This window comes from Lupinus angustifolius, chromosome LG03 (assembly GCF_001865875.1).
Source record: "Lupinus angustifolius cultivar Tanjil chromosome LG03, LupAngTanjil_v1.0, whole genome shotgun sequence".
Lineage (NCBI taxonomy): Eukaryota > Viridiplantae > Streptophyta > Magnoliopsida > Fabales > Fabaceae > Lupinus > Lupinus angustifolius.
Genome location: NC_032011.1, coordinates 568,412 through 630,933, shown reverse-complemented (window position 1 = coordinate 630,933; position 62,522 = coordinate 568,412). Strand labels below are relative to the sequence as shown.

The 62,522-nt window shown below is 31.7% G+C and overlaps 7 protein-coding genes across 13 annotated transcripts; 6 read left to right on the top strand and 1 right to left on the bottom strand.

Annotated features, from left to right (window-relative positions):
• LOC109342756 (P-loop NTPase domain-containing protein LPA1 homolog 2-like) lies at window positions 4,010-8,075 on the bottom strand. Of its 2 annotated transcripts, none has more exons than XM_019580742.1 (7): window positions 7,873-8,075; window positions 7,139-7,440; window positions 6,286-6,367; window positions 5,722-6,147; window positions 4,864-5,604; window positions 4,640-4,750; window positions 4,010-4,516 (listed from the first exon to the last, which is right to left on the bottom strand). In XM_019580742.1, the coding sequence occupies exons 1-7, from the start codon at window positions 8,008-8,010 to the stop codon at window positions 4,259-4,261; spliced, it is 2,058 nt and encodes a 685-aa protein (XP_019436287.1). In that variant the 5' UTR covers window positions 8,011-8,075; the 3' UTR covers window positions 4,010-4,258. The 2 variants fall into 2 exon arrangements, with proteins under 2 accessions (XP_019436287.1, XP_019436286.1); XM_019580741.1 differs by having other exon boundaries at window positions 4,010-4,520; window positions 7,873-8,074.
• Window positions 14,607-14,999, top strand: LOC109342241 (transcription factor TCP15-like). The gene has a single exon (XM_019580266.1). The coding sequence runs from the start codon at window positions 14,607-14,609 to the stop codon at window positions 14,997-14,999; it is 393 nt and encodes a 130-aa protein (XP_019435811.1).
• Window positions 23,878-29,129, top strand: LOC109342755 (BEL1-like homeodomain protein 4). 2 transcript variants are annotated; one of them, XM_019580738.1, is made up of 6 exons: window positions 23,878-24,267; window positions 24,303-24,453; window positions 24,658-26,142; window positions 27,599-28,002; window positions 28,098-28,158; window positions 28,514-29,129. In XM_019580738.1, exons 3-6 carry the CDS (start codon window positions 24,736-24,738, stop codon window positions 29,012-29,014), a joined length of 2,373 nt encoding a protein of 790 aa, XP_019436283.1. In that variant the 5' UTR covers window positions 23,878-24,267; window positions 24,303-24,453; window positions 24,658-24,735; the 3' UTR covers window positions 29,015-29,129. The 2 variants fall into 2 exon arrangements, with proteins under 2 accessions (XP_019436283.1, XP_019436285.1); XM_019580740.1 differs by having other exon boundaries at window positions 23,878-24,453.
• On the top strand, window positions 30,886-35,386 carry LOC109342754. The gene is made up of 2 exons (XM_019580737.1): window positions 30,886-31,257; window positions 33,261-35,386. The coding sequence occupies exons 1-2, from the start codon at window positions 31,066-31,068 to the stop codon at window positions 35,172-35,174; spliced, it is 2,106 nt and encodes a 701-aa protein (XP_019436282.1). The 5' UTR covers window positions 30,886-31,065; the 3' UTR covers window positions 35,175-35,386.
• Window positions 37,659-44,846, top strand: LOC109342751 (protein ENHANCED DISEASE RESISTANCE 2-like). Of its 3 annotated transcripts, none has more exons than XM_019580734.1 (21): window positions 37,659-38,045; window positions 38,327-38,411; window positions 38,507-38,560; window positions 38,657-38,722; window positions 38,811-38,872; window positions 39,024-39,130; window positions 39,249-39,295; window positions 39,377-39,477; window positions 40,575-40,670; window positions 40,781-40,845; window positions 40,935-41,006; window positions 41,353-41,499; window positions 41,656-41,969; window positions 42,239-42,302; window positions 42,385-42,560; window positions 42,947-43,048; window positions 43,163-43,213; window positions 43,289-43,432; window positions 43,781-43,876; window positions 44,074-44,175; window positions 44,428-44,846. In XM_019580734.1, exons 1-21 carry the CDS (start codon window positions 37,828-37,830, stop codon window positions 44,518-44,520), a joined length of 2,262 nt encoding a protein of 753 aa, XP_019436279.1. In that variant the 5' UTR covers window positions 37,659-37,827; the 3' UTR covers window positions 44,521-44,846. The 3 variants fall into 3 exon arrangements, with proteins under 3 accessions (XP_019436279.1, XP_019436278.1, XP_019436277.1); XM_019580733.1 differs by having other exon boundaries at window positions 37,659-38,070; window positions 38,337-38,411; XM_019580732.1 differs by having other exon boundaries at window positions 37,659-38,070; window positions 38,286-38,411.
• LOC109342753 (GATA transcription factor 11-like) lies at window positions 47,612-50,381 on the top strand. Of its 2 annotated transcripts, none has more exons than XM_019580736.1 (3): window positions 47,612-47,839; window positions 48,365-48,607; window positions 49,454-50,381. In XM_019580736.1, the coding sequence occupies exons 2-3, from the start codon at window positions 48,377-48,379 to the stop codon at window positions 50,126-50,128; spliced, it is 906 nt and encodes a 301-aa protein (XP_019436281.1). In that variant the 5' UTR covers window positions 47,612-47,839; window positions 48,365-48,376; the 3' UTR covers window positions 50,129-50,381. The 2 variants fall into 2 exon arrangements, with proteins under 2 accessions (XP_019436281.1, XP_019436280.1); XM_019580735.1 differs by having other exon boundaries at window positions 47,612-47,851.
• LOC109342750 (auxin response factor 18-like) lies at window positions 57,198-60,895 on the top strand. 2 transcript variants are annotated; one of them, XM_019580730.1, is made up of 4 exons: window positions 57,198-58,682; window positions 59,063-59,955; window positions 60,239-60,304; window positions 60,591-60,895. In XM_019580730.1, the coding sequence occupies exons 1-4, from the start codon at window positions 57,588-57,590 to the stop codon at window positions 60,682-60,684; spliced, it is 2,148 nt and encodes a 715-aa protein (XP_019436275.1). In that variant the 5' UTR covers window positions 57,198-57,587; the 3' UTR covers window positions 60,685-60,895. The 2 variants fall into 2 exon arrangements, with proteins under 2 accessions (XP_019436275.1, XP_019436276.1); XM_019580731.1 differs by having other exon boundaries at window positions 57,200-58,682; window positions 60,603-60,895.

Below are 62,522 nucleotides of genomic sequence, written 5' to 3'. Positions count from 1 at the left end.
TATATATATATCAATTAGGTCTTCTGCATTGGGAAAGAATCCTAGGTTATATATAATATAGAATATAGACTCTATTTGGAGGCTGAGTGGAGTAGCTGTTAGGTCTTTTAATAGTTGTAACAAATAATAAAATATATTTTAATATTGATAATCGATTAATTATATTATTAATTGATTATCCATTACAGAGTTACATTTATATGATTAATCCTTTTCAAGAGAAATGCTGAAAAGGAAATGTTTTCTTTTCATTTTCTTAATATATGCTAAGTTATGACTTCATAGACTATAGAGACACCTAGAGAGAGGGATAAAGAGAAGTTAGTTTTTATATTTTAGGGCACTCTAGATTTCATGCTGTCTTTATCATCATAATAATTTTTACTTTGATAAGTATTTGGTTTGAATTAGATCGATGGTTCATATCTATCAAATCCATGGAACTTGCATTTTAACAATGATAATAAATATACTAGCTGGTATTTAATTTTAAAGGGTTTTAGCCTGTGTTTGGTGCCTAAAGAACTGGATTAGGATTATTTATGAGATTATCTCTTAAATAAGTAAACAAGGATTTAAGGTAGAAGAAAAATGACATATATGTGTGATAAACTGAATTTTAAGGTGATATTTAATAACATGTGTCACTTTTCTTAGAATAGGGAAGTATTTGTAAGTTGATAGAATATATTGTGATATAAGTTTATAATATAATTTAAGTGTGAATGTATTTTATTTCTTAAAGGACATCCAAATCTAGATTAATTGGATTCTAGTGAAATGGAGAGAATGATTGTATTTATGAGTAATTTTAATGGACATTACTCATCTCAGCTTAAAAAGTTAAAATGAAATGAAAGAATTAGAGGATGGTATATAATAAATAAAATAAATCACTTGTACTTAGAAATGGGGCATTGGTTAAGTTGATAATGATATAACTCATATATATTCTAATACTTTAAGCACTTTTAAGTTGTGAGGTCTATCTTGACCTAATAAACATTTGGAATTCAACTAATTAAACTAATTTTTTTTTTATTTTTTTAAATCAAAGAAATGGTAAGAAAAGTATAAATTTGATTAATAATGTGTATATAATAACATTACTCTTGTTATTCATAAAGCATGCTTTTTTGGGAAGAGGGGGATAGGGGTTTCTATGCCCACAAGCATTGTCCTTGACTTAAATGTGTATTTTCTTGAAGTAGTGAAGCTATGTTATGGGAACTTGGATATGCATAATCATTAATTAAATAATGGACATTGTCTCATTTCCATGATCAAGGATTTGGCTTTAGCATGCACACTAATTAATAATCAACCTTTGCTCTGGTTGGTGGACCAATAGCTAGACACATGTGGCAGGTTGGACCCTCTTTAGCAAATGGAGATCATCTATCTGTTTCAAGATTTGGTAACACATTGTATATTAATCTTATCAAAAAGTGTCAACTCGTTTATAAAAGAAATCATAAAAATAAAAAATAATTTTTTTTATTGCTTGTTGTAATATGATTGACTTGGACATGGAGCTGAGAAATTTTTGGGACATGGAGCCGATAAATTTTTGGGACATGGAGAAAAGAAATTTTTAGGACATATGATCCTTGTTCTGCAATCTCCATTCATCTCAATGCCAATAAGGAATCTTCTGTCCCAAAGAGACCCTCTCTATGTGCTCATCTAATAGAATTACCCCAAATAATATAAAATATTACTTTATGTTTTTAATTAATTGAAGACACAAAAAGGGACAACATATTTTCATTCCTCAATGCTAGAGATATTTCAAGCCAGCTATTATTCATCTATATTACAATCCAATAATATTGCTCTTCAGATTAATAAGTATATTCTCTTTTAATAATAAGAGAGATATATTCCATATCTTCATGATGGCGATGATTCAATCTATTTGAGATCTTATCATTGGAAATTTGTGTGCCTGCATCACTGCCCAATGTTGGCTCACATATTATATATGAATGCAATATCAATAAAAATTTATATATAATTAATATATCATTTATTATTCATTCATTTGTATTACTTTTTATTTTAAGAGTCAATAATATTATATTAAAATTGGATGATGCAGTGATAGTGTAATAAACTCTTATTTTTTCTAATGAGAATAATGTTATGTTTTGAAAATTTGTGAATGATGAAATGGAAATGGCTGAAAGAAAAGAGGAGTTACCTTTTTCATATCTTCATTATTTAGATGTTCATTTCATTGGCTCCATGTTAATTTTAAAGGGGTAGTATTTGGATGTTGATAGAGTGTAAAGGGAAAAGAATTGATCCCTTATCCACTATACATTATATTCTTAGCTGGATCCAAATATAATTGGTTACATTGGTTCTGGAATGTATGCATCATCTGCTGAATATTTTGTACAACTTTATTCTAATCACCACATTTAAGATTAATCTCACAGCTATACACATTGGAATACAAAATGAAAGACACATTCATGTGTCTCAACTTTGAAGTTTGATGCTCAATGTTTTGGTTGACTAAGTTCTATACTTTTGTGCAAAATGTTCTCATGAGATTATCATAAATCTTGTCATGTTGGGATGGTCATGTAACTAGTGATTTCCATTATTATAGAGATAGATGGAAAGGTTAAATTGTTGAGGCTCTTCTGCTACTTTAAATTACTATAGTCTTCTTACAATAATATCTTGAAACTGCACACTCCCACTATAGGGAACATATTTGGGATTTTTGCCAGTATTTATTAATTCAACGATTTAATATGTATACACCGACAGTGTAAGTGTTTTTTACACTGCCAGCAAATCATCCACCATTAATTCTCAAACAAAAGTAATACAAATTAATGATGAATGATGTGCTGATAATGTAAAAAACTTTACACCATTATTCCACAGATTTTAAATTCACAATTCAAACTACTCATTATGAAAACGAATCTAGTTGGTATTTTTGGTCCCATGTATCGTAGGTTATGGTCCAGGTTTATACTATACTAGTGGGTTTATATGTGGCAGACATGCAACTCAAAAGAACTATCTTGGACCCCATGCACAAGATCTCCTTTGACAGCAAGATCTAACCTATTTTCAGCAATAATATTGCTTTGTAAACAAAGCATAAAGTTATGTCTGTATTCTTTGTGGGAGCCAACAAAAGTAGGACCATTTGAGTTGTTACACAATAAAAGACAATAAAATATCAAAATATATATTCAATTTTTAGAATAAGATGTTGGTCTAATGGTATAAGGTCCCACCAGAAATAGGCCAAACAATGTCGGAACAAGAAGTAGGGTTGTGATATAGTGACTTGTGTTGTTTTTTCTTAACATGCATCAATGGACACACCCTTGATGTATGTAGTGATCTTTATAGAAATGAGATGAGAGTATAAGTAATAAGGATAGTAAAAAATGTAAACTTGTAGGATGATATTTTATTCTGAAGTAAAAGTTACAATAGGGGTTAAGGGTTTGAATTTTGAAGTTGTTACTTTGGTCCCATAAACTATGGGTTAAGTGAAATGAACCCAGTAATTAACATTAACATAGCTCAAAATTGATATTAGAAACTCTAATACCCCTTCATGTCCTACTTGGTTAGTCCTATAAACTTCGGTTAGTCCCATAAACCTAATGCCTATGGTTGTGTTCTCTGACCCAACCAGTGCCTCAAAATCCAATCCCTCATCTTCAGCACCAAATTCTCCTTGTTTGCAGGTTACATTTGACATAGAGCATGTGATGAAATGTGTCCAACTTATAAAACTTCAAAACACCCATCCCCTCTTGTAACTTATAAGATATCATAAAAACAAAGCAATAATCTCAGTGATAGCAATTTCATTTTTAATATATCCATAGAGGATATAAACCAAGGGAGCCAGTGGGATAACTATGGTACCAGGTAAAATCTACATTACATGGGTCTATCATTGTCCTGTGATACTAGATTCAACTAAACTTTCAATTTATAAATAAATTGAGCCTCAATCAAGCACTAAAACAACAGCAGATGATTAAAAAAATAAATTTTTGGAAAGCTGACTATAAACATGGGGCATCATCTTAAGGTACACAGTTCCTCAAGCAAAAAAGAGAAGAAAACATAGGAGAAAAAGTGGGATGATTATGAAGTCTTCAACCAAATAATGAAATGCCCTGTTACCTTTGACGAGCACCAGAAAGAATTGGATCTTTCACCGCTGAATTGTTCTTTCGGAATGCAGGAATGCTAAGAGAACGCTTTCTCAGTTTGGCTTTGGCGGATGATGGTACCCTGCTTTTATTCTTTTCCATAAGCAATGAAGAATAAGAGCACATAGCATCTGGCACTGGTTCACTTGTAGTTCTTTGGGATAAATCCAGGTTTTGAGGATAGTTATTCCCTTCCATTTTAGTTTCAACTTGGTCATCATCCTCGGAACAATAGCCATTTTCCAGCACATCTTGCATTGCCAGATCATCATACTCTTCATCAGACTTGGTAGATTCCTCATCAACTGAACCTACCTGCACAGCAGTGAGAAGAAAACAATTAAAATAGCCAAAAAATAGCTTAACACTATAATCAAATATTCAGGCATTTCAGACAGCTAAATCATTAAACCAATATAGGAACTTAAGTCTACCTCCTCCTGGAGATGTTTGTCATCATCGTCACTCAAATCATCATCACTGGGCACTGCTAGGTGATCATCAATCTCTTCATCACTGCCATGCACTGAATGCTCCTTCATGAGCTAAAAAATATATCCAGAAAATAAAGACATCAACAAATGAAGGAATAAATTTAGATAATCCAACATTTTCTCCCACGTGACATCTAGAAGCCATTGATATAGTTCAAACTTACCTCCTTTGCAGGTGCATCAGAGAACCTCGGTGAACTACAGCAAGAGGATAAATATCTACTGCCCGTATCAGTCCCATAATCAGCTCTTGACTCATCCACACTTCCAGCATGACTAGTGCCACCATCAGTGGGCCAGGAACTGATCCCATACAAACCAAATTGAAGATTTACGGGTTCTGCCTTGCCAATCTGTAAAGGCCCATACATTGGATTTCCAATTCCATTCTCTGCTCCATTGCCGCAAATAGGCTTCCCATTACTGTCAACTGAATTAACAGGCCAGGCTTTTGCCACAGATCCATCAGTATTCACAAGAGCCATGAGTTGCCTGGAAGAACCTTGTCTTTGGATCAATTGAAACATTCCTTTGGAACTCAAAGAATTGGCTGCACATTGATTTCTGTATTCCTCATCAACAACGGTTACAGTGTTTCTAATAGGATCATATAACTTTTCTCCAGCTTCACGCCTACGAAGACAGCTGAAAACTGTAGCATGGATGGCTGCTACACTTTTATCAACATTTGTATTGTTTATTTTAGGAACTAAATGCTTGTCAGCGCGCTTACAGAGATAATCCTGGATTGTTCTTATGTTTCGAATATACTTTACATATTTGTTTTTAGTTGGGTCTAGTGTCATATACTTCGCACGTACAGCAAATCGTTCTGTGTGTTTGTCCTCATTTGTAATGTATACCATGAATGGTATGATTGAAGGATGTTTCTTCATAAGCCCCATCTGCATGTGGATTTAAGTTATTATCACTAGGTAAATATGAAAATATAATAACAGATAATTATCATACAAAAGGAAAGAAGAAATACTGAAGGACCCAATAAGGAAAATCTGACATACTACAAAGTTCAGGCTCAAGTGAACACCCTCAACAACAACAGACTCTTTTCGTTCTTCCCAGGCAGTTATTAGCCTATCAAGACTGTCAATCACCATCTCACTCTGTGCCTTAAATCCTTCTACAGCCATTTGTTTTGCATTAAGAAGTTCAGTAGTACCAGATCCACCCTCCGATGTCCGTATATCAGATTTCCTATAATTATGACCCTCAGTTACTTCATCCTTGGGAAGTGAATGTGACACACCAGACTGCTTTTTTGCTTTCCTTCTGGCCTTTGCATCTGCAACAGCAACAGGATCCAAACACTCGCCTGCATGGTAGGTAGAGGCCCATAACAAAGGGTTTTCCTTCTCATTAACAAAACTTCTCATCATGTGCCTTATAGAATCAGTTGATACCACTGTTGTTATTCCCAATCGGCTACCCTGAAGTGAAGATATAGTACTGAAGTTATTGAAGTGTAAAATAATTGGTCAGGTTCAATTTCATTGCTCACTACAAGTTAGATATCCTGCAGCAAAATAAGTAAAAACTGGCACTACAAATTTGTAATTGCAAAATACCAGCAATGCAGACAGTGTGGATTTGCCACAGCCACTAGTGCCACACAACAGCACCGTCATAGATTCCTTCCGTTCTCGGATCCTGTGACCAAAAAAAATAATTACAAAAAATATAAGAGAGAAAACTGGACATGAAATAATTATAGCGAATTACAAATAATTTTAAATTATAGCGAGTTACAAATGCTAACACACTGTACATGAAATTGAAGCTAGGTAATTTAGCCCGGAAGGGGAAACTGTACATTCAATCTGTCTAGATTTTGATGTTAAAAAAACAGAACCAGAAAATCAAATATTTACCCTTTGAACAATGTTTCTGATTACTCTTTCTAGATATAGTTCAAATGTCAATGGGTACAAATCAAACCTAACTTGATCCTGGCAGATATTAAAAGGAAATACTATAGAATTGGATGGGCATGATAGAGCAGCAAATTCAAGCATCTAAACTAAACCAGGTCAGGATATACACTATACTTTTCCATGACTAAGAAGGGAAATTTTTTGTAATAGCCCAAAATAGAAGCAACTTATCACAATTTTGTCATCTTAGAAGGCATCTTTTGCTACAAAGTGATTATTTGGCCTTGCTGTAAGAACAATTTTGAACGACTCGTGGATTTGAAAATGTATATGAAAGTAGCATACTATCATACTAATGTGGCTAGTGGATACGAACATTAAAATCCTTAGCTAAACAAAAAAATACACGGCAAACCATCTCGAACCAGTTGCGTCAGAGAAGAAGCTGGAACTATAGTCACAAATTTCTATTTTTTTCTTTCTATTCTGGTTAATGTAAATCAAAATGTAGTCCCTATAAAGATATATATAGTAGTGCCATCCATACCTGCAGGCTAGCACCAAGTCTGCTCTCTGATTGGGCCCCAGATACTTGTACTCAGCCAGAGCATCACAAACAATATCCAGAAAAGTTTCTCTTTGAACAAATACAGTGGTGCGTCTTTTATATAACTCAAATAGGACACTCTTATTTCCTAGATCTTTCCCTAAAATTAAATGGTTGCCTAAGTCTATTTTTCCTATGCGATCGGCAACATCGTGAACATCCTTTTTCACAACCATTCCTTCATGCTGCAACACATCAGTAGAACGCCCACTCTTCGTGATTTCAAAAACTCTTTGCCTAATCTGATAGGAAGAAAACATATTCAGAAAAATTTAGTACCACAAGTCCAGAAATAGTCATGTCTCTCAAGTTTTGTTTGCGAATTAATTTTTTGTCAGCAAGGAAAAAAGGGAAATGCTTCGGAGCTCTGAAATACAAATGTGAGAGGACTCTCGAGCTTTCCGTTTCCCTTACTTACCTTGAAAAAAAACAACTCTCGCAAACAAACCCTTACAGATATGAATCAAAATGTCGTTTAACGCGCAAAGACAACAATCATCAAAATGTAAAATGATAGATATCATGTAATCACATTATTATCAGTGACGAATCTCTACCGTACAGACCTATGATCTACACAAAAACTAGACCTAGAACCATTAGAACAAACATAAACTTCAAATAAATAAATAAAAACAATATTAACAGTTTTTGAACGATGAAAATTACTATACCTTGAAAGCATGACGCGCTTTACATCCCATGAGTTGAAGTGTACTCTGAAGAACAGAACGTGTATATCGAAAAGATTCCTTTCCCTTTTCACCATCATCAACCACCACCATGTACAGTATTTTCCCAACCTCACCCATCTTTCTCAAACAAACTTTGATTATTGATCAGAATCGTTAGGATCTGGCCATTTTCGTCTTTCACTTTCTCTCTCTACAACTAAACAAAATATATATATATATATATAAAAAAGCATTAGATGAGAGATTAACGCGGTTCAGAGGGTCCCTCTTTTCTTAATCTCAATGGGTAACTTTCAATCACTATTCAACCGTTATTGCCGTCTTATCTTACACTTTATTATTCCTCTCATTTTACCGAATATTGTATTCTCTTACTTTTTTGGGTAAGTATCTAATATTTTCTACCGACTTTTGAGATCCTTGATAAGTGTGACTCTCAAGAATCAAACATTTTACCTTTTGGTTATTCTGATTCTGAGATCCAGTGGGGCCTGCATATTTATATATTTATGGAGAAAGATTAGTGTGAAGACAAAATCATATAGAGGCAAAATATAAGATCTTCACACACATTAATATTTTAATTTTAATTAAATTTATCTTAAATGATAACATCAAAAATCATAAAATATACTTGTCTTCAAATATAATATATTACATACGTTTCCATACAAATTTTTCGCATATTAATGTATTCGATGTCCATGATTATTGGGTCATAATCCTCTTCCCATCTGAGTGGAGAGTGTTATTGTTTTATTATTACTCTAAATAAAGAATATAAGTTATTGCATATCATTTTTTTTATTTTTTTACAGTGTTTATGTTTCCAATAACATAGAGGTGTTTAATTGATGATTATTAGGATATAAATGCTTTATAGTATAAAAGAAAATTATATTAAAGTAGATATTAAATTCTATATAATATCTTACACTTTATTATGGTATCACTTTAGCAATATTTTTTTCCAGAAACGTGTTTACTTATGAGACACGTTCAAAACACGTAGATGTCCATTAATTTTACTCAAACATAATTATTACATTATCTTTTGAAAGAGAATAAAGTGTGTCTTGAAACTAGTACATATGTTATTTTATTCAACAATTAAAATTATGAAATGAATTATATTTAATTAGTTTCTACTAAAAAAAATTTAAATTAAAATTATATTTATTTTCTGGTATAAGGTGATATTTTCCTTTCATTTTGCGTTAACGAAATAAAAAATAGTTATCCTTCAACATGTGCATATTAGCTTGTAGTTTGTTTACTCATTCAACACATCATTCTTATCTATGCTACATGGAGTTTGTTATCTTGTTAACATTTTATCATATAACATTCAGTCATATGTAGGAGTACATATCTTATAACTATGCAATAAAACATCTTTATAAGCTTGAGTGATATCTTTTATCACAAATCACACTCAAGAACTTCGCTCTATCATCCAACCTACTTAAATCATATTGTTGACATCTTCATCAATTTCTGATTTGTCTGTATGATTGACTCCAATGACTTCTGATATGATATGACCCAATATTTACCTCTAAAGTAGATTGTTCGCATATTGCTAAACTTATATTCCATATACTTCTTCTTATTGCAACTCATAAATTTATAAAGTTTGTCTACACATTTCTAACTTCATATTTTATTTATTCTATTAAATATTCTATTAAGAAAGTATTATCCACAAATAGCATGCATTGTGACACTTGTATTGGATATGCCTAGTAAGAAAATTCATGATCAATATAAACAAGTAGAAGGTCAATGTTAACCATTAATATAGTTCTATAACAATGTAAATATAAAATGGTTATAAAAAATATTATTTTTTAATTTTAATAAAATAATATCATAATCATAATATATAAAATATAATAAAATAATATGAAATATAATAACATGTGTCATTATTATGATGTTTTAAAAAATTCTTATTAAATGAGAGGAATAAAATAATGTACTATTATAATACGTTTGAATTAAATAACATAAATAACACATTATATACTTTTAATAAAATAATATTATAATGATATAAATATGATTTATTACTTTCATATATAATAATATAAATATGAATAAGTGGCTTGTAAACAAAATAATATACATAAGAGTTTAACAAAATGATATATTATTATAATAATTTTGAATTAAATAATATAAATAGTACAATATATAAACTTAATAGATCAATATTCTAATATATAAAGCCCAACACCGCTGAAGTTGTATGACTCTGAAAATTGTTATTGTTGATGTCAATAAATAACAGTAATATCATAATTGTTATCCATTAAACTTATATCATCTCAAAAAATTTCTATTGGTAATACTGCAACAATAAATTTGTTCTTCTTTATCTCTTGTTCTTCCTATAAATCTCATATGAATAATATATATTTATATAAAATAATTTTAAATTACGAAAGTATAAATGTCTAAAAATATAAGTTTAGTATTACAATATTTAAAATAATTATACAGTAATATAAATAATTTTTATGTCAATGTTACTGTTTGTTATTTTATTCATATATATTATAATAATTTATTATTTTAATTGTCTCAAATTTTATATTATTATAACATATTTGAATGAAATAAAATTATCATATAGATTTAATAAAATTATGTAATTGTATAGTATGAAATTAATACTATTATTCTAATGAAAATATATAATATTATACTATAACTATAAAAAACTAGATGAATAAAATAATAATAATAAAGTGATGTGTTATATATTAAATAGAGTAACACGAATAATGATTTGAAGACATGGACAATAAATAAATATAAGGCTTCTCTTTCATTATGTTTATAATTATATTATAGATACTGCGGCACACTTTTAAACATGTGTCCCTAAAGTCTATATATATTTTTTGTAAATATTTTTTTTATGCAATACGTTTTAGATGGTTATCCGAAAAAACTAAAGATATTTGATATTTTTTAAAATATTTTTGTCTCACCGTCATACAATATCCATAGCATTATAAAATTATTTAGTCCATATGCATTTGAATTCTAGGCTATTTTATACTGTTAACACTTCTTTTAAATTGTATTGAGTATAGTATAATATGAACAAAACTTGTGCTATTTTTTAATGATAACAAACATATATTAATGAGAAGTAACCAATACATTTGAGAAAATGTTCTGAAAATTCCATGTAAGTCGTTTCATACCCCTGTCTATATCTTTTAAATTGAATAAAAAATTAAACATGAATAAATATATAATCAAATAATTCTGATTTTTATATATGTTGGAATCCCATATATATATTTCATTAATTTTAATGTATATTTCATGCTAAATATTTTTGAGTTATTGTAAAACTATATTCCTATATGTGATTTATTTCCAATCAACATCTAGTTTGAAAACCATTTTTATAAGATATAATAACCAGTAATTTTTTCATTAAACCTATTCCTTACATTTATCATTATTATTTTGTAATATGTTTATATATAGTATAATAATTTGTTAGATTATTATATTATTCACTATTTATTTTTAATTATTATTAATTCTTAAATAAAATAGTATAGATAAATAATATATTAACTGTGCATGATAAATATAATTTATGAAAGAAAATGGACTCCAAAAAAGTAAGTTTTTTAAACTTACTCTCCATTTTAATCATCAAATTTAGAGAAATCTAATGTAAGAATTTACTAGAAAAAATATAATTATTTAAAATATTAAGCCACCGACATAGAATCTTGAAATTGGGACTATCTACACCAAAACCCAAGGAAACAACAATTGGAAAGAAAATTATAAATAAAAAATAAAAATGATATACTCTTTGATACTCCTACTAATAAGAAAATAACATATATTATAATGTGATATTTTTTATTAATGATTGATTTACAAGTAATATGTGTTACTTTCTTAAGATCAAAAAATTAGTATAAAATATAATAGGAAAATATAGTATTATTCAATAAAAAACAACCATCTAAAGTTTAGTCTAAACCCAACAATCATCAATTGACTAAAGAAATAAAAACAGAAGCCCTATTGGTTTGTAAAAAAAAATCTTGATCCTCACTTAACTTAAGAGTTGCGCTAAAACTCAACACACTAATAAAATATTTTGTGTTAAATAAGAAGGTACTTAATCACTATATGAATTAATATTTGTAGTTAGTTATAGAAACTTTTTTCTTTTGCATGGTGAGTACTTGCACCCTCTCTGAAATTGATGTGTTTCAAGTGTAACATGCTCATATTAGGTTCCTCTAATCCATGTAAAGTAAATAATAAGAGTTAATTAGATTTTTATATAAATTATAAATTTAAGGATGAACACATCACTATTTGCTTTTGAGGATTTATCATTTTTAAAAAGCTTATATTGGTAAAATATGTAGGAAAAAGCTAAGATTCTAAATCGATCATTTTTACAGCTTTTTAGGGGAAGTGTGAGTACGTAGATTAATATTTTCTAAAAGAATGTTATGTGCTAGAACCCTAAAATTAATGTTGCATTATGCTACTAGTGATAAAATTAAGCATTTATAAAATCTTTTCAAAATACTTCTCACCAAATGCATGCACCACAACATTCTAAAAAACATCTATACACACTACAAATATTTTAGAGTGTGATATTTAGGAAGTTTTCATTCTACATGTTAGGATTTTAATATTAGTTGTGGATTAGACTTGAATCATCAACTATTTTTCACTACAACCCTTCCATCTTATGTAATACCTTATATAGTATTAATATAAAGATTTATATACAAAATTAGTATATCATTATCTTTCATATGATACGGTGACATTTTAAAACTCATATAACATCAATACATACATTTTTTCAATATTTTAACATGTTGACTCCCTAATTTTATGCATCACTATTTACTTTTGTTCAAATGTTATGTTAAATTATTGTATTTTCTATTCATTTTCAATCATCTTTGATTTTTAGATAAAACTGATACAAATAAATAATACATCAATTGTGTATAAATTTATATACATATATTGTGCATAAATATTACACTCTATTACTATCATATAGTTAAGATGCAAGAACTAAAAATGATATTTTGGCCTACAATCATTTCAATTATATTCGGATTCTCTTAACCTTCTTAAGTCCTTTAAAGCTTTCCAACCCAAAAACCTTTTGAAATATCAATATATGATTATGGGTGAATGAGATCCCTAAGGCAAACCATGACCAAACTTTAATCAAAATCAAAGTATTGTAGCCTCCTTGGGTTATAACCCTAAGGATCCTAAAAATCCATCACTTAGGACTTAAGACTAAACCATAGAATTTTAACTTAAGGCTTATATAAATCTTTTGTTATTGGAACTTAGACATCTCGAAAAATCTCTTAGGAATCAAAACTTAGGAATTAAAGTCTCATGCATAAAATTAGTGTATTATGGTTATGACTACTAAAACTAACTTTTACATTAAATCACTAGTTTCCAACAAAATACTAAACATTTTTTGCTCTAAAACATTTTTGAATATAACTAACATCAAATCCTAAAAACTAAAACTTTCAAGCACCACAAAAAGGACAAGCCTAGATAATTCTAGCCATTATAGCCAAATCTTCACTCTCATGGGTTATCATTTTTGTTTTGTTTTAAACAACAATAATCAAGAATCACATCACACATAATCATGGCTCAAATTTCTAATCAACCATTTCACAAAAAATTCAATGTAACATAATTTCGAAAATTTCATGAACCAACAAAACTCAATATCAAAGACATTAACGTATCAATCCCAAACACAACACGTTCAAGTCAAACAAACATAAAGAAAACATCAACAAATTTTAATTCACAATTTTGATGAAACACATAAGTTAGTTTTGTCTAATAGAGACATCTTGAATTAAAATCTTAAGTTAATAATTTTATATTTATTACGAGACTTTACACTTTGAAATAAATTCAAGAGAATGCATACACCTTATACAATTCACCTTCTTATTTTTATAGTGGGATTAAAACCAACAAGTTTACAATTACCTTACACATTCATGAGGAAATCCTTTAAAAAAAGAGAAAAAAATGTGAAAAAATTGTTTGCGTCATAACAATTTAAGGATTTGGCATGTTCAAAGTTTCAATCTCCATATTTTGGAGATCTAAAATACCAAGATTTTACCAAAACAATATTATTTCTTGTTGAGTAATATGCCCTTTTAATGTTTGTATTGCAAAATGCAAATAAAACTTGATTGTTTTAAATTCATATCAGTTGTATTTCTCATTGTCCCTCAACCATAATTTCCTAATAAAATACAATAAATTAAGAAGAAGAAACTTATATATCTATCTCTATGGTATTTAATAATTTTTTACTTTATAGTATTTTATTATAAAGTATTTAATAACTAGCTAGGAATATTTATTTTGAACTCTGGATAGCAATGACAACTACATAATTTTCATGGCTTCTATTCCACATGCATTAAATTATATTATTTTCAGGGGTTACAATGAGAAACATTAATGCATTTTACTATTTTAAAAATTAGAAAAACAAAAACAAGTTTCATCATTTATGAATCATAGCTCTAAAGTAACATATATATATATATATATATATATATTCAATAACTTTATATAACAAGGGTTCATATAAACTTGGTACAGTAAATGAACATATACTGAGAAAAACAATGGATTCTTGTTCTAACACCTCAAAAACAAAGAGTCCTCGTACAAGATCTAACAAGAAGGATCGTCATAGAAAAGTTGAAGGACGAGAACGTCGTGTTCTTTTGTCAAAACCTTGTGCTGATCGTCTTTTCAATCTCACTGATCAACTTGGTCATAAGACATGTGGTGAAACCATTGAGTGGCTTCTTCAGCATACAGAAAAAGCGATTATTGCTGCAACTAGTTCTGGTATTTCACCTTCAACCAACAACAACAATAATGCTATTGCTACCTCTTCAGTTGGTGTTGTTCAGAACCAAAATGTGAGTGGTGTACAAGGAGAAGAAGATGATCTTATTATGGAAAACCCTTATTTTCAACTATCTGAGAATCACATTGCATTGCTCAAATAAACTTTTTTCCCCAAAGGAGAGAATAAGAACTTAACTATCTAAGGATGCTATATGAACCGGAGTTCAAAATAGAGAGTAATATAATCAGATTTCATGTGTGTTGTCATAGTTATTTTCTCTTCTTTAGTATTAGTTATATACTTTTCATTATTATCAGATCATGTTGTAGAGGAAGAATTCATATATATGTACTTCTTGGATGCATATGATCTTAATACTATTAGTCTTATATCCATATAAAATATGGTTAAACAAATTTATACTTTACATATAATGATATAATACTTTTATTTTTCAAGTGAAGAGAAAACAATTTTTTTGTTATTACCAATGTATCTCCTCACTCTTTTGGGTAAAGAACTAATTTCTTTCGGTGTGTTTGGTTGGCTTTCCTAACAAATGTCAGTCACAGAAATTAAAACATTTACCTTTTAGTCATATCCTGAATATTTAACACGACCTTACACCACACCAACCCTTGAGACGATTCTTTTTCTGCATAATACTTCATCATTTGCTCGAGGTTTCTTGAGTGAGTTTTGCCTCTTTGAAGAGAAAAACCTTTGGCTGGATCATTAAGTTATAACATTAAAGATATGATTAAAATGAGAAGTAATGGTGAACTATAAAGTTGATGGTTACACTCATAAGAAAGTACTCTCAATAATGTAAATTTTCTTAAGGTGAACAAATGTGAAATATTAATCATAGATAGATTATTAGTTTGTTAAGATATTATATAAAAAAATGCACCCCTTAGAGCTAAATCTAAAAAATGCACCCCCTTGTAAATTGTGATTCTGTCATCAAAATCTCTTTTTTGGCAAGGAATCTGATATCAAATTGAAATATAGATGTAAAATATTATATATTTCAAATAGGCTGTTATTTGCAAATTTGTTTGACCTGAAATTGTTATATATTTCAAAATGACCCACAAGTGTTATTATATATTGCAAATAAGCTCATCGGCCAATCTTTCATAGCAAAATACACTCTAGCTCTGATACCATATTAAGGTTACATCTTAAAACCAAATGACAATGAGAGAAATGACTAAACATGTATTTAAATCATTCTCGAAACAATGAAGTAGACGATATAAGATTTATTTTCCAACAACGTGAAGAGTATGGTAGAACAAGTGTTTTTACTCATTCATTCATATGCTATCATTAGCTTCTTCCTCAATCAATCGAGTTTGTAGCTGTTAGCCACAAAACAGTGAAATCCAAAGATAGGTAGAAAAGAATGGGAGATAATAAGAAAAAAACATAGAATAATGATATCTATAATCTTTCACAGTGGCTCCTCAAATTAGGTCACAAAGTCATTCTCTCTTCTATTTATTTGAATTAAATTTGTGCTTATATTATGCATTCCTTCATTTTCTAAATATAGTAGGATAAATAATGGTAGCAATAAATAAACATTGTTCTGAATTGTGGTGCAATTATAGTTGTGGAAATGTTGTTTAAATGTGACTGTAATTACTCTTTAGGTAGTTGTATGGTAAAAGAAGGTATAGAAGAAACTAAATTTGTGTGTAATTTTATTGAATGATTGATACTTGATTATAAAATGGACCTCCTAATATATAGAATACAACTAGCACTAGGTTGCTTGTAAAAGAAGCAACCAGAAAATAACAAACTAATCAATCTGAACTAGTTAGACATGAAATACATTTAACACATGTGTAAAAGCTAAGAGCTCTGTTGATAAAATATTTGAAAAGGTAATGCATCAACATGGGCCTTAGAGACTGTCTAATATGCACCATGACTCCCATCTGGTGTTGCGCCAATAAGGCCAGCTGATGCTCCAAGAAATTTGTTGGTATGCATTAGATAAGACCAAAAACACACGGTCAGGTGCAACATTGATTCGGTCAAAATTTGTTAAGCATGACCAGAGTCTAGAGTCCTAAGTAAGCCACGATCTATATGTTTCGATCAGAAAGTCTTGAGCACGAGCAAATTCTCGGTCACGAGCCAAGACATTGTTTCACCTGTCAAGACATATGGGCGCACCATGCTCATAAGGCATGTACCATAAAAAATAAAACATTGACATAAGCCAAGAGCTTAGATAGATATTTAATATGTGGATCTCTAATATTGTTGTTGCATACTATAATTTAAAATTGTAATCATAATAATATTATGGTGAAGTTTTGTTTGTGCAATTAACCTAATGTACTATAGCATTTTGGATCTAATTAGTTTTATAAGAGAGTGTAGTTGTGTATATTTCCATAATAGTTATGTAGCAAGTGGAAACTATAGGGGGAGAAGGTACTTTATTCTTCTTTTATATTTATGCTATGTTGTTTACAATGTTAATAATATGAACTAAAAATTAAGATGTGATTATTGAGTGAGTTTGGTGTTTAAATAATCTTTTCCAAAATCAATTAGAACGATTTTCATGGTATACTCTAAACATTAGAAGGTAAATTTCATTATAATGGCAACATATAATTGATAGTTGTAAAAGGAAGCTATGTGATTTTGTTAATTGCTTGACCATTTGCTTAATCTGCTTGTAACATAACCTTATGTTGCTGGTACCCGATAAAGCAATGTACCAATTTTAAGATCTTAAAATTGACATTATAAAAGATAAAGATCAATTTGTGAGTGATGTGTTCTACTTCTTCTTAGAGATACAGTTAATCGCTTTGAATGACAAGGTCGTTGTAGTATAGTGGTAAGTATTCTCGCCTGTCACGTGGGTGACCCGGGTTCGATCCCTGGCAACGGCGTTTTTACCATTTTCTCTTTTCTGTGGAGAAACATGCATAGACCCCAAAGGCTTCATCACAATAAAACTATATATTTGTGGAGGACAAGTTTGATTTATAGTTGCTATATAAACATGCAAAAAAGTTATATGTATAAGTCCAGGAAACCTAGAAGATCTTTCCAAATTTTGGAATAATTCCTCTACTCTTAAAGATATTATGGTTAGGTTTTTGTAGTTAAAATTTTCGATATTATTCTTCTACATTTATTTGTACACTTGTTCTTTAGTATGTGTATATGAAATAGAGAACATCTGATATGTTATAGTAACACATTTGTTTTGAGGTCGGTAGTCACCACTTCACCATGCTAAGTTGGTCTATAGGATTTAGAATATTGTGCAAGATATTAAGAGCAACTCATACCATAATTACTTTCGACCCAAAGAAGTAATTCTAGAGTGATAATGTGATATCAAACAAGCAAAGTAGGTCTTCTCTTTCTATCAATATAGAAACAATTTTTGTCTTTCACCAAACATGCCGGATTTGTTAATAAACAAATAACCCGTCAATTAACTTAGTCCAAATCACAACTGATTCATAAACTCTTCGTTTCTTTCTTGGATACTAGAGAATCGACCGACACTTTGTGTCTGTCTACCCGCATTCTTTTTTTTTTATATTAGTCTATACAAAAAGTTTCTATGAATTTATCAACTTGTGTTTATAAATTTCTCAAAGTTTCTCAGAGTTAAAGGAATATATCAAATCCAATTAAATTCCATTATATTTTATGTTTTATGCAACATGTATCAAAATCATTTACAACTTGTGTTACAAAATTATTAACAACTTGTATGTTACAAAGGCAAACATAAAAACATTGGATAAAATAAAGGAAAAAACTAAAATATAATAAATTACACATGTTCAATTACATATTTATCCCATAATCATATTTTGACTTATGAATTTGATTCAAAAAAAATAGCAACATTTTAGATCATAAATTATATATAAAGATTGCAATACTTCATGGGCCATAGCTATGCATTACATAGATAATGACTCAAGAGTTAAGAGTGGGCTTTTTCCATCCATGGTCCACTAATGAGCCTCATTCTATGACCATTAATTGCTGCTTCTTCAAGCAATATTTGGAACACATAATGGTACTATGTAAGTAGCATATTTCAACATTCCAATTCTCCTTTGAAACCAGCTTTGTACAAAAAGTCTTCATTATTTTGATTCCTTTAAAAAGCAACAAAGCATCTTCCTTCTCAAAGAGATCCTACTTCTTTAAAGACTTTAATGTCATCAACCAAATAATGATCAATTAATTAGAAACCATCCAATGTGCCTCTTTTTTAATCAAATTTCATCTTTATATATTCTTACTTCCCAACCTATAGAACATAAAGAGTTATAGACCCTATTTGACATTTGATGTCCTATAAGTTGTGTCACTAACCTGTTATTGGTTGAAAATATATATTTAAGTTAAAAAATTAATAATTAATTATTTTCTGACCAATTACAGTTTATAACACATACAATGACATAACTTGTGGGACAACATATGTATACCAATTTGCTAGTTAGGCATGAAAATCTTCTGAACTGAGCTATATTCGTTTCCTTAGAAATTGGAGGAATATCAAAAATCAATCTGCTTCAAATAAAGTAAGCAACAACTCTAATTCCACTATTATCTACTTAAAAATAAGATAAAAATCGTCATATTAAGATAATTTTTACATATCATCATTTTTCTTAAAAATAATTGCAATATATATGTTCTTATAAATCATTCACTTTCAATTAATAAATGAATTATAGTAGATCGTATTATTTGATAACTATTTAAAAAACCACATAATTACTCGTCTCCGGTAATCGAGTGCATCTATTAGGAACAGTAAATATCATTATAGTATTGTTTTAACAAATAATGTATGACCATTCTAAATTTTCATTTGTTTTATGATTATTATATTTTTAAAAATGCTATATAAGGGTTAAAGATAAGAAGTAAGTGACAAATATATAATATATATATTTTAACTATTTGTAAGAAAATTTACCAATTTCTAATTATATATAAAATTATTATTAAAGATAAATTATATCTATGTATGGGGAATAGATGTTATATGGTATGCATTTATATCCTTTTTTGCCTAGCTTGCCATATAAAAAAATTATGGATTATTTTTTTGGTACTACCAAGAATATCGAACTAATCCTTTTTGGAGTTTGTGACTGCTCTTCTCAATAAGTGTTATTTTCGAGAATTAAACTATTAACCTTCGAAATTTAATGAAATTTTATATCACTAGACCAACACATTGTTGATAAATTATAGATCATTTGCTAATAATATATGTTACATAAAAAGAAAAGACAATGCAAAAGCTTAACATTAATGAAGTAAGTGCTGAGAGATCTTCATCCATGAGTTTTATTATTTTTTATGGGTTAGAAGAAGCATAGAAATGAGTTTGACATCTCATATGTGTTTTAAAATTCATCTATTTTTACTCAATGTGAAACTTCTTTATTCACACTTGACATACTCAATTTGTCGATAATTAACCACATGCGTGCACGTTCCATTTGTTTTTTAAACCTGTTTTTCTTAGAACTTGGCCATACCAAAATAAATAGAAGGACATGGCCTAATTATGGAAATGGGATTTTAAGTAGCAGCAATAGTAGGAGTGAGTGATAGAAAAATGTTGAATCTTGATGAACAAGAGAGAGATATAGGGAAGGTTCAAGTCATAAGGTGTAAGAAGAAAAGAAGTGATTGAAAAGAAGAAGAAAAAGTGACAATGACACGCATAATGAGAGTGCAATTGCATGCACTATGGTCACTCACACTTGCCTTCATAGAAATGGAACCGAGGCAGGGCCTGAAACTGAAGAATGGTTTGATGGTGCTTCAATGTAGGGTACCCTACAGCAGTTATGTAGGGTTTCTGTATTGATGTGAAAGGATGATGACATCACTATAATTAAGGGATACTGTGGTTGCCCATTTTATTAGGGATTGTTCCTTTTGTTGTCTTTGCTTTTTATGGCTCATTATCATTTACTTCATACTATAACTTCTAGCTTCAAATACTCCTAATACTTTTCTTTCATGTTAGGCTTTCATATTATAATCATACCTTTTTCTTTTACCATCATTTTTCTATTTTTTTTTATAAAGAACACTTGAACCCAATTTTACTTAGGTTATGTTGGTTGGGGTGAAAAGGGAGGAAAGAAAGTAGGAGGAATGAAAGAGAAAAGAAAAGAGTTTTTTCTATTGTTTGGTTGCATCGAAAAGAAGTCAGGATTTTTTATTTAAAAGTTAATAAAATTATAATAAATTCACAAAACAAAGGACACAGAGATTGTATTGCAATGTTGGGCATGCATAAGATGGAGGGAACTGGAGATTACATCACCTGCAGATTAAATCCTACTGTTACCAATAAGCATTGGTTCAAGTGATATATGTTTGATTCTTCTTAAGTAAAGTATCGGGTTTGAGTCTTGTAGATGATAAAAATGCTCGCTGAGAGAATTAACCCCACGTACTTGTGGATGTTCCTGGCTCGGACAGAATTGCCTCAAACACAATAATACATGTAGTAAACCAAAAAAATTAAACCTCTTGTTCATGTCTTTCAACTTGTCATTGTTCACTGAAAAGAAAAGGAACACCATATATTTTGCTTAACGTCACTCATATATATATCATTCTCCATTTTCCCATAAATTCAAAAGCTGCTCACACTAAATTCTGAGCACATAAAAGCCTGTTTTGTTTATTCTTTTCAGATTGCTACAACACTTTCTTCCTCTTTTAAATTATTAACGTCTTAAGGTTTAACATATTATACAAGATTATCTCACCTATTTTTCCTACATTTGTTAGGTTACAATTCTTACCTATTTTCTTTACAGATTCGTTCTCAACTACGTTTTAATGCGCATATATGCAATTAAATTCATTAATGTAGAGTGGTACATGTTTAATTCCCTTTAAATAATATTTTTGATTTAAATCTTATGAATAAAAATAATTCTTGCTGAAAGAGTTAGTATGACATGCCCTTTCAGTAGAGGGTTTTATGTATATTACCTAAGTCTATCATCCACATCATTAACTTCATTTATGCATATTAGCTGGTATCCATAACCATGCAAAATATAGACTTTGATAATATATTTTATAATAGTAAAATATTTATAGATATTAGTCATATTACATGAATAATATAATATACATATTTTTTTATCATGATTCATTTACCACCATTCATTATAAAACAATAATAAATAAATTGTATTTAATTTCAAACTAATAACAAATTCATAATATAAAATGTTAAACAAAAACTAAGTTTATAAGTATGTGAGTTTGTGTTGGACAAGAATAAAAACACCTATCCTTAATCATTGTATATCCATATAACTATGAGTTTATTGTATTATCACTATTCCCTACTAAAGACAGATATAAGGGAGGGCATTCTGAGTACAAGCTAGTGTGGGAAGCTAACTTCATTTTGCAAGTTCCGACCAAGTTACAACATTATTCGAGCATATCTATTGTCCCATTCTTTTTTTAATCGAAAAAAAGAAAATAATTTATTATATCTATTATTTATTGTCCTATTATTTTGTGTTATTCTATGAAATTTTAATTTAAATAATTTTTTTAAGCTGAGATATGCTCCCATCATGATACTAACCTTCACTTCAATTCAATTTCTCCTTACCCTTATCTTCACTTTTCCACTCATTGATTATATATTTATGACTTAAATTTTGAAGAAAACAAATAGAGAAAAACATAGGAACCATGAAATAACTAGCCTCACAAATTGTCTTTATTCTACTCTCAACCCTAAATAACTTGAGAAATGTTCAAAGAAAGAAAGCATGAATTTTAAGTTGTAGATATCCATCCCATCAAAATTAATAATGAGATATATTTTGTATGTTATGACTTGTGGATGAGGTTATAGGTCTGTCATAGTTTACTCTCCTAGACAAAACTGAGTGACCCACGTGCTCCAACATTGTGTTGACCGAATACTAGATTTATGTTTTTTGGTGTATTTGTATGCATTAAGATATATGCTTTAAAATGATTTAACTTTTGTTGTACCTTATTTCATTTATTCGTTACCACCCTTAATGATCCCATGTTTGCACTACTTATATTCATAAAATAAAGTTGATTCATTTGATGAAAACTTTTACTCTTAATATGAATAAGTATAACTCTATTATATAACTGCCCCTACACAAATATAGCGTGTATATCTACGTTAATATGAATAGGAAATGAGTATGCACGTAAATAATTTACATCTTAAAATCTGCAAGATTTGTTTGTTTCCTTTTTTTGGAAAGAATTAATTAAATTTGTAGGATTAAATAACTATATTTGTTTTGATTGTTCTGTAAAATTAGTGCTACGTGAACTTTCCATGAACATGATTATTTACAGATATTAAAGAATAATTATTTAACAAACTATTTTAAAGGTGTGAGATTATAAGTAAAAGCTAATATTATATAGTTAGGGAATTAAAGTTATTTGGTTAATATTAATTGTATAACTAGTTTGCTGAAATTTTGAATAACTTAGATTAGATTGGGGAATAAAAGTTGTCATGGAAAAATAAATCTTAGGCCACAAATCTAACACGAACATTAATTATAGGAATAATTTGAAAAAAAAAAACTAAAACCAAATGTTTTATTTGAAGAGAAAATATAAAACCAAAATAAAAAATAACTTTGAAGGCAAATTTTCATTGTTTCATATATGTAATAGACTTTACCTTAATACAAACGTGAAAGCTAACAAGCTATCATAATCATTGTGATCGATTCTTTTATACTTATATCTTATGTGATAAGTGGTAGCTTCTTCAAAAATCTCATCTTAAAACTTCACCTCCTTGATCGGTGCAACAACTAGCCATCTCAGAATTTTCGTTGTTTCATATATGTAATGACTCTCACGTGTTCTTTCTTTTCTGGGTTCTTTCTTCTTCAATTCAAACATGAGTTTTATATGTTTCGTTTCTTCTTTTTTCTCTCTCTATATAACTCAACGTACCTATGTTTGTTTCTTCTTGTTTCAGCATAATAATATGTTTAGTACTACTACTTTCAAGGTGCTTCCACTGTATACCTTTCAAGCTAACTTTATATTTTACTTTCAAAGAAGTAAGGCTTTGATTTGTAGGAGAGAACAAGTAACTCGTTAGATCCATTGAAGGGTACCTCAACAACTAGGGTTTCACATGATATAACATGCCACCCAAAGATGTCTAAGAACCTTGTGTTTTCTTAGTTCTTTTTTGGTAGGGCTAATAGGGTAGTTCTTGTTCAATGTTCATTGTTACCGACAGAAAGATTAGGAAGGTTCACTGTTTGGTAGGGATGATTGTATGGGAAAGTATCATAGTTGAGCTGTCTTTGAGAAAACTGTTGATACTTTTGGTTTTTGGTCGGTGAGGGTAACTCCTAAGATAAAGGTTTTGAGAATTTATAAAGGAAACAAGAACAAGTACCTTAATTTGTGTCTGTACAAGGTGAGAACATAGAATACTTGAATAACAAAACCGTATATAAATTCCTTAGTTTTCATCTTCTCCTTGACTCAATTATTATGTTATTAATTTTAAGGTATTTTGCTTGTTCCTTAGTTTTCTTTCTCTCTCTACTGTATAGAGCAATTTGTTTATGCATACTATTTTTTTACCTAAGTTTTAAGTTGAAAATATATTCCTGAAATTGTACTTGGGGTGTGTTATCGATCATTAGTTATTATTTTGTTATTGTTCTTTAAGTAAAGGTATAATAAGATGATGTATATTTCTGATCATGCAGGTGAGGAACTAAATATAGTTCATACTTTAGATTGATAAGAAGCTTTTGGTTTTGGTGTGGAAAACTAGCTGTGTTGGAATGAGCAGCTCAAGGCTTGAATCTCATTTAGCACAACAAATTCGGCGCGATAAGTTGAGAATCCAGGACAGTTCCCATCATAATCTACAAGAATTCCTTAACAATAACCCAGGACAATCGTCGTTACACCCCGGGTTCAACTTAGATCAAGTTAGGAATGTTAGAAATGCCAGCATACTTGTTGATGAACCTGTAACTGGTTATTCTTCATCAGAAATGGTTAATTTTTCAAATCCTTTGTCTGCTCCAAGGAACAACAATTCATTGCAGTGTCAAGAACTAGGAGCATCTGAACCTGCTATTAAAGTAATGATGCATCAGTTTCCAAGTTCATCTATCAGTTTGGGAAATTGGAGAAACAGTGCCACTCATCAAGGTGTTGATTGGAATGTTTTAAATTATGCAAGCAGTTCTATGTCCAGTGAAAGAAATCAAAACTCTTTTTTGGCTTCTGAGATCAATAATAACGTGTCTTCTAATTACCAGCACTTTGGAAAGCCTTGTTTCAATGAACTCACAGAAACACAATCTTCTTCTCTTAGTAGAGAAATTCATAAGAAATTAGGTGTAAATGTAATGCATCATAATCCTTCTTCATCATATCAGAATGCTTTGCAGGATATTGTGAAATCTTCAGCTTCTATTAGCGCCTGCAATGGTTCAGACATGGCTTCATTGATGCAGCAAACTGGTCAAAACATTTGGGTCAGTAATGCAAATGAACTTGCACAACTTCAACCAAGTTATTTAAATCAACAAAATCAGCAATCACATTTCACATGTGGTAATTTGTGGACTAATAAACCTATCCCAAGTGATTCTACTCCTCAGAGTTTGTCCTTGTCACTTTCATCAAATTCACAATCCAAGCCTTTTGTTTCTCATTTTGAAGAGGCTTCTGCTTCTGCTTCTGCATTTGCATCAGATCATGGCATTTCTAAGGATCCTCCTAAACATGTGAAACCAACCATCATTTCTAGAGATTGTGGTAAATCTCCACTTCAAGACTATGTAAGGATATCACCTAATTCAAACAGTACAAGTTATCAAAATGTGGGTCCTCTTGGCCCTTTCACTGGTTATGCTACTATTCTCAAGAGTTCAAGATTCTTAAACTATGCTCAACAACTGTTACAAGAGTTCTGCTGTGTTTCTGATCCAAGATTTGCAAATGCATTTGATGTTCCAAATAGGGTCTCTGAAGAAGTTAGTGCCTCTACTTCTACTGATGCTGTCATTGAAACTAGAGGGGTTGCTCCAAAAGGTGGTAACTTAGGTTCTTCATCTTCTATGTTCTATAGGGCAAATGAAAATATCACTGAAAGGGTAACTGAGAGTAGCTTTGGTTTTTCTCCACAACCTGATTATCAACAGAAGAAAGCAAAGTTACTATACATGCAAGAGGAGGTTGGTTTTCAATTCAATGCTCCTATATAACATTTATAATTATTTACATTTTTTATGTTTTGTTAATATTAATGTCTGTTATAAGTTACTGTTGTGAAATAAAGGACAAATGCTTTTTCTTAATGCATATGGCATAACAGTATCTTCATGTGGAAAGTTAGGTTTCAAAGATAAAACTAGCTTTGATGTTTTACTGTGATGAGAATATGAGGAAACAAAGTTGCATTATTTTAAACTGGTAAATGTAAATTGCTTTCAATGTGCTTCAAATTAGTTTTTCACAATTTTCTCATGGGTTTGGAGTAGCGAAATATTGAGTATAATATATATCTACTGTCATTATAAAGATTTATTCATTTACTTTTTTTGAAGAGTCAACCATAGTTAAACATGAATGATGAATAATGCATTGATAAGTTTTTTCCTCCAATAATAAAGGTCTCATTACTTGGATAGAGATCATTTGTCCCAAACAGTGCCCCCTTCCTATCTCAAAGTCAATCAGAGTGCTTCATTTTATTACTTTTTGCTTTTAAAATTTTTCTTTTATCCACGTGTCAATATAAAACTGGCTTGGGAGAGAGAAAATGAGACACTGTTGGGGAGAGGGAATGGGACACTGTTTGGGAGAGGGAATGGGACACTGTTTGGGAGAGGGAATGGGACACTGGTGGGGACAGGGAATGGGACACTGGTGGGGACAGGGAATGAGACAACACCATTAGGAACACAGAATGAGACATACAAAGTTCTTTTATGGAAATTATTTTATTTATTTTTTACAATTGTTGGCTAGTCTTGCTAACCAATTTTAATTTTAGGAATTATTTTTTGCAACGCTGCTGGGTGCGTGAGTAGAGAATTTAAGGATACATTTGGATTCATGTATGTTCTCATGCATATTGAAGCCCACATGTATGTTTCTGCACCTACTTAGATCTTCCCGAAAACAGTTTTTTTAAACGAAGAATCAGACGAAAAAAATACTACAATTCTCAGTACAAACTTTGCTTCTTCCAAGTTTGTATGTCACACTGTTTTGCTTCCGCTGCATGCTAATTTATGAAGTATGGTTCTAGTCAATTTCCTTTCAACCGTCTACATTTCATTTTGCGAAGTCCAATAATTCATTTGTTCCGAATACTCTAAGAAGGAGTTCGGTAGGAGTGCCCCTTCTGGTACCATAAACTTGTTCAATAAGTGGGGTTCATAGCGTTTAGCCTGTCATCGTATGCTCGGAATACTTCACTAAAAAAATCGTGAATGTTAGGATATAGACAAATATGATGCTATTATTTATCTGAATCATTAATTTTCAAGGAATGCTACACTTCCTTAGTAATTCTGCACTTTGGTTTTAATGAATTGTTCTTGTGAAGGCAAAACTAATATTTAATTAGTTTCAATTAATTTGGTTCTTGGTATATGCTAATGGCACTCGTAAATTATATAATAGGTTGGCTGGAGATACAAGCAGTACCATCATCAAATGCAAATGGTTGTTTCATCCTTTGAGTCAGTAGCGGGTCTTAGTTCGGCTACACCTTATGTTTCCTTGGCTCTCAAGTCAATATCAAGACACTTCAGGTGCCTTAAAAATTTGATCTCGGATCAGCTTAAGCTTATAAGTGAAGTCTTGGGAGAGGACTTGTCCATTCCAACCACCGGTACTAGTTATAAAGTCGACAATAATATCACAAATCCAAGGTCCGGGGACCAAAGATTTCAAAAGAACAAAGGTATCAGGAATAACAAGGCCCTTCTTGAACCCCAACAACATGTGTGGAGGCCCCAGAGAGGCTTGCCAGAACCTGCTGTGGCAATCCTTAAAGCTTGGTTATTCGAGCATTTTCTTCATCCGTAAGTCGTCTTTGTCTATTACTCTTTAGTGTATAGCAAAAAAGGAAGATTGAACTTTGGTTTTATATTTATTTTTCTGTTCTATTGCTTTTCAGTTACCCCACGGATAATGATAAGCACATGTTGGCGACTCAAACAGGTCTGTCACGAAACCAGGTTAGTGGTCTGTTCCTTTTAAATTCATTATCATGTCTTGATGTCTTTTCGATTTGGTTGATGAATTGGTAATTAACAACGCCCATTTTAAGTAGGTACATATATACCAACTTTGGTCAAATCTTTCAGTATATATTATTGACTTTCGAAAATTGAGCACTGTAGTGTGGTCCTCAGCATCACCAAAGTTAACAAAACCCGTAGTTTATAGGCTTTAAAGCACTTGTAATGAAATTAGTAATCAGTAAATGCTTGAAAACTGAGAATAGGTATATTAGCAAGTACCATGGCAACTTCTCTCATTATTTGTGATCATGTTATATTTACTGCTGCTTCTAAAGGCGCAATAATATAGGTATCAAATTGGTTCATAAATGCTCGCGTCCGAGTTTGGAAGCCGATGGTTGAGGAAATACACATGCTTGAAACAAAAGGCATAACAAGTGACAACCAAAACACTAATGAAAATGAAAGAACTGAAGGTGGTACCAGAAACCCTAGAATGGATAAACCTTTGAGCAAGTTCGGCATGTACTCAATCCATGAAAGCCAATTCCAGTGCATGGAAATGGGTTCAACCATAGCCGACGAAAGCGGCTTAAATCATGAAATTCAACAATGGAGTCAAGAGAAGCGGTCGAAGTTGGAATTCCGGCTTAGTAACAACTCAAGCATGCATGGGTCAATGACGGGTTTTTTGCCTTACCGACATCGAGGTGGAGTTGAGGTTGAAGGACTTGGATCTGTGTCACTAACATTGGGTCTTAGACATGGTGTTGAAGGTGTACAAAACCAACAACAATTACAAGAGGAACAACTTATACATCATTTTGGAGGGCATATATATGATCCTTGACATTGTTGAGGGATAAAATCTACACTCTCTTGTGTCATTTTATGTGTAGTTGTAGATTGGTATAAAAAGAAAACTTATGTTATTACATATTTAAATCAAATATAAATTATATTTCTTTGACGTGTAGTTACATGAAGCTACAAAATGCTTCATAAATGTGGCATGAGTGCATGTAATAAGGAAAATGTGTTCATAACAATTTGCATGTTTTACTTTCCAACTTCACTAGCAACCTGTCAAATATTGCCTTAAGATTTTGGTTCAAAACGTGGTATGATACTTATTGCTTTCCATTCATTTTATGTTTGATAATAATGAAATTTCTTGATGATCGGAGACTTCCTAGTTACGGTCTCGGGTTGAACAATATATGATACTCCAGTATTGAGAAGGGATGCACCAAAACTTTCCTATAATAGAATATTGTTATTTATATCATCAAAATTTGTAAACAGGTATAACTTCGTCTTTTCTTTTTGCAATCAGATGACATTTTAGTTTTTATTGGCAAATTGACACAATATTCATACTCATTCAACTAAAGATATCCTACCAATTATTAAACCTAGTTATATCTAAAGTATCCTCGAATATATCCCACATTTTAATTATGATAATAACCTTTATAGTATGTAAAAATAAAAAAATATTATCCTTTATATAACTATCATATGGAACGTCTCCATATTTTTTTTCATGATAATTATACTAAGCATACACAATTCATGTTATTTCTCACCATAACATGTAATTTCCAATCATCAAGAGAATAATTTAATGTATATTTTATTTACTACCCAATATCACACCCTAACATGTAATTTCCAATCATTTTTACTTATTGTTATCACTTTAATTTGGGACACCATTTTCTACATTTTTTTACTTTCTTTATTGGCTGAGGAATATATTCAGGCTTACTTTGGGCGAGACTCCTCTAAAGCCCATGAATTTATACTTAATTTTGGTATAAAATTAATCTACTTTAATCAAAATTGGGAGAAACACATGCATTATTTTTTTTGAGAAAAAAAAATATATCTGAATGGTGTAAGAGTTTTTTAATTGTGACTGTATCATCCACCATTTATTTTTTATTATTAATGACTTTTAAATAAAAATAATAAAAATAAATGGTGAATAATGTACTGACTATGTATAAAACTTTACATTGTCAGTAAATAGATATTACACTCTTATTTTTCTTGTCGAATAATGAAATATTATAGTATTAATTATCAAAAGAAGAAAAAACTTATGCAATAATATTTTATGAGTTTTATACATTATACGTTATCCACCATTAATCTTTAATGATCATTTATTCTTAAAAGTCAATAATCTACTATATATAAATTTTTACAGATATTAACAAAATTTAAGTGATCCCTTGATATTATTATGTTATTAATTTTCCTTAATATAAAGTATGATGGTATTAAATAGGGTGCTATTAATTATGATTTAACGAGTATAAAACTATTATTTAGTTACTTAAAAAATTATGATTATATTGATTGTAATAAAAGTAGAATATGAAAGAGCAATTTTAACCTGCAATGAAACATTAAAGAAACATATAAAATATAAAGCTGGCATAGTTAGAATGTCTTCAATTTTAGTAATCGTTTGCTATAATTCTGTGATTTGAGTGATTCCTTTCTATCCTCATCAACAAACCAATTTTGTATTGGTTCAAGTTCTATATGTTTGATTTCCCTTAAGTAATGTTTCGGTTCGAGTTTTATGGATAAAAAGAAAATGTTCACCAAAAGAGTTAGCATCACATATCTATAAATGTTCTTGGTTTCGACAAAATTGTCTCCGTCGTAAGGATAAATGTGTCAAACCAAAAAAACCAACCAAAGCTGTTGCCTAATAATCAGTGAACAACTCTCCCCTTTCACCCTTCACTTTCATTTCAACATAAGAGATAACAAAAAAATCACACCTTTTCTCTCTCTTTCTCAATGCTCAAATCCATTGAAATCGAAACTTTTTTTCATTGTTTCAAAATCTGAGTGTGGTTTCGTGTACCCTTTTGGATCAAAATGGGAAGCAAATGGGAAAAATTGAAGCTTGTTATAGGAATGAACATGTGTGTTCATAGTCCTAAGACTATGGATCATTCAACTTCCTCATCGTCCTTAAACTCCGCCACCACATTTTCCGGTGATGCTTCCGGCCACCATTCATCTAGTCTCCGCCTCTCCAAATCTGGATCCAAATCCAAATCCTCTAAGGTTTGTTTGTTATCACTACCTTAATAGAAAGATACATTTTTTTCTTTCTTTTTTGCATTGCCCATTCATTGTTGCATATTAACAATAGAAAATTACAATGTAATTATATACATTTCTTTGCATTGCTCATTCAAACTTGCATTTTGATAATAAAAAAACTACATTTTTTTCACTACCCATTTTAGTTTTTTTAACATGTAAATCTTTATGTCGGTGATAATTCTAGGATTCGAGTATTTGATATCACAATTTTGTCTAGGTTTACTGGTTTGATGCATATTTACAACAGAAAGTTGCAATTTTTTTTGCACATCACCCATTTTTAGTTTGAACATTTGACAATAGAAATTTCCATTTTTTTTTCATTTTGATTCTGCTTCCCCAGTGAATCTCTTCATGGTAGAATATGCTGATGCCAATTCATTTCATTGCATCTATTTGTTTTTGTTTTTATACTTTTCTAGGATTGTTAAGAAGAGGATTGCATTACATTGATAAATGCAAAAAAGACATAAACACCATCTTCTAATCCCTGAGATATTTTTTGTATGGATCCCCTTTAAATTTGGGTTGTGATAAGTCATCATATTGTGGCATATAAGACTATTGTGGAAAGTGTTTATTATTGGTGGTGTTGCTTTCATCTTCATTATAATGTGTTTAATGCATAGCCCTTTATGATCCATTTACTTGGCTTATTAGGAAAAAAAGGGCTCATTGCTTTTGAGTCTCTACTACTCTTTTAGTCCATTACTATGCACTGTTCAACTCAATATGTTATGCTACTAACTCCACGAAGTGTCGACCCGAGTTGAGCTCCTCTCATATACCGGAATATGAGGAGATTTATTTTTTAATTTTAATTTTTTTTATTTAATGCCGTTCGATATGTATTTTTTTTACACATGTCGCAATCTCCATCCTAAAGACCCTTTTAACAGTTGATTGTGATTTGTTGAAATCCAATCTCAGCGCCAAACAAAGAAAAAGTAGTTGAGTTATATTATAGTACAAGATAAGACATAGTAATATTAAAAGAAATAGTACTACTATTCCTAGACCAATGAATGAATTGTTTTTTATCTCTCCTTCTTTTGATGACATTTTTTGTATTATTAAATTAACTAATTAATTTCTTGAAAGATTCATTATTTCAGTTGCATTTTGCTTTTACTTTATGAAAGCCATTTACTGATTGTTATTGTATTTTCCTTGATGTCCTCAATGTGTTTGACTTTGACCATATAACATTGACCTTTTTCCAAAACTTTATTACTGTAGATTTGGTAATTAGGACACATACATTAGTAGATTTGCCTTGGAATCCTCGAGTTTCGGTAATTAGGAATCTGTGTTAAAGATGATAGAATTTTATTTCATTTTTTATGCACTTGTCTCAGTAATGGACCTCATTAGGACAAAAGTGGGGCAGTGTTGGACAAAATAATGTACTAAACTTCTAATAGTGACCTTTGCAAATTTTGTATTTATCTGTAATTACTTTATTCATAAACATGCTTAGATTCCCGGATTCAGAAAATTGTGTTTTTATTTTTTAAGCTTGATTAATGTTGAAGATCACATACAACTATATGTTATTGATGATGTAAGAAAATTCACAAATCAAAATTATTAAGGACATGATTTTGATATAGTTTAAAGGTTTTAAAACTGTTATCTAAGTATACATTTGTCCTTTGAAATATCTATACTTGCACCTCAAACATTTTTGTTGCTTCTACATAAGCTTGGATTTGAACCCGTGATCAAATGCTACCACCGGTGGAGCTATCTTGTAATGTGTTTTTCTGTTACTCTATTTTTGTTTGAGGGTATGAAGATTTGTAGTGTCTTGTTTAGTCAAAGGAACCTTGTTTATGAAAGTAAAATTGCAGTATTTTGTTCAATATACTATGCTTCTGCTTTTGCATCTAAATCTGCTACGGATATCACTATTCTTGAATGCCATCTTGTTGTAACATTTTAATGCGCTGTATCTGCAGGGAACATGTGCAATATGCTTGACCACAATGAAACCAGGACAAGGGCATGCCATTTTTACCGCAGAATGTTCTCACACTTTCCATTTCCACTGCATCTCATCGAACGTAAAACATGGCAACCAGATTTGCCCTGTCTGCAGAGCAAAATGGAAAGAGGTTCCTTTTCAAAAACCTTCTTCTAATGTCTCCAGCGACATGTCGCGAATCAACCGAGTATCTTCTCGAAGAGATGATGCCTTTGCCACAAGGCTGAGGAGGGTTCCTTCCCGACCAGCTAATAATGTAGGAGGGAGGCAGGTTTCATCGCTTCCTAATGTTCCTGAACCAGCTATCTTTGATGATGATGAATCCTTGGATCAACAAACTGCAACTCCTCACGATGAAAATGAGGTTGAGACTAATCACAATGTGATAAATACAATGGAGATCCGAACATATCCGGAAGTTTCAGCTGTTTCAAAGTCAGTCTCGCATGATAACTTTGCTTTGTTAATCCATCTCAAAGCTCCTAAGAGAAATATTACTGAATCATCATCACCTTCTGGTCAAAACTCTCGTGCTCCGATCGACCTTGTCACAGTCCTTGATGTAAGCGGTAGCATGGCAGGTACAAAGATTGCATTACTAAAACGAGCTATGAGTTTTGTCATACAGAATCTGTGTTCGTCAGACCGGCTATCTGTCATTGCATTCTCCTCCACGGCTCGCCGCATCTTCCCTCTTCAACTAATGACCGATACTGGAAGACAGCTGGCATTGCAGGCAGTGAATTCTTTGAGTCCAAATGGTGGAACAAATATTGCTGAAGGGTTGAGAAAAGGTGCAAAAGTGTTCGTTGACAGAAGGTTCAAGAATCCAGTTGGAAGCATCATATTACTATCTGATGGACAGGACACATACGCAGTCAATAGCAGGCCAGATAGTGTTACCGATTACAGATCACTTGTTCCTAATTCCATTCACAGGAATAATGGTGTTGGATTGCATATACCAGTGCATGCATTTGGCTTCGGTGTGGACCATAATGCCACTGCAATGCACTCAATAGCAGAGATTTCTGCTGGTACATTCTCTTTTATTGAAGCCGAGAATGCCATTCAGGATGCGTTTGCACAGTGTATTGGAGGACTATTGAGTGTGGTGGTGCAGGAATTGCAGGTAGAAGTTGTGTGTGTTCATCCAAAGCTACAACTTTGTTCAGTGAAAGCCGGAAGTTACCAAACCAACTTGACAGCGAATGCAAGAACAGCTTCTATCACAGTAGGAGATCTATATGCTGAAGAAGAAAAGGACTTTTTGGTGACCGTCAATGTTCCGGTTGATAAGTCTAGTAGTGAGATATCATTATTGGTTGTTAGAAGTTTTTATCGAGATCCTATGACAAAAGAAATGATCGGCTTCGGAAAAACTAGTGAGGTAAAGATTCAAAGGCCTAGTGTAGCTAGAAGACAAGTTGTGTCAATAGAAGTAGACCGACAAAGAAACAGACTTAGAGCTGCTGAGGCAATGGCTGAGGCTAGAGTTAAAGCTGAACGCGGCGATCTATCTGGTGCAGTTTCTCTCCTTGAGAATTGTCGTAAGGCATTGTCTGAAACTGTTTCTGCAAAAGCCGGTGACCAGTTATGTGTTGCTCTTTCTGCCGAGTTGAAGGAGATGCAAGAAAGGATGGCAAACCAACGTGTATACGAGCAATCCGGAAGGGCTTATGTTTTGTCAGGACTGAGTTCACATTCATGGCAAAGAGCAACCGCACGTGGTGATTCCACCGAAAGCACTAGTCTTGTGCAAGCATATCAAACACCTTCAATGGTAGACATGGTTACACGTTCCCAAACCTTGATTTTGGGTCCTCCACAACCTGGAAATCTATTAAGGCCTGCTAAATCATTTCCTGCCAAGCATAAAGGAAAATGATAAATGCAAACTTGTGTGTTTGGAAAATTGTGCTCTCATGCCGCCGCATTTGAGGTTGTGGATCGCAACTTAAAACGATGGCGAAAAGGAGCAGGTGGGATATTCATGGTTTGATTCTGAATAGTAGTAGTGATTATGTACATAATTTTTGCTTTTCAGAGTTGAAGTTTTCATAATTATATTCTTAAATGAATTAGTATATGGGTATAATACTATACTCCTGAATCCTGATTCTTTTCATAAGGGGTGCTCCCTTTTGCTTTATAATTTAAATTATATTTGTTTGAGTTTCTTCTAAGGTGTATCTTTGGCTTGTTAGTTTTTTTGAAAATAATAGTGTTCAGCTTCAGGTGACTGTCCCTCCCAACAAGTGTTGCTCTCAAGAATCGAATATTCGACCTTGAGGATCCAGTGGGGCCTTACACCACTAGACTAACGCTTAAATGTTTGGTGGATTAAAAAGGAATGAATGAAATGTGAAGCAGAGACAAATTTCCATATAAAAAAGGTGATAAAGATGTGAAAGTTGATTGTTGAGACTTGAGTGTAGCTCCCTCTATTCAATAACATCATCAACATTCACTTTACAACTCATGTCTAGCTGTCTTTTTTTCTTTTTCAATCACATCTTTCTTTCGTGTCATGATTTTAGTGTCTAGAGGAGATAACTTATCTCTTTATATTGTGAAATGTTTTATTCCCTTCTTTGAGTACGATTACAAATGTCTCATAATCATGAACCAGAGTATAGCTTCTAAGATAATGAAATGGTAAATGCATGCTTTAACTTAATAACTTCAAGAGGAAGTAAGTTAAGAGAGCCTAACAAAGATAGAATCAAGTTAATAATAGTGAAGTCTGGCATGAAACTTTCATAATTAAGCAAACTGTCAAAATTCTACTCCAATCATTAATCACCCTCAATTAAAACAATTAGAAACACTCCTATTGTATCATTTTAGCTATACGCACCAATAAGACGTTGATCAAGTAGTGTAAAATTTCACCGAATTCTCAAGGTCGATGATTCAATTCCTGTGAGCTGCACTTGTTGGGAGGGACAGTCACGAACCCCGAAATAAATTAATTCTTCACCAGAAAAATGAAGAAGATATCATTGATAGTATCAAAAAAATTTAACTACATACATGGGATGGGGATCACTTGTCCTCAACGGTGTCTCATTCCATGTCTCAAGTCAATTATATATTAACATGTAGATAAAATAAAAAATTTAAAAGCAAAATATAATAAAATGGAATACTCTAGTTGACTTGAGACATAGAATATTTTGTTGATAACTTAGACCAATCTATCGAATATTGATTAATACGTAATGGATTGAACACTACTTGAAAAAGTAATATGAAAATAAAAGTTGTTATAAATATAATTATTAACAATTTAATATAATAAAAATAATATTTAAAACTTTTGATGCAGAATCACTTTCTACAAAATATATGATAACTAATAAAAAAACCTCTCTTTAAAAAATAATAAGCTTATTAAATAATGATTCAAAAAGTAGAGTTCTCATCTCAACAAAACCACATGCAATGTTGTTTTAACTTTTAACAGGGAATATTCCGTTCTATTTCACCACTTTGTCATTTAGAAATAATTTTATCAATGTCCGAAATTGCTTTGTTAGAAAGACAGTCGTCTAATGATGAAAGGTTCAATTGAATTTTTAAGATTAATAGTTCAATTCTTGGAAGCAATATTTGTTAAAAATAACAGTCATAAATTCTAAAAAAGATTATTCCTTATCCAAAAATTGAGTAAATACCATTGGTTAGTAAAAAAAAGAATGTGCTTTGTTATCTTCATGAACATGACATAAAAGGACAATGGTTAACTACTGTTGTTTTTTTTATGTGAACATAACATGTGGATAAATGAATTGTGAACATGACATAAGTGAATGATACATGATACATGCATCCTTTTGCCTTTTTTAATAGATGTGCATATCATGATTGAGTTTATAAAAATATAAAATTATGCACCAAAATACAAGATACATTTTTTTCTCCCCATTTTTATTATACATTTTCTTCCTCTAGCATTAAGCACCAATTCTACATAAACTCGTGTATTTCTCTACTCTACCTCACTTACTATATTTGACATTTATTTATATCATGTAGAGTATATATTACAAATAAAGAGAGGATCCACTTACTCCAATAATAAATTTTTTAAAGTTACTATTCATCTTAATTATCAATTCTATGAACATCTAATGTTTTAGATCACTTACTAATTGAAACCATATTGGATTTTCCTGAAATTAATGACTATGATAGAGAGTAATTGGAGTAAGTGAGATCATTCTCTTACAAATAATTTAATAAATGGATTAATGATTTATTAAAGTCATAATAAAGTCTATATAAGTCAAAGAGAAGATTAAATTCTAAACAAAACTAAACAGTGTGTTTGGGTTGTGAAATTAGCTCAACACAGAAAAAGATAAACAAAAGCACAATAAACACTTTCCTTGCAAATTCTGCAATTTCAAAACATCAACAACACACGCGATTCTCTGCGTCCCTCACGCGCCTGGGATCAGAGCAATCGCAATTCACACTTCACACTTCACACACTTTACTTGTTTGTTACATCAAATATCATTCAATATTCAAAAATGGTTATTAGTGTTGCAGTTACTCCTTCTTCTTCTTCTTCTTCTTCTTCTTCTTCTACTCCGTCTCAAAACGACGCCGTTGTTGCGAATGATGGAACTGGTAGAATGGAAGGTTGGTTATATCTTATTCGCTCAAATCGTTTTGGTCTTCAATTCTCGCGTAAGCGTTACTTCGTTCTCGACGGTTATCATCTTCGAACCTTCAAATCTCCACCTACCTCCAACAACAACACCAATAATCAGGTTTGATTTTCGTTTTCCTTCGATTCAATTTACTTTCATTCATATTCTTCACTTTTTTATGCGTTTTGTTCTGTCAATTTTGAATTACATCCATCAGTTCGGTTTAATCTGCTTTGATTTTGATAATTAGGTTTATATGACATTTATCAGAATTGATTTGTTTGGAATTGCTGAATTAAGCATCTGCTTTGGTCTCTGTTTAATTTTTGAATCAGTTTTCGTTATGCTTGATCGTGAATAAGGATCTTCTGAAGTTTTCTTCTCAGGATCCTGTTAGAAGTAGTATTGTAGACTCCAGTGTAAGGGTAATGGATAATGGAAGAGAGAGCATTAACAGAAAAGTATGTCTGTACAATTTTCTTCTTTCAGGCTTCACTGTCTATGTGTCCGTATTTTAATTTTATTTTTAAATTTTATTCGTTGCACAAAAATGTAGGTATTCTTCATATTCACACTGTATAGCACCTCAAATCACGATGATCAATTAAAGGTAAGGCTGAGGGTACTATTGGATTCAAATGATACAGGGCTTTTCTTTTTATGATTTGCAATTATGCCTTTGAATTACAAAACATGAATGTTGTAGTTAGGAGCAAGCTCTCCTGAAGAAGCAGCAAAATGGATTCAGTCCTTTCATGAAGCATCATTAAAGGTACAATGTAAGATCTATAATGTTAGTTTTTAGCATGTCGTGGAACTGTATGGTTGGAGAATGAAACTATTGTTATGAATGGGTGCAGGGTGCCCCTGACGTAGGCGACAATGCAGTAGGTTCTTCTAAGAGGAGATTAAAGTCCTTTCGGTGAGTTACTTAAATTTTCATAGGATGTACTAACAATAACAAACACTTACAAGTTGGCTGAAGCAATAACTATTTGTGCTGTTTTCTCAATATATCTGTTGTGTGACCGTGACCCTTGACGCTTTCAATGGTATTGTGCTGGTGCTTACAGACCAAGTGGATCAAGCAATAGAAGTCGTCCCAATCTGGTAGATTGGACACTTTCTTCTAATGATGTTATTGCCCCTTCACCATGGACAATCTTTGGTTGCCAAAATGGTAATTTATTTTGGTGTCCGCTGTTTCAGTGGCTAGTTTTTTTTAGTTGTTACTAAATTTTGCATTAATGCAAGAGCTGACTAAAAAAGATATATATCTTTTTATGGGTGTAATGCAGGCTTACGATTATTCAAGGAAACAAAAGACATGGATTCACGTGCAAAGGTAGGCAGAATTTATTTTCTTTAATTGTTTGTTTATTTTTATAATAGATACTTGAATTCTTGAATGTGATCCTCTCTCTAGAAATGGGCCGATCACCCTGCAATAATGGCTGTTGGCGTGGTGGATGGAACTTCAGAAGCTATTTTCCAGACTATTATGTCGCTTGGTCCTTCAAGATCAGAGTAAGTCCATTAAGTGAATGTGATTTTCTAGTAGTGGCAATGTTATGTTAACAAGGAAATATCATCTTGAATTTAGGCTCATTAAATTGATTTGAGCTAATCGTGAATATTCGAACTCAACTCAATAAATATTCAATCAAGCTTTGGTCTAGATTAAGAGTTACTTAAAGGTCACATAACTCAATAAATATTCAATCAAGCTTTGGTCTAGATTAAGAGTTACTTAAAGGTCACACATCACTTGTTGGTAGAGGATTATGAACTTTTTGTAAAATTAAATACTAAATTAACAAACTTAGATAATACTTCAGCAAGAAATTTGATAAAGGAAAAGAACATAATCATGCCACAGATTAGCTAAACACGTCAAATTCAACCATTAAATTTGGCTCGTTTAAATAAATGAGGCCAAGTTTGAGCAGCTTTTTTCACAAGTCAAGACTAAGAAACTTCTCGACTAGGCTGAACTTGTTCACACCTCTACTTCTACACACTTTCAACTATTTACTTAATTCTTTTTGGATAAAGGATGAACTATTATTGTGAGAGAGAATAAAAGACGTATACGAGCAGAACAAAATAAAAACCCAAGCATAAAAGAAAAGAAAATCAGTTGTGTAAAGCTCAGTCTTGATGTGCCCCATCTAGAATAGCCATTATCCAGTCACCATAACAAGGCTTAGATACCATTTTATCCCACATAAGAGGCAATCACAAAATCTATATCCCATGGCCACATTATGGAATTTTAACTGGACTTTGATCACATGGTTATTTAGTTTTATGGTCAACGGATGGCCATAGGATAAAGCAATAGTGAATTCTTGATTTAGGAAATTTGTGTGCAGGAATCTGAGCCATATATTATATTTAAAAACTCAATCAACTTCAAATAAAAAGTTAGTCACATATATATGTTATGTTCTAGCTCGGGGTAGGTAAGCAGGATACTAAACTTTAAAAGGCAGACAAAATCATGTGACCCGAACACCAGGATACTAAATTGCATATCCTCATTTTATAAGCCATTGTTGTCAAGTGCCTTTGCATTATTATACTATTGATGATTACTATTGTCATTCAATATTGACTTGCAGATGGGATTTCTGTTTTTACAAGGGGAATGTGATTGAGCACCTAGATGGTCACACTGACGTTATCCACAAGCAGCTGCATAGCGATTGGTTGCCTTGGTAAGACTCAAGCCTTCAGTGTTGATCATGTACAACTACTTGTTTTAAGGCTGTATCCTATCTGTCTTTTTCTAGTAATAGGTTTGTTGTTTGCATATCATGTTTTTCAGGGGAATGAAGCGAAGAGATCTCTTATTGCAGCGCTATTGGAGGAGAGAAGATGATGGAACCTATGGTAGTAGTGATTTATGGAAGAAACTATTTATGTATGCCCTCACATGTAATTCTGAATGAAAATAACATCTTTGGTTTTCCTTGTTACAGTTATCCTTTACCATTCCGTGTTTCACAAAAAGTGTCCTCCCCAGAAAGGCTATGTCCGTGCCTGCCTTAAAAGTAACGTATGCTTAAACTGTTGAAATAGTAAACATTTATTGTCCCTATAATTAGCTGCTCTTGTACTTCCCATGAACGAAATCTGATATTATGTAACAAAATTGGTAATTGGGAATAATAACATTCTTTGCTTTCAATCATCTTTATTTTGAGCTGAAATAATTTACTGACTCTTAAATCATTCAACTTCACTTTGTGACTATTGTCATCATCATATTTAATTTTTTACCCAAGGATTTTGGATTTGTTTGTTTAGACTTTCTAGTACCTTTGAAAATTGCTATATAAATGGATTAGAGGAAAGGCCATGAATAGTTGAAGGATGAAAACTTGCATTCTTTTGTAGGTGGAGGCTATGTTATATCACCAACGAACAAAGGAAGACAGTCGGTTGTAAAGCATATGCTTGCTATTGATTGGAAATTCTGGAGATCTTATCTTAAAACCTCATCAGCACATTCCATAACTATTCGAATGCTTGGAAGAGTTGCTGGTAGTCTTCTTTTCTTCATAGTTTTATATTATTGGACATGACGGTATTATGCCTGCTTGCCTGCATTTATTTTATATCACTGGGTATTAATGTATTTAGTTGAAAGATTAATATTCTCGTTTATATTTTACTTATCAATTACTCTTGCATTTGCAGCATTACGTGAGTTATTTAGAGCCAAATTAGGGAATTGTTCTTCATCTGGCTATTCATCTGGAGATTTGATAAGAAATACTTCACTTCATCTAAAGGAAGGAGACATCAACTCTGAGTCTGATACCCAAATTCAAGCTGGAGATGAGAAAAGTCATGATAACTCAGTTGGAGAAGTAGATCAAACACAATCAGAGCATGCAAACCTTGTTAGTCTAAATGATGCTGATGATGAGTTTTATGATGTTCCAGAACCGTCAGATTATGATGAGTCAGAATATGGATGGATGGCCGAATGTAGTAATCAGAGGTCTCAGGTAAAAAAAAACTGTTTGAAATAGTTGCTTTTAATGCGCAGAAAAGAAATGAACAATCCAAGTTCATATGCTAGTTTGTGTTTTCAAAATTAATTGAGGGATGGCCTTAGATGTTTCTTTCAATTTATATTTGGTTATGGTCAATCAATGCAACAAATAAGCTTTAAAATTTCATTTAATAGTCAGTCAATACCTTATATGCTTGTTTTGTTAAATTTTGCTGTTGCCTGATTTGGTGTATCCTTGTCCTGTGAATTTGAGAATTTCAGGATGGTCGTCACCAGAAGCTATCAACTGCTGCTAGTTTTGTGAAGAGACTGCATGACCGCGCAGGTAAAAATACTGCATCATGTTGGGATTTTGCATGATTCTATGTTTTTCTTTGACTAATAATGCCCAAAACAATTCACTGCAGTCCATAAGAAGGGTTACATGGACTTGCAAGAGATGGTCAGGGAAGAGAGTATCTCATGCTCCTATGGATCCACTCTTCCAAAAGATCCTACCTGTACATTACCTTGCAGTGTGACAGAAGCAGATCCCTCTACTTTCCTGATTCGTGGAAAAAATTATCTTGAAGACCGTCTGAAGGTATAAACAGCAGCAGGTCATTATCACTTATGTGACAATATTATTATTATAACCAACGTAAAGGCAACAAATTGTTTTGGTGGATTTCTGACTCATGTGCATGTTTCATTTTCTTCCACTATCTGTTACTTCGTTAATATTCTATAGGCCCACTGAGCACTAGATTGTCTTTTCCTTCTATGTTTTGAAGTTCAGATGCTTTGATTAAAGATACTAACTGCAGATGTTACCACCAACATTATGCAGTTACTTTTTGTTATTTGGTTTGTTCCATTGGTGTAGCCACTAATCTTCTAAACTATCCCTAACCTTTCTAAGTTAAAATACTGTCTGAACTGTCATTTTTTATTTTTATGTTCATTATTTTGTGGGGTATTCATTACTAGGTTAAAGCAAAGGGGACCTTGATGCAAATGGTTGCTGCTGATTGGCTGAGATCTGACAAAAGGGAAGATGATCTTGGCGGTCGTCCTGGGAGCATTGTGCAGGTTGATCTTTGCCTATGTTTTTTTTGTTATTGACTTCGATTGTATTCAATTGTATCCTTTGATTATCAACTCAGGATTACAGAATAATCAATTTGGTGATGTTTTTACTTGCAGAAATATGCAGCACAGGGTGGTCCTGAGTTCTTCTTCATTATAAACATTCAGGTTAATTAATAGTCTTATTCTTCCATTGCTATTAAAATTTTGCAGCACATTAATTTAGATGTTTCTCTGAACCAGGTTCCAGGCTCTACTACATATAACCTAGCACTATACTATATGATGACTACCCCTGTGGAAGACACTCCTTTGCTAGAGAGTTTTATCAAGGGTGATGATGCCTTTAGGAATTCAAGATTCAAACTTATACCATACATATCTACGGTTAGTAAAAGTAGTCACTGGTGCGATCTACTCCAGTTTTTCAGCCTAATAGCTCTTTTGCATATCTTGTATTTGAGAAGTTGTTCTTTCCCACTTGGGTTCTTCCATTAGAAAATACACAAAACAAGCAAATGATATATTCTCTTTTTATGGGAATATACTTTTCTTTTCTTCCTAGGTTCAGTGGTTGGCTTGCTTTCACTTAATTCCAAGTAATGGTCTCTATATTAGAATATGTAATCCCCAATAACCATATACGTATATGTGGTCCATGTTAAGTGACAAAATCTCCTTATTATTTATTTTTTAGCCCATGATGGATGGTGAGCGTTGACTATCGTGTTTCAGGGTTCATGGATAGTAAGGCAGAGTGTGGGAAAGAAGGCATGCCTAGTTGGTCAAGCACTGGAAATGAATTATTTTCAGGGAAAAAACTATTTGGAGGTAAATTTTGCATGAATATTATATATATATATATATATTTGTTACTTTTAGTTGTATAAAATTCTGAATGTTTTTGTCTAAGAAAAAAAATCACCCAAGTGAAGGGAAATGAGTTACATGGGCTAAGAAAGAATAGGGCTCATATGATATGCATGATGCATTTAACTGACAGTCATCTTACCTTTAATACCTATCAGCTTGGGGTTGACATAGGATCATCAACTGTTGCAAGAGGTGTTGTGAGTCTTGTCCTTGGGTACCTCAACCATCTGGTTATTGAAATGGCATTTTTAATTCAGGTAAAATGATCATTCTTACCTTTTGATTAGTTTTTCGGCTAAAACTTGTTCAAAATTACATATCACTGAAAACTAAGATTTTCAGATTTGAACCAAGCTTTTTAGATATGCTAACAATAGAGATAATTAACTATATATACAACCATATGTTTTATTCATGATTTTGTGGAAGACTCTCCTATAGTAACAACTAACAATGCCATTTACCTTTTGAACAAATTGGTTATTTTGTGCTAATAATTGCATGTTCAGGGAAATACAAGTGAAGAACTCCCTGAGTTTCTTCTTGGAACCTGCCGCCTTAACCATCTAGATGCCTCCAAATCAGTTTTGCTGAAGCCATGACTATCAATGAGACTCGCGACAAGTGGATTGATATTCTAAATCCGTGTCTCCATAAACTTACTTCCGGGAGTTATTACAACAACGATCATGCCTTAGTCTCACTAGGAGGGATCGACTACATGGGTCATACAACACCATAATGCTCTATCGTAGATCTTCCGGTAATTATTATTTTATTCAGTTGATTTGAATCTTGCAGCTGGTTATGGTGCTGTGGTATTGGTAGGCTGGATGATATGTGAGACCAATCTTTGTAAAGATGAAAATTGCTTTTGTTCATTACAACTGTCTTTCCCCCTCAATTTAAATGTCATTCATTCAACTCATTTGTTTATAATGTAATGTGAATACCAAGATTTCAAAATCCTTCTCAAGTTAACACTGAAAAATGACTTCATAATAATGTGTGTGTATATATACATAGTAGTGTACATGGGCGAGTTCAATAAAATAAAATCTAAAAGGAAGTTTCAATAAAATCTTTGAGGTGTGAACGTTTTGTTTTTCTAAGAACAAGAGTGACCATGTAATTAATGTAATTAATGGGAGCACATCTGCTGTCCCACAAAGAGTACCACTCCATGTGTCATTACTTGTGATTGGTTGAAAAAATATATTTAAATTAAAATTTTAATAATTAATTATTTTTCTGACCAATCACAAGTAGTGGTACATCAAGTGGTATACTATTGTGGGACAGCAGATGTCCACTCGTAATTAATAGATTGTTGGATTTTTTAAGCATGACATCAGATATTTCATATCTACCTTATGTATAAAAATGATTTTGATTGTAGGTTGGGATGCCTAATTTTGGATAACAAAAAAAGGACCCCTTGTCCACCTTTGAATCGTTTTCTTATAATATTTTTCTATAAATCCCTTGGATCTGTTTGAGAGTCTAGGTTGAGTACAATTTGATGGACAAGGATAAGCTTGAAGCATGCTTCACTTGCTTACGCACCCATTTTTCGTTATTTTATAGTTTTCTGATGCTCTTGTAATTATTCCTTTTTTAGTGTTTTGATGTTTTTCTTAATTTTTCTTTGAACTATCCTTGTCAATGGTTCTGAGAAGTTTGTTCCTTTATTTTTAGATTTACCATCTTTCTTGGCAAGTATAGTCTTGTCCTATTATTCTCTTGGTGTTGTCTTCTTGTCTTCTCCTATGTGGTCGATAACGTTTTCTTTCCTATTTTCGTTTTCCTCTCACTACGTATCTTTAGGGTTAGTTTGATAATTAGATTTTGAAGGAGAAAGAATAAGAAAAAAAGAAGGTTTGAAAGTCAGCTCATAAGTATATTTCATGACTCCAAGTTTTTTATTTCTATTCGTTCCCCTCCAAAATTCAATTCTTAAACTAACCCTTAATTTTGTAAAGAAAGTTGTGCATTTATTCTTTCACCAAACCAATAGGCGATGTCTCTATATGGTTTCCATTTTACTAATCTAATATATATACTTGCACTTGGATAAAAAATATTCTCTCATTGTTATAACTTGAAAGATATTTCCTTATAGGAGGATCGATGAGAAAACTATTTTCCATATTTGAACACTTAATTTTTCACCTACAGAAGACAAAACTTTATCATTAACCTTCCCAAAGACTATTAGTAAACTTTGACATTGGCATCAAAATTAATATTTTTGTGCATTGTTAATTTTTGCTTCTGAAAGACGTAAATATCATGGCTTCTCCATGCTATGATGAGTCAACATGGTTGGTCCCATGTTGAATGTTAGTGACAGGGGAATTATTAATTGCAAGGACCCATATTCTATTCATGTGTAATAATTCTCATTGGTCCCGTGTTCATCGTCGGTGATTGCTCAATCAATTTTTGTTTTTTCGGTGCAAATCTCTCTAACAAATCAACGAAACTATGCATGATCCAATCATCAATCATTCAAATAAAATACTATTAACAAACAAATGTTAGTTTAGTAGTGTAAGGTTCTATTAAATCTCTAAAATTCGAAGATTCGATTCTTTGAGAGCGATATTTGTTGATATGTGCAATTACAAACCTAAAATGATTAGTTTCTTACCAAAAAAGGTAAGAGGATATCATTAGTAGTACAAAAAAATACTATTAACTTCTTTGAGAATTGAGATCCACCTATTGTTGCTTTAAAATCATTTCTTTTACAAATATATCACATGCATCCCTCATTTGACCAACCATTTTTCCGTCCTTTGTTGTTTGTCCTCCTTTCCCTAGTTTTATTGGCTTATTAGTACTTACTATGCTTTGAGTTTCACGGTGATAGAAAAAAATAAAAATGAAGTTGGTAAAAAATAAACACTTAATTTTGATAGAAGTGTAAAGTGCAAACTTTTCATATTACTATTATTAAATAAAAAAATTAAACATTACATGGAGAATGTAGCAAATAAGTGTAATTTAGCAATGTATGATACAAGTAAAATGAGGCCAAGTCATTATAATGAGTTTGTTTTTTGAATTCTTGAGTATATATAGAAAAATATTATTACAGTCAACTCTAATGTTGCATCATGTCTGGAGAGATTTATTTCTTACACATCAAAATAAATAATACCCTAAAAATAGGTGAGATAAATTCTAGAAATTAGTAGAGTTAGGACATGTTTCACAACTATAAAATCAAGCACCCACATAGATACTTATAAGTCAAATACTACATCTGATTTTTCATACACCATTTGAAGTAGTTTTACGTTAATTAAGAAAATTATTTAATATAGTTGATTACATTAAATTATTCAATAATTATATTTATATTTTTAGAATTACCTTTTATCATTACAATTTAATGTTTCTATACCCCCTCAACTAATTAGTGGGTATTCCTCTATAAAAAAACAAGTATTTAATGTAATTAAAAAGTCAAAACCAAATACAAAACCAGTGAATGGAGGAGTACCTAACTACCTATATTAGCCGAAACAAAGTAACAGTAAATTACTTTATGGAAACATATTTATGTTATTTATTATGAAAAAAAAGATATATACCGTATGAGTGCACGATTTTTTTACATTGTCATTGCATCATTTACAAAAAAAATAGTACCCATAGTTATTATAGTTATTTATTATTTATTTAACTCCTTAATATACCCATAGTGGTGATGAGTAGAAGCGCATAGTAGCAGCGCCCAAATAAAACCTAATTTAGCAAATTCGGACAACCCCTCTTAGATTCCATGGAAAAAATAATCTATTTTTTCCTTTGATCCTCTTACCTTGTCTTCATCCTTTTTCTCAATTCAATTCTCACACTTTCTCTGTTTACTTATCACTGTAATGTGCTTCATTCTCTCACTCAAGTAAAGCCATGTCTAAGGTACTATTCCTTCAATCCCATTTTACCCTTTTTTTCTATTCTTTCTCTTTTATCATTACATGTTGCATGCATTTTGCTTTATTTTTATCTGGGTATTTATTTTTTATTTTTTTACAAAATGGGTTTTGCGATAAAATGTTAAAGTCTGAGGTATAGTTGGATATTGCTCTTGTTTCAAAATGAGATTGACTTTCTTTACTTGATCTGGCTGCTTTTTATTTTTTGAAAAAAATGAGGCTTTTTTAGATGGATTTTATTTTTATTGTTTTTATGTGGAAAAAAATTACAATGTGCATGATCTCGTTGTTATACATTATGGTGCAAATTGGACAAAAATAAAATTTTGCCTTAAATGTTTGTCATGCTTATAGCTTGAATTGTGAATTTGTGACTGATTTGGAAACAATAATATATGTTTTGTCCTGTTTCAATTTTTACAGTACCTTAATGGTTTATGATTAAGGGTATGTATGTTTGGTGTTGTATTTCATGCACTGTAATATTTTGAAACAGGGTATTGCTAATATGAAGGACTCTTGGTTTTCCGACAATAATTTTAACGGTCTCCCGGATGAGGTTTTTAATGATGTCACCAACTTCTTTGATTTCCCCTTGGAAGATGTGGAAACCGATGTGGAGGAAGACTGGGATGCTCAGTTTAAACGGCTTGAAGAGCCGTGTTTTGATGTTTTTCAAGTAACATCATCTGGCCTGTGTGGAAAAACTGAGCATAATCTGAGGAGTTTCCCTACTTCTGTGAGTATTCTTCCACGATTGTTGTCTATGGAATGCAAACTACGATGCTTTTTCATGTACTTAACTTCTTTTCTGACGTATTGCCCCTCTCTTGGTAGTTATGCAATGGGAAATTCATGATTTTACATCAATGCAGTGCACTTATATTTGATGAATTAACTATGTAAATTTTTATTATATGAAGCTGAAATAATGTGAATGCATCAGCATTGAACAAAAACTTCTATGATTGAGCTCATGTTCGATACTTTCTGAATGAACGTTTTTTCCTAAACTTTCATCAGAAAATGTTAGTATTGTTACTAAGACAACTAGGAGGGTTTATAGTTGTAGTATTCGTAGGAGTTGTGACTTATAAGGAAAACTGCGATAGTGTTTTTCTGGGAACTGTCAGGTTGACAAAAGAAATATTGGTAAGATAAGAGATTCGTCACTTTGGTCTGGTTTAGGGAACTGGAGAAAAAACATGGAAGACTCGAATGATAGAGATGCAGTTTTCATGCATTTACTTAGTGTGTTTGGTTTTTTAGTGGGAAGAATTCAGAATCACGTTTTCCCAAAAGCTACGCTAGTAGCTTTTTCCCAAAGTGATTCTGGAGGTTTTGAATTGACAGCATCAGATAATTGATAACTACACTGCTATTAGCTCTGCAGAGTTCTAAGTATATATCTAAATGTTTGAAGAAATTACCAAGATTTCTCTTTCTCTTATTAATTGAAACACATACTTTAGTAAATTGATCAACCATTTTCGAGATAAACAAGCATATAATTGATGTTGCATCTGATTTTTGTTTCTCCCCGCTTGGTTAGTTTGTTGTTGGTTTGATACATTTGGCATTTCAGTGTAATGGAGTTCCGCAAATAAAGCAGCTTGCAAAAACTGCTGGACCTACATATGGAAAAACCATTCCCAAGCCGGATGTATCTTTCACCGGAAAACATTCGCATCAATTCCAAACCAACAGTCCAGTTTCAGTTTTTGAAAGCAGTAGTTCTTCCTCAGCTGAGAATTCCAATGTTGATCTACCTACCCTCAGCGTCAAGCGAACTCGAAGTAAACGCCAGCGTCTTTCAAGCTCCAGTCCTGTATTCTCAATTTCTTTCAACCCTACTTTGCATAAATATCCAAAGACAACTGCCTCTGAATCCGATACAAGTCTTGCTGGAGAAAGGATCTCTTCCTGCTATCAGCTCAAGTTGGGAAACAAAGTTGAGAAACAAACGGAAAAGGATCTTTCCCTGCTTTCAGATCAAGTTGTGATCAAGACATCCTCATCAAAGGGGCCAGTTGCGACCATAAAGTGCATGCATTGTGACGTGAAAAAGACGCCACAATGGAGAGAGGGACCTATGGGCCCGAAGACCTTATGCAATGCTTGTGGTGTTCGTTACAGGTCTGGCCGCCTCTATCCTGAATATCGGCCTGCAGTTAGTCCCACATTCGTACCGTCACTGCATTCAAACAGTCACAAAAAGGTCGTAGAAATGAGAAGCAGAGACAAGCCGGAGGCGGTTTAGGGTTCGATGTTTCCGTCGTCAAGCCTTCCTAGAACTTTGTAGAATAATGTTATATTATATTTTTATCGAGGTTGTAACAATAGTCTCAAACAGGACCCCTCCTTGTTTATTGTTCAGTTTCTAGTCTCATGTTGTTATTAGTGCTTAGCAGCATAAGTTTAATGTAAATTTATTGACTGAGATGAAATAAAAAGTTGTAAGACAAGATCCCTGATTAGTGCTTTCTAGGCATTCAGAGAAGATCTTGAAAACTCAAGTGGTTTATAATGTTATATCAGTATATGTATGTTTAAATAGAAACAGATTTTGCAAATTGAGTTTATATTTAAACTAGTGAGACTTGATGCATCAATAAGGTTGCTTAGAAATGGTCATTTACCATGTGTATTCTAAGATTTCTATTCCATTTTCCTGTTGTTACTGTAGATTGCAACAATAAAATTCTAAATGACATGAGTCACGATTATATTGTTCTCTTTAAGACGTTTTGTGTCATTGTCCAAAATGTGCAAAGAGACTATCGACCACGTTGTTCCTAGGATAAAACATTTCAGATCTCTGTTATCAAAAAAATTCTTACCGTAAGAATCGATATTGAATACACCTACCATAATATGGCTACCAATGTCAATTCTCGAAATTTCCACATATTGACTGTTTGTGCCAATTCTTAGTGTCATGAAAATAAATTGGGAGAAGTTTGCCGGAAATGCATCAGCGGAAAATATGAAAGAAAAAAAGTTAAATGAAAACGCATTTAACTTATGGCAAAAAAATTTGAAGGAAAAAATCTTCTATTTATAACATGAGGTTTTTCGAAAGTTCATCTTTCTTATATGAGACTTTGTTTTTCTTCAAAACTCTTCTACATGAAACTTGAGAGTTTTTTAGATTTCGTACCAAAAAAGTTTTCACCTATAACTTCTATCGAACCAAATTCTAACACATATAGGCTGCATAATTCTAGATGCTGATATTAATAATAATAATAATAATAATAAACGCTTATTCCATAGATAATTTTGAAATAAGGCAAAACAGCTTACAGAAAGGTTTTGGAGTATTATTAGTTGCATGCAAGTTTATATTTTTGTTTGGTAAGTAAAGAATTATTTTCCCTAGAAATGAAGATTGACCCATCATATTATATCTCATGTATTAAAATGGACTTATTAGCCCAAAATGGAAAGTGGCATGAGACTTGCATAGTTTCTTCTATATAGATATAGATACATATATCACTTTAGGCTAATGAGTCCAACTTAGACTTCCATAGTCTATTCTTATTAGCCCAATTTTTCCAATATACTTCACTTGCAGCTATACCTGAAATTGCACATACTAATCATATTATAACAAGGTCCACATAAGTTCAAGGGTTGGATTTTAATGTAGTTATAAATCGTATTTTTATATTTTGAGATTTGTTGACTTTGTATATTATTCCGCTGTAAATAAAAGATGTTAAGGGAGTGACACTTGTTGGGAGAGACAACCATGAACCCGAAATAGATTAATTTCTTACCCAAAAGATGGTTGGACACCCTTGTAATACGAAAAAAATCTTTTTATATATAAGGAATTGAGACTACACATGTATCACAATTTGAAGTTCTGGTTTATTCAATATAGTTGTTATGCATTTATAACTTATTTTTAATACCCGAAACCACAATTTGTCTTACTTACATTCAAACAATATGAAGGGAAAAAACTCTCAAGAATAAAAAACTAAAAGGTTAGAAAATATTATGTTAATTGATTAGTTGAATCTTTTGCACTTTTTGGTGCCCCCTTGTTGTACATGCCCCATTTTAAAAGAATGGTAATGAATGAAAGTGGTCCATGTACCCTTAATTAAGGTCATGTGGTGTTGGCCTTTGCTCTCTCTCATTTTCTCGTATGCATACTCGGGAGCACATCTTTTGTCCCATAATTTGTGTCATTCTATATATCATGAGATTGTGATTGCTTAAAAATATATATTTAAATTAAAATTTATTTATTAAGTATTTTCCTGACCAATCACAAGCTTATGATACATAGAATTGCATATTATGAGATAGCAAATGTGTATGCATTCATACCCACCCACTAGTGCCTACTTACCAACCATGTACCACTCTACTTCTACCAAGGTTTAATTGCTTTTTAGAAGGACTAATAAAATTATTAGATTTTTTGTTTTTAACAAAATATTTTTTATCGTTTCTGTTATATTCTTATCTTTATTTTTATTGTTTGATGCTTATTATTTCTCTAATAATGAGAATAAGTATGTAATTTATACAAAATAATTAATATTATCTTAAATTCTAAGAATAACCATTTATATGTATGTCTATATCTCATGACATAGAGAACACAACGACAAAGATTCCTAAGAGAGTGTTCCATTTCCATATTCATCAACACAACATGTTGGTGGGGCCTAAGGTTACATTACATTCCTAACTAAATTATTGTACCATCACATTAATAAATCTACATTTTAACAAGATATATACTATATACTATTAGTAATAAAAAATTAGAAAAATGTAGGCATCGACAACGTATGAGATTTATATATTATCATTGTATATTATCTATTATTCATGTTTAATTATCAATATTGACTCTTCAAAAAAATAATGCAAATAAATGATAAATAATATATTGACTATTTATATATCTTTACATTGACTGTACATAGATATTACACTAAAAAATTATATAAATAATGTCAATCATATTTTGGGTGAAAAATTGTTATAAATCAATCACTCATGCTACCAAGAATCATGCTTGCAAGCATCACCTACCCATTTAATTGGAATATAAGCATTAAATAAATTAAATAAGGTTAAAATAAGTGAATATTGTAATATTTGTATATTGATAATCAATATCTACTATCATGTTATTAAAAATACTGGAATGTATAATGAGTTTTGAAGTATAACTTTTTTAACTAATAATATTGCATCAGAATTTAACTTTATATCAATAATAATAATATTAACAAATAACACTTGCTTTTGCTCATTACCATGCATCACTCAATTATGCTTCACATTTTTATTCCTTCTCAGTTGGCTGCAATCCATGCAGTCACAAATTTAATGTTTATATACTAATAAGACGTTCATCTAGTGTTATAAGGTTACATTGAATTTCTAAGGTTAAGCGTTTGATTTTTTGGAGCAACTTGTTGGGAGGGGCAGTCACGAACCCCGAAAGAGATTGATTCCTTACCCAAAAAAGTGAACCAAAAAATCTAATGGTTTTAGTTTTATATTTTGTTGTTCTTTATATAATTTTTATGGCTATGATTACATGCAGTCACATACAACAATTTGTTTTAATATCTTATACAAACTCAAAAAGAATAGTTTATCCTAATATGACTACAACAACATAGAGAAAACAGAGATTAAAGTGGTCCATGGTAAATGAATAATGTGCAAGTTGACATTGAAAATAGAGGTAGATATCAATATATGGAATTGATGCACTCAAAGCTATCTACTTAGCATTGTATCAACAGAGACAGAGATTACAGGAAAGGACAGTCACTCCTTTTTTGTTTTGCCTTATTTTTCTTTTCACTTTTTTACATCATTGTATCTTGTCATTTTCTCATTTTCTTGGGACCCTATTATAATTCGTATTGTAATGGTGTATTTATTCACAATTTTCCTTGACCAAAGTTTATTCTTTTACCAATAAGTTGTTAGTCTAATGGTATAATATCTTATTAGATTTTCAGCATAATCAAAATGTTAAAAGTTTGATTATTAAGAACAATATTTATTGGAAGAGATAATCACATGTCCTGAAAAAGATTAGTTCATTTTCCAAACATACTTCAAATTCTGCATGGAGGAGAATGTAAGAGATTATTATTAATCAACAAAGTTGGGTCAATGGGCAAGGACCACATAGTAGTAAAAAGGGTGCAACTAAACAAGACCAAAGGCACTTACTATAACCATGGATGGATGAGCAAGGTTGATATTTATATGTGCCCTAAGCATTATGATTAGTTAATAATAGCATTTTTAATGATTAATTTCTACATACTCAATTTGGTGAATCAGTTTGGCTGGTTTAAATTTGTGACATCTTGTGAAACAAATGAAAAATCTTTAGGTATAGACTATAAAATGTGTTCTTTTCTATCAACCAATAGTTGATTTGGGTTGAACTGGGATAAAATCGGCCTTGGTTTGCCTAAGCTAGGTTGAACCAGGTTGGAACCAACCTCATATCATACAAGTTTGGTTGGACTAGGATGAAACCAGTCTAGGATCGCCTTGAGTGATATATGAAAAGAGATTTCAACACTCAAATCAATTTTCATATAATGATAGTAAGAAAGATTAAGAAATGTTGAAGAGATACGTGATGATTTATAGAGTCGGTCAAAGTCAACTAGTCTGATAAACCTACTTCTAATTCCATATAGCTCCTATGTGTTAAGTAGGAGTGTCTTCCTAGTCAAAATCCTATTTTATTGGGCAATTTGTTAACCTATTTGACTAATTTAACCGGTTCAATATGTTTTTGAGTTTTGCAAAATGAGACATTTGTTGAAGTTATGGCCTTTGAGCAAAAAGATAAGAATAAAATTGGTTTAACCTTGTGGCCATGGGGTGCTGGCTATGGAATTCAATTCTTAATTTATTATCCTAACATTTCTACATTCATTGCTTCCTCAAAGTGTCTATTATTTCAACATCATGTCTTAATTGTCCAACGTTTTGTGTCGGTATCAATGTTAATTCTTATGATATAGATTACGTGTTCTTATTCATGTCACACTTGGTGTTTCAAGCCAATAAGAAAACTTTATTCACTTCAAAAGAAAAATTATCAAAAACAGATATTAATATTGTAATATTATCTTATAAAGTTTGATAAGTTCAAAACATGAAAATTACGGGACAAATGATCTTTGTCCTGATTCTTAACTCACATATCCTATTTTATCTTTTATTTGTATTTATTTATATACTTATATATATATATATATATATGATACATGATAGGACATTGTTGGTTTGATGTTGTGTTTTCTTTCTTAATTAAATTGATTTATTAATACTAACATATATAAATACAAAATCATGCATTAATTAAACAGGTTTAAATAATATTTACTAATATTATGATTATAAAAATAGACCTTGGTAGGATATAGCTTTACCTAACATATAAACAACATATATGTTAATGTAGTAAGAGTGAGTGTGATTGATTCCTAAGCTATTGAATATAAACTCATAAATTATTCCTTAGTACAACTTATATCATTTTTTGCCAAAATTGCATATAATGCTTTTGTCTTCTTCTAGTTACTATTAAGTTACCAACTATTTTGTCTTCTGTTTCAATTTTTAATAATGAGATTTCATAACATTGGTTGTAATGTGTACTTTCTAAGGTTATGTAAAGCCTAAAGATTTAAAAAAAAAAATATGAATTGAAATTTTTACCTTGTACTTTTATTTGCATAGACTTTTTCTGGTCTAAACAACTTTAATTACAATTCCCAAATAGACAAAAATATGACCTTAGTAACTTCCAAGTTATAGGAATCTGTATAAAGGACATAATCTTGCCAATTTTGGGTACTTATTAAGGACACAATTTTCTAGTGTTGATAGAAAAAGAAACATTTTCTATATGTATTTATGGGAGAATATTTTTTTTGATACTACCAAAAATATATCCTTACTTTATGATAAAGAATTAATCTATTTTACGGTTCGTAGATGTAGGATTATAAATAAATAATTTTATTAAATAGTTTATAAGTTCTTGGTACTATATAACTATTTCCTTATCAATTTTTTTCTTGGTGTGGCTAAGGCCCTAAAGATAGTAGGTATGTTGAGCAGGATGCAAGAAAAGAACAATATAAACTTTTGGTGTACCCTACACTATCATAAAGAAACGAGGTTCTCTAAATCTGATGGGATCAACTATTTTCGACGGTGTCTCATTCTCTGTCCCAGATCAATCATATTAATAAATGGATAAAAAAAAAATTTAAAACAAAAAGTAATAAAATGAAACATTCTAACTGGTTTGAGACATCAAATATGACACTGTTTGGGACATGTATCTTTATCCTCTAAATCCAAATTTTGGATTAAAGGTAGCAAGTGACAATTTCTTTACAATTTTGTGTACTACCAATGATATTTCATCATCTTATAGATCATAGTTAATAAATTAATATATTTTGAAATATGTGACTACTCTTCCCAATAAATATTGCTCCAAAAAATCGAACAAGTTCAAAATTTGGTAATTGATAAATTCCGGATCCATTACCTAATGATCAATACTATAGCTTTTTAGGACTGCGCAACTTATTTGGTACCCTAAAGCTAATTGAGTGCATATGCGATGTACATGATGCAATACATGTGTTATGTCCAAAAGAATTAGATATTTCTTTTTAAATATATATATATATATATAAATTATTTTATAAACAAATAACTTCGGAATATTTTAGAATAGTAATATGAATTCAATTTGCTAAAGGATACTTACAAATCAAACCTACTTATAATAGAAAGTGATTATTAATTCTCAATAACTTTAATATCTTAACAAGTATGAAAAACTTGACCAATGCAAAATTAGAAATACACAGACAGAAAAATATTTTGATAGTATAGACACAAATTTGTTTATTAATTATCAAGAATCACTAACATTAGTAAGTAAACATAAAACAAAAATAATCTAAAATATAACATATAAAAAATGATTACCTTGATAAATGCACCATTTAAAAGAACATGATAATGATAGATTTAATGTTAGATATATTAATTAATACATAAGGTGGAAATGGAAAACATTAATAAACATAACATAGAATATTACATGGCAATCTTTTATTCTTATTCTTTTTAACTACGTGACAATTTTTAATCGGACTGAGACACAGTTGAAACACACCTAAAAATGAGACATGTGATCTCCGAGAATTGTGATGGAGGATACATGTGTGGAAATTAAGAAAATACCATTTTTGTTTTGTTTATAGGCTTAGGATTGTGTCTCATGCTTCAAACTGAAAAGGTTGTCTCTTCCTTTCTACCCTTTTGAGATCTGAAAGAAACAAAAAGAATTATATATATAATAGCCACTGTTAATGAAAACTCACTCTGTTCTTGTTTCAGATTCTGAAAAATAACATTTCTTTTGATTCAGTAGCCAATTTGGACCAGATTCCAATTCTCCAATTTCAATTGGGTTTTCACAAAAGTAAGCAAATCAATGTAGAAGTGGCTTAGTTTTGATTCTTAAACTTTTTTTAATTTTTTAATTTTTATCTATTTTGATTTCACAGTTCCTTCAAGGCATTCAAAGAGAGAGAAATACAGAACCATTAGCACATAAAAATCAAAACTTTAGTTCTGTCATTGTTTCATCAAGTAGTTTTTTTCTGATCATGCCCATGAAGGAATCTCAAAAGAGCTTGGATCCTGAACTATGGCATGCTTGTGCTGGTGGCATGGTTCAGATGCCACCACTTAACTCTAAAGTGTTCTACTTTCCTCAAGGGCATGCTGAACATGCACACACCAATCTTGATTTTGTGGATTCAATGAGGATTCCACCACTCATTCTTTGCAGTGTTGCAGCAGTGAAATTCTTTGCTGACCCTGAGACAGATGAAGTTTTTGCAAGGGTAAGGTTGGTTCCTTTGAGAAACGCAGAGGTTGATTATGATACTGATGGTGATTGTGCAAATGCTTCTGAGAATTCAGAAAAGTCTGTTTCTTTTGCCAAGACATTGACTCAATCTGATGCCAACAATGGTGGGGGGTTTTCAGTTCCTAGATACTGTGCAGAAACAATGTTTCCAAAGCTGGATTACTCGGCTGAGCCGCCGGTTCAGATCGTGATTGTTAAGGATGTTCATGGTGAGGTTTGGAAGTTTAGGCATATCTATAGAGGCACGCCGCGGCGCCACTTGCTTACAACTGGTTGGAGCAGTTTTGTGAATCAGAAGAAACTTGTTGCAGGTGATTCTGTTGTGTTTCTGAGGGCTGAAAATGGTGATATTTCTATCGGAATTCGTAGGGCCAAAAGGGGAATTGGTGGTGGATCAGAAGCCCCATCAGGGTGGAGCTCTGGTGCTGGAAATTGTGGTATTGGACCTTATGGTGCATTTTCTGTTTTCTTGAGAGAGGATACCAAGATTTTGGGAAATGGTGTTGGGAATTCAAGTCCTGGTGGTGGTGTTAATTTGAGTGGAAGTGCAAAAGTGAGCTCAGAATCTGTGAGAGATGCTATGGCACTGGCTGCTACCAATAAACCATTTGAATTTGTTTATTATCCGAGAGCAAGCACCCCCGAGTTTTGCATCAAGGCTTCAGCTGTGAAGGTGGCTATGAGAATTCAGTGGTGCTCCGGGATGAGGTTTAAGATGGCCTTTGAAACTGAGGATTCTTCTAGGATAAGCTGGTTCATGGGGACCATAGCTTCTGTTCAGGTTGTCGATCCTATTCGCTGGCCTAATTCCCCTTGGCGACTTCTTCAGGTACTACTCTCTGACCCTTTGTTTATTTGTTTAGTAATCTGGTTCTTAAACTATTTGTTGTTATGAGCCATAAGGGTTCAATATGATGTTAGGTGTTGGAGCCTGTATTCCTGATTTGTGAAGCTCTCTATAGAGTGTGGTTATGTTAATATATATATAAAAAACAACATGCTTGAACCAAGTGGATATGGTAGAAGGTTTTATATTATGGTTATATATGCAGTTTTAATGTAAATACCCACATTTCAGAGTTTGAAATGCCAATTATTTATTAAGATTTGAACTATGCTCAATTGTGCTCAAATCATAGTTCAAATCAATGTAATCATGTATAAAAGCTTATGATGAAATCTTGATTGATCTTGCTGATATAACTCCAGGTTACTTGGGATGAACCGGATTTACTACATAATGTGAAGCATATAAGCCCATGGTTGGTTGAATTGGTATCAAATGTGCCAGTCATTCATCTCTCACCCTTCCCTCCACCAAGGAAGAGGCTTCGGTTTCCACCACACTTGGATTTTCCCTATGATGTTCAATTTCCAATACCAATGTTTTCGGGCAACGCGGTCGGGACTAGCAGTCCCTTGCGTTGTCTATCTGATAATGCTCCTGCAGGCATACAGGAAGCCAGGCATGCTCAAATTGGAAAATCTCTTTCAGATTTCCACTTTCACAATAATAAACTCCGGTTAGGGGTGCTTCCAACTAACATTCAGCAGCTCAATTTCAATGCTGCTGGAATTTCTAATGGCAACATCACAAACCATGATAAGAGTAAAGAAAGCTTGTCATGGTTGCTGACCGATGGAAATTCTCGTAAGAGTTTGGAGAAATCTGATAATGTTAAGAGACACCAATTTTTACTTTTCGGTCAACCAATACTAACTGAGCAACAAATTTCCAGAAGAGCTTGTGATTTGTTGTCTCAGAATTGTAGTGCTGGGAAAGATTCACCAGATGAGAACAAGGACAAAGAGAAGAGTTTTTCTGTTGACTCTCAATCTACACTTTCGGAGCAGTTTTCACCCGGAAAATCTTGTACTACTGAGTCTTGGCAGATGGGTTTGGATACTACTGGTCATTGCAAGGTTTTCATGGAGTCCGAAGATGTGGGAAGGACCCTAGACCTGACAAGTCTCGGTTCTTATGAAGAGCTTTACAGGAGACTGTCCAACATGTTTGGAATAGAAAGGTCTGAGATGTTGAGTCATGTACTCTACCGTGATGTAACCGGTGCTGTTAAGCAAATTGGAGAAGAACCATTTAGGTATCATTTTTGTTTAGTAAATCTGTTCACAATAGTACACAATTTAGTCAATGGTATGGTTGTTATATTATGATCTGGAGGTCACGGGTTCAAATATAAGTTACTGAGTGATAGTCGGAGAGAGGAGGGAGTCTCGTCATTTTCTACACCGAATTTAGCCACATTGACATAATGTGAGACATGTGCAGATGTGCTTTCAAATTAATGTGTAGGTAGAGTTATTCAGTCTTTTCCAAGTTCCTATATTTTATTGGGTTATTGTTTTTGTGGCATTACATTGCAGTGCTTTCAGGAATACAGCAAAAAGATTGACAATTCTGACAGACTCAGGCAGCAAAGATACAAAAAGGTATGAGCACAAAAATGAAATATGCATTAGTTACTCTCTAGGATGAACAGAGAAGTGTTAAAATATACACATTTTTTAATATGTAACTATTGAACAAGGATTATCTCATAGGGAAGTTCTTGTTTCTCCTTTTATTTTGAATGACAAAAGTGTTATTCTATTGTAACTAAAATGATAAATGTGTCATAACAGGTCGTAATTTCTTTTGTGTTTGAAGCATTTGTCTCTCCGATATTTGAGAGGTTCCTTACTCGTAAGTCGTAACTATTCATATGTGACTATAAAGTCTGTGTTGCAGGACTTGGATAGCAGGAACTCAGAATGCTGAGCATGGATTGGATGCACCTAATAAGACAGGTCCTTTGAGCATATTTGCTTAATATGGTGTGGAATTTGAGATATCATTTTCATATATGAGAAGTTGAATGACACAATTATCTTACTTGTTAGAGAGGCTCACTATGAACTGAACCTTTTATCAAGATTAGCATCTTTGTTTTTCTTAATATAAAAAACAATGATAATTTCTATGTTATGTTCAAATTGTTATTCTAATATTAACCATCAGGTTCTGATTAGTGAGTTTACTTTTCTCTAAGCTGCTATAAAATATGTTGTTTGTGTACCATGGATGAGCATAAATATAGTAATAGGTTGAAGTCATGATCTGCACATGAGTGAAAGGATTTGTCTTTGTTGGTTGTGTAGGGATATTCTTGGTGCATATAAAAAACAGCATGTTATAGTGTAAAGTTTATATCTCAAATCCAATTGACAACGAAATGAGTAATTCAACATATATTTAAATCACACCCGAAATAATGAGATAGACGATGTGAGACTTACTTCAGTACACAGTGTAGTTCACTATGGTTGGAGTGTGTGAGCCATCTACCAAAAAAACATTCACTTTATCAGTAATATAATACTGCTAATTAAAAAATAGAGAATAAAGTAGTTATTCGTATGATGAGATACTTTATTCTCCCCGAAATATTACTACACTCAAAAGTAATCATATATGGTCCTAATTGTCAACCTTGGAACCTGCGTTTGAGGGTGGTCCAGTTCATAATTCAGACGTTGGGATCTGATCAGCTAGAAAACATGATATGGGTTTTGAAGGTACTAAAATTTATGTAATGCCACTCACATTTTTCTTGCATACTTATATAGTATTCTACATTTACATAGTATAAGATTAAACTTATTTTTTTTCGTAGTATCAAGGGTATTTCTTACTTTATGGGTAAATAATTAATTTTTTTCAGAATTTATGGCTACCCTTCTCAATAAATATCAATCCCAGAAATCGAACTATTAACCTTTAGGTCGTAAATTGGGTTTAGTCTCTCTCACAATTCTCAAGTGTAATGTCCAGTTGGAATTTGGAACCAACAAATTGAACGCTTTGCATTGCATGGGGTTGATGAATTTGAATCCTATTTCCACGTGAGACATTGAAGACTGAAAACACTTCATCCTAATCCCAAGAAAACCACCTTAAAACAAGTGTTATGTTGAGTTATGACATAGTCACACGTGGGATCTTGACCAAACTATATATCAAAGAAGCTGAGGATTCAGATAAGGTGAAACTCAATACTATTTCATTAAGATTTCTTCACAAAAATTAAGAAGTGAGTTTAATATTTATGAAATGTTAGTTTAAAATCAATGATAATTAAATATGAATGGTGGATGATGTAGTAACAGTGTATAAAACTCATACACCGTCAGTGTATACATCTTTTCTGTTAAAAAATATAGTTAATATGTCTGTTTCTATTAAATAAGATAGGCATTACATTTGTATTGTATCCTTACGTATATTATAGTAAGATAAATTTACACTTAAAACTAAAGGGAAAAACTACACTCTCCGATCTGACTCAGTTTATGGATCATATTTGCATTGAGATAGTGAAGTATCTTTGTCACTATTCCTCCCACTTTCACTAATGAAAATAGAAACATTATGTATTCTTCTTCTCTAACTTTTTGTGCCATTGCATTGCAAATATTGGCTTGCTTCATACTAGCATAGTAGTAATTTCCATTTGTCTTACTCATAATTGGATATAGTTTCTTAATGTTAGTAATATTCCTATATCATTATCCTTAGGAGTCACATTAGTTGGTTAAGGTAAGAGAAAGGATCTACTTACTCTCAAAATAAGTTTAAAAAATTTACTCCACCTCTTAACCATTAATTTTA

Bases quoted from the DNA above. Each gene is read 5' to 3' on its own strand.
- LOC109342756 (XM_019580741.1), bottom strand. From the start codon at position 8,010: ATGGGTGAGGTTGGGAAAATACTGTACATGGTGGTGGTTGATGATGGT. The intron at 6,148-6,285 runs GTATTTTGCAAT...TCTTCACTTCAG, and splicing joins CCACACTGTCTGCATTGCTG to GGTAGCCGATTGGGAATAAC. The intron at 4,521-4,639 runs GTAGACTTAAGT...ACTGCTGTGCAG, and splicing joins ACAAACATCTCCAGGAGGAG to GTAGGTTCAGTTGATGAGGA.
- LOC109342241 (XM_019580266.1), top strand. From the start codon at position 14,607: ATGGATTCTTGTTCTAACACCTCAAAAACAAAGAGTCCTCGTACAAGA.
- LOC109342755 (XM_019580738.1), top strand. From the start codon at position 24,736: ATGAGCAGCTCAAGGCTTGAATCTCATTTAGCACAACAAATTCGGCGC. The intron at 26,143-27,598 runs GTTGGTTTTCAA...ATTATATAATAG, and splicing joins TACTATACATGCAAGAGGAG to GTTGGCTGGAGATACAAGCA. The intron at 28,003-28,097 runs GTAAGTCGTCTT...ATTGCTTTTCAG, and splicing joins TTCGAGCATTTTCTTCATCC to TTACCCCACGGATAATGATA.
- LOC109342754 (XM_019580737.1), top strand. From the start codon at position 31,066: ATGGGAAGCAAATGGGAAAAATTGAAGCTTGTTATAGGAATGAACATG. The intron at 31,258-33,260 runs GTTTGTTTGTTA...CTGTATCTGCAG, and splicing joins CCAAATCCAAATCCTCTAAG to GGAACATGTGCAATATGCTT.
- LOC109342751 (XM_019580732.1), top strand. From the start codon at position 37,828: ATGGTTATTAGTGTTGCAGTTACTCCTTCTTCTTCTTCTTCTTCTTCT. The intron at 38,561-38,656 runs GTAAGGCTGAGG...TGAATGTTGTAG, and splicing joins ATCACGATGATCAATTAAAG to TTAGGAGCAAGCTCTCCTGA. The intron at 41,500-41,655 runs GTAGTCTTCTTT...TTGCATTTGCAG, and splicing joins AATGCTTGGAAGAGTTGCTG to CATTACGTGAGTTATTTAGA.
- LOC109342753 (XM_019580735.1), top strand. The intron at 48,608-49,453 runs GTGAGTATTCTT...TTGGCATTTCAG, and splicing joins TGAGGAGTTTCCCTACTTCT to TGTAATGGAGTTCCGCAAAT.
- LOC109342750 (XM_019580730.1), top strand. From the start codon at position 57,588: ATGCCCATGAAGGAATCTCAAAAGAGCTTGGATCCTGAACTATGGCAT. The intron at 58,683-59,062 runs GTACTACTCTCT...ATATAACTCCAG, and splicing joins CCCCTTGGCGACTTCTTCAG to GTTACTTGGGATGAACCGGA. The intron at 59,956-60,238 runs GTATCATTTTTG...ATTACATTGCAG, and splicing joins ATTGGAGAAGAACCATTTAG to TGCTTTCAGGAATACAGCAA.